Source organism: Cottoperca gobio, chromosome 22 (genome assembly GCF_900634415.1).
Source record: "Cottoperca gobio chromosome 22, fCotGob3.1, whole genome shotgun sequence".
NCBI classification, from domain to species: Eukaryota; Metazoa; Chordata; class Actinopteri; order Perciformes; family Bovichtidae; genus Cottoperca; species Cottoperca gobio.
This window is the reverse complement of record NC_041376.1, coordinates 19,353,663-19,423,631: the sequence shown is the minus strand read 5'-3', so window position 1 is coordinate 19,423,631 and position 69,969 is coordinate 19,353,663. Positions and strand designations below refer to the sequence as shown.

At 39.4% G+C, this 69,969-nt stretch overlaps 4 protein-coding genes and 19 non-coding genes across 28 annotated transcripts in view; 2 read left to right on the top strand and 21 right to left on the bottom strand.

The window, feature by feature from the left end:
• The window catches only part of gphna (gephyrin a), a 35,589-nt gene extending 20,325 nt beyond the window's left edge, over positions 1–15,264 (bottom strand). For 2 of the 5 annotated variants that reach the window (XM_029460384.1, XM_029460383.1), the window contains exons 1-12: positions 15,079–15,264; positions 12,607–12,685; positions 9,365–9,422; positions 5,446–5,538; positions 5,190–5,284; positions 4,958–5,024; positions 3,877–4,173; positions 3,063–3,164; positions 1,609–1,746; positions 485–527; positions 256–393; positions 1–79 (exon numbers count right to left, since the gene is read on the bottom strand). The exon at positions 1–79 is cut by the window's left edge and continues 14 nt beyond it. In XM_029460384.1, the coding sequence (XP_029316244.1) occupies positions 1–79; positions 256–393; positions 485–527; positions 1,609–1,746; positions 3,063–3,164; positions 3,877–4,173; positions 4,958–5,024; positions 5,190–5,284; positions 5,446–5,538; positions 9,365–9,422; positions 12,607–12,685; positions 15,079–15,253 (1,364 nt within the window). In that variant the 5' untranslated portion in view covers positions 15,254–15,264. The remainder of the gene's footprint in view (positions 80–255; positions 394–484; positions 528–1,608; positions 1,747–3,062; positions 3,165–3,876; positions 4,174–4,957; positions 5,025–5,189; positions 5,285–5,445; positions 5,539–9,364; positions 9,423–12,606; positions 12,686–15,078) is intronic. The other 3 variants (XM_029460380.1, XM_029460379.1, XM_029460381.1) reach the window with 3 other exon arrangements.
• Positions 15,265–34,240: 18,976 nt separating this feature from the next.
• On the bottom strand, positions 34,241–34,311 carry trnag-gcc (transfer RNA glycine (anticodon GCC)). The gene has a single exon. It is a non-coding gene; the product is annotated as a tRNA-Gly (tRNA).
• Positions 34,312–34,737: 426 nt separating this feature from the next.
• On the bottom strand, positions 34,738–34,808 carry trnag-gcc (transfer RNA glycine (anticodon GCC)). The gene has a single exon. It is a non-coding gene; the product is annotated as a tRNA-Gly (tRNA).
• Positions 34,809–35,234: 426 nt separating this feature from the next.
• On the bottom strand, positions 35,235–35,305 carry trnag-gcc (transfer RNA glycine (anticodon GCC)). The gene has a single exon. It is a non-coding gene; the product is annotated as a tRNA-Gly (tRNA).
• A 425-nt stretch (positions 35,306–35,730) lies between these two features.
• Positions 35,731–35,801, bottom strand: trnag-gcc (transfer RNA glycine (anticodon GCC)). Its single transcript has one exon. It is a non-coding gene; the product is annotated as a tRNA-Gly (tRNA).
• Positions 35,802–36,226: 425 nt separating this feature from the next.
• trnag-gcc (transfer RNA glycine (anticodon GCC)) lies at positions 36,227–36,297 on the bottom strand. The gene has a single exon. It is a non-coding gene; the product is annotated as a tRNA-Gly (tRNA).
• Positions 36,298–36,723: 426 nt separating this feature from the next.
• On the bottom strand, positions 36,724–36,794 carry trnag-gcc (transfer RNA glycine (anticodon GCC)). The gene has a single exon. It is a non-coding gene; the product is annotated as a tRNA-Gly (tRNA).
• Positions 36,795–37,220: 426 nt separating this feature from the next.
• Positions 37,221–37,291, bottom strand: trnag-gcc (transfer RNA glycine (anticodon GCC)). Its single transcript has one exon. It is a non-coding gene; the product is annotated as a tRNA-Gly (tRNA).
• Positions 37,292–37,717: 426 nt separating this feature from the next.
• On the bottom strand, positions 37,718–37,789 carry trnag-gcc (transfer RNA glycine (anticodon GCC)). The gene has a single exon. It is a non-coding gene; the product is annotated as a tRNA-Gly (tRNA).
• A 425-nt stretch (positions 37,790–38,214) lies between these two features.
• Positions 38,215–38,285, bottom strand: trnag-gcc (transfer RNA glycine (anticodon GCC)). Its single transcript has one exon. It is a non-coding gene; the product is annotated as a tRNA-Gly (tRNA).
• Positions 38,286–38,711: 426 nt separating this feature from the next.
• Positions 38,712–38,782, bottom strand: trnag-gcc (transfer RNA glycine (anticodon GCC)). Its single transcript has one exon. It is a non-coding gene; the product is annotated as a tRNA-Gly (tRNA).
• Positions 38,783–39,208: 426 nt separating this feature from the next.
• On the bottom strand, positions 39,209–39,279 carry trnag-gcc (transfer RNA glycine (anticodon GCC)). Its single transcript has one exon. It is a non-coding gene; the product is annotated as a tRNA-Gly (tRNA).
• A 426-nt stretch (positions 39,280–39,705) lies between these two features.
• trnag-gcc (transfer RNA glycine (anticodon GCC)) lies at positions 39,706–39,776 on the bottom strand. The gene has a single exon. It is a non-coding gene; the product is annotated as a tRNA-Gly (tRNA).
• Positions 39,777–40,202: 426 nt separating this feature from the next.
• On the bottom strand, positions 40,203–40,273 carry trnag-gcc (transfer RNA glycine (anticodon GCC)). The gene has a single exon. It is a non-coding gene; the product is annotated as a tRNA-Gly (tRNA).
• A 426-nt stretch (positions 40,274–40,699) lies between these two features.
• trnag-gcc (transfer RNA glycine (anticodon GCC)) lies at positions 40,700–40,770 on the bottom strand. Its single transcript has one exon. It is a non-coding gene; the product is annotated as a tRNA-Gly (tRNA).
• Positions 40,771–41,195: 425 nt separating this feature from the next.
• trnag-gcc (transfer RNA glycine (anticodon GCC)) lies at positions 41,196–41,266 on the bottom strand. Its single transcript has one exon. It is a non-coding gene; the product is annotated as a tRNA-Gly (tRNA).
• Positions 41,267–41,692: 426 nt separating this feature from the next.
• On the bottom strand, positions 41,693–41,763 carry trnag-gcc (transfer RNA glycine (anticodon GCC)). The gene has a single exon. It is a non-coding gene; the product is annotated as a tRNA-Gly (tRNA).
• Positions 41,764–42,189: 426 nt separating this feature from the next.
• On the bottom strand, positions 42,190–42,260 carry trnag-gcc (transfer RNA glycine (anticodon GCC)). The gene has a single exon. It is a non-coding gene; the product is annotated as a tRNA-Gly (tRNA).
• A 425-nt stretch (positions 42,261–42,685) lies between these two features.
• Positions 42,686–42,757, bottom strand: trnag-gcc (transfer RNA glycine (anticodon GCC)). Its single transcript has one exon. It is a non-coding gene; the product is annotated as a tRNA-Gly (tRNA).
• Positions 42,758–43,182: 425 nt separating this feature from the next.
• Positions 43,183–43,253, bottom strand: trnag-gcc (transfer RNA glycine (anticodon GCC)). The gene has a single exon. It is a non-coding gene; the product is annotated as a tRNA-Gly (tRNA).
• A 3,387-nt stretch (positions 43,254–46,640) lies between these two features.
• Positions 46,641–52,668, top strand: dnal1 (dynein, axonemal, light chain 1). The gene is made up of 8 exons (XM_029459922.1): positions 46,641–46,691; positions 47,186–47,224; positions 47,448–47,557; positions 48,857–48,912; positions 49,015–49,070; positions 49,823–49,949; positions 50,652–50,792; positions 51,346–52,668. The coding sequence occupies exons 1-8, from the start codon at positions 46,689–46,691 to the stop codon at positions 51,393–51,395; spliced, it is 582 nt and encodes a 193-aa protein (XP_029315782.1). The 5' UTR covers positions 46,641–46,688; the 3' UTR covers positions 51,396–52,668.
• A 2,465-nt stretch (positions 52,669–55,133) lies between these two features.
• On the top strand, positions 55,134–61,958 carry tedc1 (tubulin epsilon and delta complex 1). 2 transcript variants are annotated; one of them, XM_029461381.1, is made up of 9 exons: positions 55,134–55,239; positions 55,342–55,498; positions 57,089–57,173; positions 57,374–57,591; positions 57,701–57,838; positions 58,132–58,203; positions 58,885–58,971; positions 59,344–59,487; positions 61,533–61,958. In XM_029461381.1, exons 2-9 carry the CDS (start codon positions 55,355–55,357, stop codon positions 61,893–61,895), a joined length of 1,251 nt encoding a protein of 416 aa, XP_029317241.1. In that variant the 5' UTR covers positions 55,134–55,239; positions 55,342–55,354; the 3' UTR covers positions 61,896–61,958. The 2 variants fall into 2 exon arrangements, with proteins under 2 accessions (XP_029317241.1, XP_029317240.1); XM_029461380.1 differs by having other exon boundaries at positions 55,138–55,498.
• An 869-nt stretch (positions 61,959–62,827) lies between these two features.
• pth2 (parathyroid hormone 2) lies at positions 62,828–67,718 on the bottom strand. Its single transcript, XM_029461382.1, has 4 exons — positions 67,609–67,718; positions 66,654–66,758; positions 66,229–66,405; positions 62,828–63,077 (listed from the first exon to the last, which is right to left on the bottom strand). Exons 2-4 carry the CDS (start codon positions 66,755–66,757, stop codon positions 62,900–62,902), a joined length of 459 nt encoding a protein of 152 aa, XP_029317242.1. The 5' UTR covers position 66,758; positions 67,609–67,718; the 3' UTR covers positions 62,828–62,899.
• Between the last annotated feature and the right edge of the window lie 2,251 nt (positions 67,719–69,969).

Sequence of the window (69,969 nt, the reverse complement as noted above, 5' to 3'; positions counted from 1 at the left end):
CCATCTTTAACGGAAGCAGGGAATGGAGGAAGGTTGTCTTTGGCATAGATGTCCTGAGCGAGCACTCGACCCAAACCGTCTTAAGAAAAGAGCCAGGTCAATTTAGTGCAAACCATATATTAACAGCAAATACGACAAATAATACCAATAATACACAATAATAATACAATAATGTCTATATGCCTCTGCAAAGACAAGTCAAAGAGAACAGAACAACATACATACAGTATGCACACACACACACTGAAGACTCACCTCTGTAGTTAATGACTTCAATTCCCAGAATAGGTGTCATCTCTAAAACAGTGATGAAGGCTTTGTCCATTGACGTCAATGGGAACGGAGACATGCGATGACGACGTGCCACTTTACTGATGTCCACCGCACTGTGGCCTACACACACACACACACACAAAGTTTAGAAAAATGTCCCCAGTGATGCATGTTACTGTGACACACACATTCTCTCTCTCTCTGAACTTACTGGCTCTCAGAATGTTCTCATTACTGCCACATCGTGACTGAACCTGCAGAGAGACAGACAGATATTCCATTTTTGGTCATTGTTTGATGCAAATATATGGAAGGGATGATTTAAATACCTTTTCTTCATAACAGGACAGTGTGGCAAAGGCTTTCATGTTGATGTATCTATTATTAATGCCTAATACACAGGACATGGAAACATAAATAACATGAATTCTAGCTGTGACGTTCGAACCCAGCACACAAGCAGCTTTGTGTCTGTGATTGCACAGAACACAGGATTAAAAACCAAAACAGGAATCAGTAAATCATATATGGACTTACATTTATACTGCACCTTTCTAGTCTTTGGACCAGTCAAACCGTTTATATATTACATGCCAACATTTACCTATTCATACACTGATGGTTGCCATAAAAAGATGGACGACCAACTCTACCTCCTGAGCCACAGCCTCCCGGTTTGGGGTTTGATTGATATATGAGTTTAATTCTGTTACTTAATCACATACGAGATATCTGCTGGTGTGTTGTCCATGTCTACTATGGAAGCTTCTCTCCTGACACAGCTCTATCCAAACAGTTTGTAAAACCTGTGATGACATTTTACTTTCTCCATATATCATACTTGTTCACTAAATCATTCATCAATACTTTTTCTTAAATGTTTTTTTTTAACGCTTTACCAGATGTAGAATCTTTTTCTAAAGTTGACTATTGGTCTTGATTTGAATGTTAAAAACTGTGCTTCCATTGAATACAAATTAAATACCGTGAAACCTTAAATAAAGCGAGTATTCAAATACTAGCCACGTCCAGTACTAACATATAAAAGGCCTCAGGTCAACAGTCAAGGACATCCAAACAGGACCAAAGCTTGCTTTTTAGGTAAGAAATTCAAATTGGCAACCTCTTCTTCACTGTGAGTTTGTAATAAGTGATATAAAGAATATGTGATATCCAGAAAAGAAGCAACAACTGTAATCATGCAGGAACTGTTTTTATTTATTGGGAATTGCTGAGATAGCTTTCCACCACTATTAGCAGTAACAGTACATATATAGTATAAGAAATCTTATTTCCAGTGTTCATGCGTGTGCATGTATGAAAGTATGTGTGTACCTTGGGTGTCGGGCATGAGGCGGTGGAAAGGCGGGAGGTCGCCTGTGTGGCCCGCGGTGACTCGGAAGGTGTAGAGCTTAAAGAGGCTGAATCTCGCGGAAGTACCTGTACACCTCGAGAAATGATAGAGTCCGGGATCTACGCACACGCGCACACACACACACACACACACACACACACACACACACACACACACACAAAGAATGTCCTTCACTTGTTTACTGTCATCTAAAGCTGTGTCTACATGATATATGGAATGCTACTACTCAATTCCAAAAACATATGGTATGCTTTGCCAAATTGTCACTAAAATGTTGTTGACCTTGTTTGTAATTAACTTGGTAAATCATGCAAAACCACCTTTGTGAAGAAAATATTAACAATTAACATTAATTCTTCAGGTTTGGCCAATGGTCAACAGGAGTAAATTGGAAAGCAATGTTATCATGTATGCTAAAGTATAACATATTTAAGTCAAAGATGTACCAGGGACATATTGATGCTTTTAGTGTCTGCCTATGTTCTCATCACTGGATTGCCAAGGTGACCACAAATAATGGACACAATATTTGTCCAATTATTTTAAAGACACATAAAAGCCAAGTTGTTTTGCTGTACAGTAAATAGCCACCACACCTACAAACTGCTGCTTTACACCACCAACATCACCTGTGTTTACACTACAATTTGGTTTTACACACATGGTTAAACTAATCCAGGCTAACATGTTGTCAATAATGATCGTATTAATTACTATCTAGCAACCTAGGTTCTTCAACAGCAGCTGGAAGGTGCGTTTGTTTTGGATGATAGTGCACTCTTTGAAATAAAGGCAACATTAGCAGAAAGTTGAAACCATGATCGGCACTAATATGATTGGTTGTGAGCTCATCAGATGACACATCTCACTCAAATCATTATGACTAAATTGCATCATGACTTACATGATTAGTTTGATGACAAATAGTATCCCAAACTAAATTGGATTAGTTCTTTGTTAAAGCTGCATTAAGCTCTTTGGCCATCAAGGGGCAGCGGAACAAGTTGTTAAAATAACTTTAGCTTTAAAACACTTTAAAAGTTAGCAGACGGTTAGCTATTTAAACATCAAGCAGATGTGTCCACCGAAAGAATCGAATACATTTGTCCTTGTCGCTCTTTTTTTGGTCTCAATCAACTCCTGAGAGAAATATCTGGCTCTTTGGCGGCCAAATGTTCAGCTTTCTTTACTAGCTAGTTAATAGCTTTGTCTGTCTGCTGTTTGCCGTGGGGCAGGGAATGTAAAGTGGGTTTATTAGAACTTTTTTTGCTGAAGCTCCAGATACATTTTAAGCAATTTAGAGAAAGGCAGATTCAAAGTCTGTTATCCATGTATGAAGAACAAGACAGTGTATTTGGAAGAAATGAAGAACTGACCAATGACAGGAGAGGAGAGGTGTGTGTGAGTGTCTCACCTGCTGGTCATGTGAACAGGAGCAGGTGAAATGAGTGGGCGGGGCAGGTGTGTTGCCTGGCAGGTATGGACCCCCCTTAGCCATGACCACAGCATGGCTCGTCTGATGGACACACACACAAATGCATGCGGGCAGGTACAAACAGACAGACAGACATATGTCCCCATATACAGACATGTGAATGAGATGAAATGGAGTGCTTTACTCTGGTAAATGAATGAAGTCACAAAAAGTTGTTTTTATATAATAGCTGCTCCTTGGACCTCCTAAATATTCCTACCAGTTACATTCTACATGGCTTCAAAATTAAAGTATTTGGAATTTGCTTATGAGAGTATGCCATATGGAACCTTTAACTCTCTAACCTATTTTTACTCAATTATAGCGTAATAATAAACAGTCTCATTGTCTCTATTCTTACCACATTCTGACCAGATCTCAATATGCATATATCATTATTTCCCACCCAATTTCCCAAGAAATGTTATAGAAAATTACTCAAGCACTATTTCATCAACAGCAACTTTCCTCAGCTTGACCCAGACTAGAAATAGTTTTATCTGAAAAGTTAAAAAAGCAAAGAATGTGTCAGAAAGTTGACTGAAATGCCCTGCTGCCTTACTAATACGTGATTTTTTTTTGGACTCTTGCAGCAGCCTATAGCATTTGAGCAGCAGTTGTCTATAGTACAGTACCCTGCTGCTGCAATGACCCAATTTTCCCACAGGGATCATTCAAATGTAATCTATCAAGTTTGCAGCAGCAGCAGCAGCAGCAGGAGCACTGGTTGAGGTGTGTCCTGTTGACTGGTTACCTTGGCAGCGATAGCAGCTGCGGTGATGTGAGAGGAACCATGCTGGTGATGGAGGTGGTTGTGCACATGTTGACCTCTCCTCATGTCCTCCTCTTCTTCATCCTCCTCATCCTCACACTGGGTGCCACGCTCCATGGTGTGCATGTTGGTATTTGTGTCAATGTGCGTGTTGGCCAGCAGAGGGGAAGGGGAGGACAGCTGCTCCAGGGCGGCATGTGTGGATTTAACCCTGACTGTGGCTTCACGCAGCAGGTCAATGGCATGTGGCAGAGCAGGGAGGATAAACTGAAAACACTCCTGGAGAAAACAATACAATGCGGAAGTTAAACTCTAGAGCACTTTCAAACAGAAACCAAAGACTTGACATCTACAGTCAGCTTGGAACAAGTCAACCATGCAGGATGCTGTCCCACTAGTCAGGAACAAACGTCACCTCTCTGTATGTGCAGCATCCCTAAATGTTTTAAAACACTGTGGTGAGAAGATTAGTTAATATTAATTAATATTAGTTAATCATTGCATCATGTCAATATATTGTACTGGTATTCTCCGAGATACTGGGTGTGATGCAAGTAAAGAAAGAATGAGAAATTAGAAAATATTTCATATAAATCTGTGTTTTTGACATGATGTTTTTAACTTTTGTGAAATGTAACCACTTCCTGATTTAACTGTTTATTAATATATTAATAACATTTAATGCTGGGCTAGTAGTATACGGTCGGTTTTCAAGCGTTTTCACTAAAAACAGCTGCCTGCTTTCAAATATATTTTTAGAAACTGTGAATCTTGATACACCCATTTAAATGGAGCCATCTATTATATTTAGTCAGGAAAGCCCTATCATATAGCTATGATTAAACACAAAATGACTGCCAACACTGTGGTCAATTGAGACAAAGAAATAACTTTCTAATAACTTTTGGTTCCCTAAAATTGGGGGGACTATGTACAGAACAAGTCATTTGACTTTGAGTCAAAACATATCAGAGTTGTGACTAGATTCTCATAGTAACTAATAGGTATGACATTCTAGCAGAGTTCTGGGTAAACACAGTTGAGCTAAGTCAAAGAATCCTACCTGAGAGCCCTTTTTGCTCCCTGGCAGGTTGATGATCAGAGATTTACCACGGATACCACACACTGGCCTGGAGACAATGCAAGAGAAAGCAGATTAGAGCAGAAGATACCACACACACTCTAAAAAGGTTAGAGTAAAAACACACTAGCATATTACTACTGCACATCCTGGTGTAGACAGCATGTCTAACTGACAGACAGGGTTCACAGTAGTGAAAACATTAAGTCTTCACCTGGACAGCATGCCTAGTGGTGTAACGTTGAGTGATCCCATCAGCATGGCGAGAGCCATACCCGGAGCCTCTCGCTCTATCACCTCTCTGGTGGCCTACAACACAAAACACCAGGTCTCAGTTAGTTAAGAAATTATATAAGCACTTAGAATATAATATATATAATAATTATGTCTCTTAGTCTCTAATTGTCCTGTGTTTAATCATAGTTCTAATTATTATAAGTTTTGCAGTAAGTGGCTCTATACGTGTGTACCTCAGGTGTAACATCTCGTGGTGCAAAGCCAGTTCCTCCAGTAGTTAGAATCAGATTCAGTTGTTGTTCATCGCACCACTCCAAAAGAGTTTCCTGTACACATGTAAACACACACAAAGTTTACAAATACACGACACATCCTCTTTACCTGGAATACTAAGGGCCCAATAGTCTGTAGTAGCTGGTACGGAGATAGGTTTGTTTCAATATTATTTGAGTGAACAGATCGACAATCCGTGTGCACGGATGCTAAAGAGAAAGATTTGTAAACTCACAAAAGTATTTCGCAAATATAAAACACATCTGCAAATTCACAAATAAATTCCACAAATTGGAAAAATATCTGTGAATACATTAAATTGATTTGCAAATAAATTAAAAGCATTATTTGAATATCTTTAGAACAGGCATTTGTGAATCCAGTTTTTATTTGTGAATGGCAAAGGCATTTGTGGATCTCAATTCTACACTTGTGGATTTGCTTTTTACACAACACACACACACACACACACACACACACACACACACACACACACACACACACACACACACACACACACACACACACACACACACACACACACACACACACACACACACACACACACACACACACACACACACACACACACACACACACACACACACACCATTTGTTGTTTACAGCATAATTGGTGTTTTCTATATGTATAATCAGTTGGCAGCTATTATCAGTTCTGGACATTAGCACTCGCCAAATGTAGGTAGAATTTGGCCGTGGTGTGTAACACAGACTGACTGTACACTTTAGGAGTGGAGCGGCAGAGTGGAGGGACCCCAGTCGTGTCCGAAGCTGGGGCGCCTGGAAACATAACTGCAGGCCACCAAGAGACAGCTGTCATTGAACAAATTAGCACACCCCCGTTCGAACTATTTCCATTTCCAACAGCACTAAAGAACAATGATAGAAGGCTAGCATGGACCAAAGCTGTAAAGAGACAGGATTACAATGGGAAGTCTTGGGAGCCCAAGAAATCTTCGCGGATTTGCAGTGAGCATTTCATGCAAGGAAAACCAACAACTGAATTCCCTGATCCTGAACTCGACCTGGGGTATGTAGTCTATCTACTTGATTTATATATTGACAAATGTACTTTCTATATATTGAATTTTATAATAATTAACAAACACAAGTTAGGTATATATTTATAATATCTTACCCTGCAACACAACTGCAATAAGCACTTATGATATCGCCAGTTTTCTTGACTACGCAGATCCATGCTGAATGTGGCGTTGGGAAATTTTCATTGAATGAGAACATTTTGCTTTCAAAAAGCAATACTCAGAATCTGCGAGAGGACTGAAAGATATTCGTTTCAACCAGCCAGAGTCAAACAGTCTAAATGCTTTGCCTTCTTTGTATTCGTTCAAAGTTCGTTTATGAAACTCGACATCGTTCCCTGGGTGGTCAGATATTAAAAATATTGTTATATCGCTGAGGTATATCGGCGGCCAAGAAGTCATGCTGTTGTTTTCATTGACCCAGCTATCCTGCAATGTCAAGGGATCAGGCACTGAAACTCCACTCGGCATAACCAAAAGCTTAGTCTTTTCTTTTTCTGTGATTGAAATTCTTTCGTTAGCTGTTGGTTGCTCCTCAATGCCCATCTCTGATGCAGCAAACACCCTGGTAATAAGCTCGAGTTTTGTTCCTGAAACCTATAAATTCCGCTTGCGGCAAAATACTTTCAAAGCTTCGACTTTCCACATCTGAACCTCATCATAAGAAAGGAGTTCAGAACTCATTGTAGAGTAGTAGGTTTGTTTACAACATGCTTGAAGAATAAGCTAAATACAATGTAAACACGTAAAGAATAAATCCAATATGGCGGCCCTTGTAGAGTTGGTGCTCACTTTTCTAGTCTTGCCACACCAGCATGCATTGCGATTACACCGGAAGCCCGAAACTCCGAGTCCGTCTATACTCACTGTGTCACATTAACATAATAAAATAAAATAATGAATGCACGTTACTTATTGCTGATAATTTAAAACAAATGTAAACAACTCATTTAGACTGCATGCTCTTACTTTGAAATGCGGAAATTCAACAGATCACGTGGTTACTGAAAATAGAAAGTGGACTTTCATTTTGACCAGCAGAACATTTGGCTGCATTCCAAATCGCATACTTTTTCTTTTTACTTTTAGTACAGCAGCTGCCCTTACAAAGTGTGTACTGTTGCATGCAGTATGCATGCAATTGAGACATACTACTTCGTCCTTACATGGCACCTTGAACTTTGACACTCTTGCTCATACATCTGCTGTGCAAAGGATTGTGGGTCAGAAAAGCCAGAATAGTGGCTTGCATAAAATGTGACCGGATGCAGTAGGACATCCTGGTGTTTTTGGCATACTGCATTTTACATACTATGTATTAGGACATACTATGATTTTTTCTGGCATACTAAATAGTATGGTAGTATGGGTATTTGCCTCAAAACTCTTGATTCACAAATAAAAACTGGATTCACAAATCTTTTTTATTGATATTTGTATTTCAATTTAATTTAAGTTATTTTTTTGTGAAATCTTTTTATTTGCAGATCTGTTTCATTTCAGTGTTAAAAAAGATCGGCCAAGTGTCTCCTTCATACCTGTCAACCCTCCCGTTTTTCCCGGGATTATCCCGTATTTTGAACCTAAGGCCTAATTTTAAAAAGTGTAAAAGTGTCCTCCGGTAGAGCAGGTGGCAGTATTATGTTTAACATTAGCAGAAAAACGTTATCGCCAGTAAACACACAGAAGAAGAAAACAGCAACAATAACACAGAAGAAGACGAAAACATATGGATGAGAGTCACAGTGAACGGGAGATAGATGGAGACGCAGTTGTACCTGCCAAACAAGTTAAAACTTTATGTAAGTACCTGAACAAATGAGAGGAGACCTTCCATTATGAAATAAAAGCAGAGTCGGGCAAACTCATGCTTTTTGTAAAGTGTGCCATTCAGATTTTTAGCTTTGCACACGGCGGAAAAAGCGTCCAAGCACAAGCACGTCAAGAGTCACAAAACATACTGTCACTTCATTTGTGACAAGAACTGTGTCGGAGGTGACCAAGTGACCAGAGCTGAGGAAAAGATGTCGATGCTTTGCGCAAAAAATAATGTAGCCTTCATCTTCTGCGATGATTTCAGTCGCAGTGTAGCGGACATGTTTCCCGACTGACATCGCAAGGAAGTACTCGTCGGGGGAAAACAAAAGCCTCAACTCATAAAAACTCATCAAACATCAAATAAATTGATGATAATAACTAATAAATAAAATACATAAATCTTATAAACACGTCTGTACAAGTAATACATACTTTAAATAAACATGTATTTCCTGAATGTACCCGTCCCTTATGTGTTTACATTTACATTATATGGGTGGGGGCTGGTGGCTGAGAGCTGTGAAGGTATGGATGGAGTCCGCCAAGAAATGTCCTTTATTTTGAAATTCCAATGTTGACAGGTATGGTCTCCTTAAGCAAGACAATCCCTACCAACTCTAAGGTGCTGCTCAGTACCTGAAGAGAGAATTTCCCCACAGGGACAAAACACAGGATCCTATTCTCACAGCATTCAGTGGCTAGAAAATCATTGAAGTGAGGAATTATGACAGGCTGTGTGTTGGATGATAGACGGATGGTCACTGCAACTGCTAATAAGACTTGTGAGCCAAACAAGCGGAGATTCAGGAGGAATTTGCCACCTTTTTTAATCCAGCATTGTGGCACCAAAGCTTGTATCTCGGTTATGAAGTAACTGAAACATTTTGCCAGTGCCAGTGGAAAAGTGTGTAAAGTCCAGACTATTTTCACCACATATTGTGTTGTGTCTCATAGACTATGAGTCATGTGATGGCTAGTGAGCTCAAATTGAACGTACCTTGATTTCATCAATCTCATCTGGAACAATCTTGTAGGCTGCTATGACTCCTCCTAGCCTGCAGGACGTGACAAAGACAGAGTCAGCGTAATGGCAATGTACATGTATAGTGTGTGTACTGTTTGCCAATGCGTGTAAGCAGACCATATGGGGTCAGATCAGTCTCAACATTAATGAATGCACGCAGAAACATTTTATAAATATATTTTGTGATTTATATAAAATGACTCTTTCCCCAAAAATATTTTTCAATGTACACAAAAATTGTTCTAATGAAATATAAATGTAAAATAAATCCACATATATAAAACATAAGGTTCTCAAATGTATTTGATGCACACACAAACATTACTTGTTTCAAATAAATGTAATAGAAATCCACAAATGTATATACAGTATATTTAAAAGTATTTGCAATTTTAACCAAAAACATATTTAGATGTTACATTTATATACAGATAGAGATGCACCAATAGAAAGACAGGTGACTCCATCTCATATGTCCAAGATCTTGATGGTCAAATGTATACACATGATGATTTTAAAAACACACACAAAGCAGCACAGACAGTTACACCGTGTGTCCTAACAGCAATGCGTCCGACTATCGCTCATCTTGTAATATCGCACACTCTGTCCACACTGTGGACACTTTTACGTCTTTTAAACAAACCTTGCACCCATCAGCTGTGCACTCGAGATCAGACTAACCAGTTGAAAAATTAGTGGGATGCCTACTTACCAACTTCCAAGGTTTGCACTTTTTAGACAGTAAACACACGTTTTATATTGTGATAGTTAACCGACTGGAAATGACACAATACAATATAGCCAACGGCAAGTAGGTTGATGGTACCGATTTTCAGCTCCCTGGCGATCTCCCTCCAGCCAGCTGTGTTATGTGACTTTACACACACAAGCATGTGGATGTGTAAGTTTTTATGTAAATGAGATTAGATGTGTTGTCCTATAAATATGTTTCTGGGAAAGTAAAATATGCTATATAAAGTGGGATATTCTGAAATTATTATTAGTAACCTGGAGCACTTTTATTTTGAGATTTGTTTGAGTAAGATTGAGAGAAGCTACTGTAACTTGGTGCAGTTTTAGAGAAGATCTAAGTTAATTAACATAAGTCAATGTTTTATTATAACCATACAATTCATTTTCAATTTTCCACGAAAACAAGTTACAAAAATGTTTCTCAACCACTGCGCTAGAGCCTTGGATCAGTTTGTCATCTTGCCTTAAGCGATAAGATATGAAATTGGAGCCAGCATGATTACCTTTTTCCGATGTGTACGTTAACCTACTACTCTGGAGGCAGATATGAATCACCTCAGTCTTTCCTTCGTTTTTTCCCCAACTGGTGGGTTGTGGTCCAAAAGGTGGTCACGGGACAATTCTGAATGGACCGACCGCAAGTGACTCATCAACGTGTGAGGTATATTAAAAAAATATATTTTGAAGTACAGGGAGTTTCCGGAACACAGCTTTTATTTTGAAGTGCTGTAGAGCTGTTTTGCGGACTGGCTACATGACAGAGAAGGACACGGCAAGCTCCACTGCTTGTGTGTGCGTCCCGCTGTAAATTAAAGAGCAGGCGAGAAAGCAGCAAATAAGTATTGAAAACTTTTCAATTCACAATTGATGAGTCATCTGATTGGCTCTTCTGATCTGCATTTTTAGAGGCCACCGATCAAACTATTAGTTTTAATAATGGTGTATGTATTGTACTGTATGTATTTGGCCAATTAACATGCTTTGCAGCATTTTTATTGTATTGGTCTGTAAGCCATAATATGCACTTCTTTGGTTGCAGTGCTATTTGTTTACTTAGTTTTAGGTAATTGCACTTTCGATGATTCTATTTCATTGTTTTTTAAGCCCACATGCTGTTTAACATTTTGTTAAATACAATTGAATGTGTAGCCATTCATCTTATGTGTGGACCTTAAACAAATAACTAAGACCCTCAGGCTGGACCAGTTGGGAACCACTGCTCTAGTGAGCTACAAAATCGGTAAATCATTTTTTCAGAGATGTTGAGAAAATGTTGCTAATAGCTTAACCTTCTGCTTCGGTTAGTTGTCATGGATGTTGCACAGCAGCGGTATATGTTCCCCGCTCACGCAGATGGCTAAACTATTCGAGAAATGGAGCGAAAATGTCGAGTCAGCGAGTAGGGGTTGACCAATACGGTCCCATTGGTAAAGTTAACTTTCTTGCGGTCCTGGAGAGTGAGGGTCTGTACAAATTCAGAGAAACTTCTATTTTCTTCAGTCCTTGTTAATAAACAACCAACAAAACTTGCTAGCTAGCGTTAGCTAACGTGTTCAGAGAATTATTTTGCCTCAACCTATGCTCCAGCAACTAAAATACATCATCATGTTTACTAACAGATACGGTATTTAAAATATACATACTATTGTATTTACAAACTGCTTGTCATTTGTGAACTTCACTGTCTTTGTGTGTGTTTTTTGAGACTTTAATGTGATCACATAGCATTACATTTGCGCAGTCTGCGATTATGTTTGAGTTATGAATACTTGCTAAGTTAGTGATGTACCATTATGAGAGCACCGCATTTTGCCATACTTCTCTGTGTGAACGCACTTATGCACTCAAAATAGCAAGTGTAATCACAGAAGCACGCAAATTGAGACACAGGCCAGGTTGTCTGTTAGCATTATATAGCTAACTCGTTAGCTAACACTGATATAAATGTTACATCACTAACATAGCAAGCATTCGTTACTCAATCATATGTAATCATGCACGCCAAGACAGTTATTACTCAACTAAGAGCGCCACTAACAATCAGCATGTTGAGGTTGACCTCTGACCTGCGTGCAGCTGAATGTAGATAGTTTGAAGTCTATTCTCCTGTTCACAACTATGGTTCATAATTGCAGACTGTGCAGATGTAACACAATGTGATCACATTAAATCAAACCCTCGAGTCAATGCTTACATTATTGGCTGAAGCAGAGAAACATCTGACTGGCTATAGATATTTCCCTGTTGAAAAAATGTATTTGTTTATTGTGCCATGGCACATTTGTGAACCTTATTTTTTTATATGTGGATTTCTTTTACATTTATGTACAGCAGTGACAATTTTTGGGGAGACAGTCATTTATATATAAATAACAAAATGTATTTGTGAATCGTTCTATGTGCATTCATAAATATTGAGACTGATCTTACTGCACACTAGACTGTGTATGTATACTCACAGTGAGGGATCATGGACCAGGTCCTTCAGGTTGACTCCACTCCTGTCCTCAGCCAGGTTCCTGAAACAGCTGTCACTGACTGAAAAAGAGAGAAGTTCAGGTTACAGAACAGAACACCTCTGACGGGATGAATATGTTGCAGTTTTACTACCTAGTTCAAATAAAACTGATCACCAATACACTGGTTGTCTACAAAGAGTAGAACCTCAGTTGATACTAATGAGACATTTTAATGGAAGTTCACACATGTACACTTAATTAATGTTATTGCCCAGAATTTTGGGCCTGGTTCTGAAAGAGATAGGATGGCTGTTTCTCCCCATTTCCAGTCTTTTATGCTAAGCTACGCTAACCAGCTGCTGACTGAAGCTTATTATTTAATGGACAGATAATTTCAATCTTCTCACTCTTTAGAGGAAAGCAAATAATCGTACTTCCCCAAAAGTCAAACTATTTCTGTATATTATGTACACATTTTATTCAATTTAACCAAACTGCGAGTGTTTGAAGGGTGTATCTTGTGGTAGGTTTGTCCTATAGTACTTTGCACCCACAGATAGAACCTCTTAAAATAGTGTGCAGTAGTGCAACAGTGCTGCATATTTGTGTGTTTTTAGATTAATAAGATATATCAGGGTTTGGATATATACACAACACTTGTTTGTTGGATCAACTCATTGTTGGCTTGGGTCTTTTAATGGAATTTGTTGACAATACTAAAAATATAGAATTTCACCTTAAAGGCTGAAATTCCTCTAAGAATGTATTCCTTAAAAAGGGACAGTTCTGCAAACTGTTGATTTGGATGCATCTAGCAGTGCAGTTCCAGGTGATTAAACACTGATGAAAAAAATAGGGTAGGATTATAACATATAGTACATATTATATAATATATGTTATACTACTACCCTCTTATATTCCATTTCTGCTAATAGATCTTCATAAATACTACATACTGGCCCTTTAAGTGGTTTCCCGTTGGACACTGCCCTCTCTGGTAACGCCATGGCCTGTGTTTGAAGTATTTCCAAAAGTATTTCGGCTAAATTTAGCACACCTCATACAGTGTGCAGCTTTAACCTGGCTCCTTCTGCTCAGTAACCACAAGAGGAAAATCTCATATCTTTGGTTTCCCTGCTGATTTATCAGCCTATGTGACTTTGGCTAGTAGAATCAAAAGTTCCTATGTGTTCATTATCAATATTATTTCATATTTTCAACACCTTTTGCTCCGTTTATGTAACCTTAAGCATGCCTCAAGTATCCATTTTCTAAACTACATACTTGACCCTAAACATGATCTTACTCATCAGCTAAAATGTCAGACAAAACACATATTCACACATACATCACATGGATGGGTTGGGAACGTGTGTTAACATGTGACAGGAGGTTGTGGTTGTCAGCTGTATGGACAGCAGGGTTAGCTGCTGTTAGGCTAGCCGAGATGCTAGCTCATCAAAACCACGACAGACTTCCCAGCCAGCTGCTGGGGCGCATCCTCTTAGCATTATTCTCACGTCTTCCCCTGCCTTGGCAAGGAGGCAGCAGTGCTACTGGTGACTGGTGGCTGTCACACGACTGTATACTGGTCCCAGTCCTCCTCCGCACGACTCAGAGGCGAACATCAGCTGAGCTAATTAGGGAAGCTGCTAAAACAACCTGCACAACAGAATTAATTTCGCTTAGGCAGTGCCTTGCCTTCTAAGTAGCTTTTAATAGCCACCAAACGCACGATTTATGATTAATACATTTACATTTCTGACTAAAAACAGTCATTAAACCCACATGAAAAGGCCGTCAAAGGAACCATACAATAAATGATAATGAAGAGCACCCTCAATAGCGGGCAACATAAGGGATCCGCAAAGGGACATGAATAATGCAGCTCATGTAGGCTCGGTATCGCTACATTGCTAGAAAATATAACGTTCACTTGCATAAAGCTACCAACATACAGCACAGCAAAATCGGAAAAATGGTGGTTTTGCCTTCAAAATAAAAGCGCAAATCTTAGTTAAAAACTCATTGTAGCACTTGCTCGCCAAGGAAAAGCACCCTAGTTTTGAAAGTCTTTGCTGGGCGTCCTTTTTCCTACTGTCTCACTTGACGCTGATTAAAATATCTTACTAATGTTACAATGTCGTGTAGCGATCTAGTACATAACTGAATATGAAAGCCAATTTTCACATGTAAATATATACGTTATAAACGTCACTACAGAATGACAAATAACGTCGTTGCAAAGCCAATTCCACATCTGTACGACCTGTCAAAAGGCAGGCAGCTAACGTTAAAGCAATGACAGTCAACGAATCCGGTTAGCTTAGCAAACTGGCTAACGATAGCTAGCTCGGCAGCGAAGACAGCTCGTATCGTGACACCGACGTGCACAGGCAACCGACGGCAAAACGCCACAGAGGTGCACTACTGAGAAGTATTTTATCGCATTTTATCAAACAGTGTCCTTACCCGTTAGAATCCCCACTCGAGTCTGATGGTCGTGGTTGGTGAGCACCATCCCGTCTGCCGCCATGTTTACAACCTCTGTCTGCACTGTGCCGGCACATACATAGAAACAGTGTGGTGGTGTGCGGGCTGCTGCTGCACCTCTGGAGGACGACTCTGTATGTGTGTGAGCGTGCATGTCCTTTGGTGTAAGTGTCCTCGTCCTCCAAATAATAAGTGAAGATTTGGAGCCGCCTCAAAAAACACTGGTAGACTCTAGAACACCAGGATCTGGTACTTTGTGAAATCCCCAAATTAGAGTAAGGTGACCTATTTGTGAAATAATAGGTCTGGTCAGTCATCAATCAATGCTCCATTTTGTAGAAAACATTTTCTAATTGTAGATTTTGTTAGAACAAGCATAACACCAGCAGTAGAATGTATCCACTGTATAAAAAAAGGTTAATTTCTAGTCATCTTTTAGGGAACATTTGGACCTTGACATCCTACACATACAGTAAAAAGGATGGGCAGTGGTGGACTTTGGCTGTCTGAGGGGCAGGGGCAAAAAATAAAAAAGGGCACCAGCTGCAAGCAGTGGGGCACCAGCACACCTTTTCTGGCATGTTGTGCAGCTTATATGGCACTATCACATTTTCTCCACTAGAAGGGCACCGTGATAGCTTTATTATTTTTTTGTTCGAACAAGGGGGCACCAGGGGGGGGCAATCACCTGAGTCAACCAGTCGGGATGGGGATATAAGTATGTGACAGCAGGCTATGGCTGTTTGTTGGATTGTCAGTGATCAGCTTCTTGAAGTTATTTTTATTTTGAAAGCTGTAATCTGAATGTCAACCATTTCTAAAAAGCCCATCTATATACTCTCAGGGAGAAAAAAGTTTTGGGGGAAATATTGTCATATGCCTTGGGAGGAGGAACTACAGTATGTGTCATGTGATAGATGTGTGACAGAACACGGTGATCGACTGTAGAATCAGCATGCAGATAAATTACTGCTAGTGGAGCAAGTGGCTGCTGTGGGACTGGGACATACTGCTCCACTAGTGAGTTAGGGCCACCGTCTCTTTTTGACCTGGAAAAAAATAAAACATTCAAATGCAACTGCTAATTATGATATCTTTAGTGTACATGAATGAATCACAAAAAGGCTCAAATGTGAAATATGTGCTTATGATTAGGTTGGTCGTTTTTTGATAATACAAATAATCAAATAAAATACAATTTATTTATATAGCCCAATATCACAAATGACACATTTGTCTCAGTGTGCTTTACAGACTGTACATACGACACCCTCTGTCCTTAGACCCTAGCACCGCACAAGGAAAAACTTCCTAAAATAAACCAACAATTAAAGGGGGAAAAATGTAAACAAATAATAAAACAAAAAAAGGATGAATCCAGGATGATGTCAAAAAGGCTTAACGTGGGTGTCAGGCAGGACCAAGGCAGCAGGCACAGCAACAATTCATGATCCAGACATAAACTTTATCAGCGGCAACAAAGTGAAGAACAAATATAATTTAAACAACTATTACAATTATTTTGGGACCTAATAACATAATATGGTAGTGAACAACAGGGCTCATGAATTAATTAATTAATTAATTAATTAATTAATTGGACTACTTAAATTAAATGTATTCATACATACATACATATTCGTTTTTTATTTTTAAGAATGACTTTTTTTCTATTTCTATTTTTGTGGGTATATGTAATATGATGTCTTTAGCTGGTTATTGTCAAGTAGGCTGAGAAGACAGTAAGCCTGCCCTGGTCTCAGGATGGGTAACAACAAGTTGAAGGTCAAACAAACCCATGCTGGATAACAAAGAGACTCAGTAATATAGGCGCTATGCGCAGTATGTATGTTAATTCTATGTATAAGTTTAATTACTGGGTTATATGTAATACTTGATATAACCATTGCATATAAACTCATGTGTGTGTGTAAAGATAGAGGCCCTATCTAATAGATTAAAATAGTTGTATTATTCAAGTGGTTGTGTTATTCAAGTGGTTGTGTTACAGTGTATAATTATGATGGAAACCCAAAGTGAGTGATTCCCATGGAGAAAGTGGATAAGAAACATGTTATCAGTGCTGCTAGGCAGCATGTGTGAGAGAGAGAGGACGAAGGTGGGGACGAAGGTGCTGCAAGCCAAAACAGCATGTGTGAGAGACAAAATAAAAGTGTGTGGAACAGAGAACTACAAAGCACACACACACACCAGAGACGTGAAATGGAGGACTACAAAACACACACACACACACACACACACACACACTAGAAGTGTGTGAGACAAAGAGAGAGGGAGAACAAAGGTGGGGGCGATTTTATTATAATTAATCAGACTTTATGAAATTGTTTGTATTGTTTAATCAATTTAAACTGTATGCCTTGCCCCTGCTTTAATACTTAAAGAATTGTGGACATTGAGAATTGATATCTTTATGGGGTATTTACAAAGGTTTGGAGTAATTAATACCTTGATGGTTCTGACAAAGGTTTTGTCTAGCAAGCAGATTAAACATGTCCCGGTGGTCTATTCCTGACTGCTAACTACACCTAGTCGATACCAAGTGTACAGGTCATAGAGGAGAGCTGTCAGCGACAAGCATGACTGGTGGTACCACTGAATTCACAAAGCTATTTAGTTTAGTGGAATCATCGGTGCAGTGGGATAGACGTTTGTATATAGACAGTAGACACTGAGAGCTGGTCGAGACTCACCCCTGGTCTCTTAGGGAGTGATCGACGCGGATCTAACAGTATTCACTAATAAAAATAAATTAAAAAAACATTCTTGTTGTGAGTGTAATTGTAACTATGGGTAATTTGATATTTTTTAATTTATGTAATTTCCTCCTTGTGTACTGTCACTATAAATGGTTATGGTAAAAGCCACATTTCAGCCAGCCATTTTAAATGCCTAGAAAAGAGCTGAGTTGTTCATTAAGACCTCCAAGTTGCACAACATTTTTCAGCTTCCAAATGACTAACAGACTACAAGAGAGAGATTAGCAGCCAGTGCACTCAGAAATTCCAGAATTGGAATAGCTTCTCTACTTTGGGTACATATAAATATATTTACAGTACTTTTATAAAAATGGTACCCAATAACATCTAACATTTAGAGTCACAATAACAGCTGACAAAACAAAGACAGAGCACAGAGACAAAAGCAACACAAGAATACTTATTACAAAATGGACAGCTCTACATAATGGCGTAATAAATCATTTATTAATGTAATGAAGTCATTTATTAAGAAAAAACTCACATCTTCAAATTGGGAATATAATGGGGATGTATAACTCTCTATTAGAATATTAATTCTTTACCTTTAAGAACAAACCAAGTCAAACAGTTAACTTCCTATGTAGCCTTTGGTAAAGGCCTTAATGTATTAATTCATTACTGTTCTCTTTCTTAATATGAATCAATAAAAAATTATGCTAAAATCACTGTCTTGTAAAAGCCCCAACACAGCCATGACTCACACAGGTCTTTTCACTTGCCTGATTAGACCTATTTAGACACATCTCACACTGTCCCCTATAATTGGCTTGACAATGGATAGCCTTACAGTTTCACAAGTCACAGAGAAATCGAAGGGTGATCAATCCATGTGAAAAATTCAAGTTAAACTGCACATTTCAATCTATTTGTACCTTTATTAGGACACAGAGTTAAATGATGTCATGTCAAAGCTTCAGCCAATGTAAACCCGAGCAGAGGTTTAATCAGCTAAAACTGAAAATATCTGTGTAGTCTTAAAATAATATTGGAGCTTGTATCTCTGATTTTAGTTATGATGGCATTTCTCACAACATATATAAGTGAGTAATGTACTATTACACTAATGCATTATTCTTCTTTACTCTGAACCAAAACAAAACCATAGTCATGATAGCCCCAATAATAAAACTCAAGACGGACTTTAACTATTCAAACCAATAAAAATACTTTTTCTCTGTGTCATTCCATTTTATTACACATAACTTAATTTCTGAACTTATTTGTTTGGTTTCTTTGCATGTGTGGATTGCATGGGTTGTTACCGACCTCTGATGAAAATTTCATGTCAATAGCCCCTTTAGAAATATATTTAGTGAAAAAATGGTGACGTGTTCAATACTTATTTTCCCTGCTGTATAAAAGGGAATGCTGCAAAACAGCTATGATAGCTCCCTCCGTTTTGTTTTTGAGGTCTTCTATTTCTTAAAAAAAACGTTTTATATTTTCATAATAAAACTGTGGAGTGAATAGCAAAAATTATACTTATGTTCTTTCTTGGAAATTGTAGTTTGACAAAAAACTTGAGATCCACTTACTAGTTTTTTCCCCCAATATATGTGGTAGTAACGTGATGGAAGTTTACCACAAATGATCAAACTCCATCCACTGATAAAGACAGTGTTTTTGTTGTTGGAAAACAAAAACAAAGCTGGGAATTGAGTTAAAATGATTTTGTCAATAATACTAATACTATATCAGTTCAGTCTCCACTGTAGATTATTTTATAGTCGCTACATCTTGACCTTTGTCTTCACAGCCCTCAGATTCTGTTTCAATAGCAGAGTCATCGGAGCAGAAATCTCTTTGTTGCGTTGCTTTGCAGAGACTGGCATCATGTTTAACCCTGACTGGCATCATTTTACTGCTGTCATTGGCACCAGGATCACTAGCGTAATTTTTATTTTGTCCAAGCGGAGGGTCCAGTAGTGCTGGATTCAACGTGGCAGCTGGCTGACCATCAAAAGTCCCTTCAAGACCCCACCCACTTCACACAACCCTGAGCAGTCACTTGATCTGTAACACTACCCTTTATTGGTTACCTGCAAGGACCCAAACACTTGCACAGCTGATGAAGAGCCATTCATCATCAACAAAACCACACAAAGGAGAACCATTCTTGAGTCCTTTATGTCATTGTAAATTGCTGATGTCTATGGAGAGGTTGATCTTTGACTGTAAGACGACTTCAATTCACTGCTACAAGGGGGTCAGGGTCACCTTTTTCTGATGCTCTACTGTGAAGTCACATAAATTTACTTGTGATTTTCAAATATGTTTACCACAAGGAGTAGTTCATTACGGGAAATACGTTTATAAGCTTTATTTCCAATACTGAGATGACCTTATTGATATCAATAACATTTCTGTGTGTTAAGTACAGATCTGGAGTCGGATTTGTGTCACAAGTTAAAGGTCTACCACCATCGGTTCATTGGTAATAGAGTGTGCAGCGGCTGGGAGACGGAGGGGTCTTCTGTTAGTAGTCAGCAGTTTAGCAGACTCCCTTCTGGATCGTCAAACTTTCTGTTGCTGCCAGTACACAGGTTAGACTCATCACTCCATCAGCCCGCTGGTACTACGGGTGCTGGGATATGCGGCGAATGTATCCGAGCCCCCGGAGCTGCAGCAAGCTCCTCTGCAGGGAAGCAGTACTATGTTGGCACCGGAGGACTAAACAAAGACATAAGTCGTTCCCTTGCCTCTGCCGCCCCCGGACCCAACCCAACATACAAACTATCAAAACATGACGTTACACGGACCGTACAGCCCCCAGTGCCAAGTAAGAATACATATATCTAAACTCCATGTGAAGATTGTGAGATAGCAGTGATAATTAGACCGACTGTCAGAGTTACAGCAGTCTGATCTAATGAACTGACTGACTGACTGTAAAAACACGTACTGAACACAGGGAATAGGACTCAAATGCCACGACTCAGAGACAGAACTGGGTACGGGAAAACAGTCTTTACTTGTAGCAAAAACAGGTTGGTACACAGGAAGGCAGTCAGTAAGGAAAACAAAACAGGCAAGGAGTAAGTGAGAGTCGGGTCACGAAACCAGGAAGACGAAGACGAAGACGAAGACAGGAAACTGGACCAGGAGACACGGGACAAACACTGGAACAGTACGACACAGAGGTACAAAGACGAACTGGCAACGAGGGGAACAAAACACACAAGCTGTGTCTCAATTCAGGGGCTGCAGCCTTCGGAGGCTGCATTTGTAGACCGATTACGTCACAGCGGCCGCAACAGGGGTGTCCCATTTCAGCCGACAAATGCGGCCTTCTTTTGCCGGATTTGGAGGATCTGATGTATCCTTCACGGCCTCAGGTATCCCAAGATTCATTGCGCGCCCAGAGAAGTTTTTTTCTGACGGAAAATGGCACCACCCGACCCAGCAGTAACGGCAAATAGATATACTTTTAAATGTAAGTATTGGGTTTCAACTTGCTCGAATAGCTAATGATACAAATGTTATAAAATCAAAAGGACCTTAAAACATAATACCGTCGCTAAAATTACAGGTTAACTTACGGGACGTTAGTGCCGATGCTAGTTAAGCTAGCTGCTAGGAGCTGCTGTACGGTGCAGCTTGATTGCCGGCATCCAACCTAAGTTAGCCTTTGAAAGTAGAACTTTTAAGACCTTAACTTTCAAGCCTAAGAGTTTTAAATGTTGATTTATATTTTACATCGATAGTGGCGATTGTGTAGATAATTTATACTTCATATTACCTGCTTGGTTTTCTGACAGTTGAATATTACATAAAAAGTCCAGTGCAATCGTTCGAATTGATTATACATATTTTATTATTTATAATATGTGTACTTATTTTGCAACTTAATCTACTTTCAACCATCAACTGTGCTTGATAACATCTGAGAGTTACTAGGCGACGGGAGCGGCAAAAGGTAGGGGCGTGAACAGCTGGTGACGTACCAGGTTATCCCCGGTAGACCGGACCGTCTCATTTCGTAGACCGCTCGGTTCAGCCTTCGCAGTCTACGGAGGACCCGGCCTCTAAAGACCGCGAAGGCTGCGTCCTCCGAAGGCTGTAGCTCCTGAATTAAGACACAGCTACAGACTATATACACCAGGAAGTGGGCGGGGTAACGAGACACAGGTGGAATCAATAGCTGTAGAATACAATACACAATATAAAGAATACATTAGAATACTCTAAAGTCTAAAACTTAGAATACAATCAATATGACAAACTACTAAAACTAAAATACAAACTTTTTTAATAACTGATGGTTTTGATGATTGATAAATTTAGATTATATTGACCCAGCTGTAGAGGTAAAATACTGCCCCTTTATTTTTTTTGGAGCAGGTGGCTCGGAATTAGACATTAAACCTTTAAGTTTCCATATAAACTTAAACTTAATTTCCAGAATACCTTGGAAGGAAAATGCATAATATTATTAATTTCCATTGACTACTGTTATGTAAATTTGAGGAGTTGATTCAGTTGTCATTTAACCAAGAATTTGTGGAAAACATTATGGAAATATGAAATCTAGTTTTATTTCATGTATTCATTCATGTTCTCCTTATCGGTATCTGATGTTTTCGTCTGCCAATTTTTCATCTATCCAATGGAGTCGATGTACTGTATATAGGAGTTGTTGTTTTAAATGTTCTATGTCTTTTAATGTGCGTAATGAACAGTCACTGGCAGTACCACTAAGACCTCTGCATGTGAAGGGACACTCAGAGAGGAGAGAATTACCCTGTGTGGGGAAAAACGCCTTGACATATTTTCCATTCTATGGCCTGTTTTTGCAGATATAAAAGACTCAAAACTTTTACTGGAAATAGTTGTATACATTTCAAACTTCAAATGTAACATGTTAAATCTCTTATTCATGTACAATTGCAGTGTTTTTTGTTCACTAAACCACTAAACTCAAATTCCGCTTTTGTGTTTCTCTTCATTTTAAACTGTTATTACACTCTCATAACATGCAATAAATTTGTAAATGACTGCCAGATATGGAAAGTTCCAGGTATTGTTGAAAAATGGGCAAAAGCACTTACTCACAGGACATTTTCTGACCTTTTTATAGTCAAAATAAGCAAAAAAGTCCAGGCGAAAATGTTGCTTAGGTGGTAAAGGGTTAAAGTAAGGGAAGACACAAATCAGTGGCGTAGCAGACTTTGAAACAACACCGGATATGTTTAATTAGCATAGCCTTCATATGTTAACAATCTATATTGTTGTCATCCTGATTGTCCATACTGTAGCACAATTTAAATATGTCAGTCTATTCTATTGCATTTCTGTTTGTCCTGTGAGAGGGATCCCTCCTCTGTTGCCCTTTCTGAAGCTTCTACCATTTTTTGTGTTGGATGCTATGCCAATTATAAAGCCCCTTAAGGGCAAATGTGTAATATTGGGCTACATGAATAAAATTGACTTGACCTGACTAAACCAACAGTCTTCCAAACATGTATCCCAGATGACATACACTATAACCCAAAATGACTACCATTCAAGGAAGAACATCTCTCCCTTCAGTTTGTTGAGTGTGTATGTCACCAAACATGTTTACGCTGACCACAACAGGAATGAGCTCTAGAGTTACAGTGGATGTATTATGAGCTGTGTGTTTTGGTCTGTGACACTGTACACCACCTGCAAAGCCTAGTGGCCATGGTGAGCTCACTTCTTCCACTGACAGCCAGTGAGGGATGTGTGTGTGCCTAGGTCCAGACCTTTGAATCTGCCCACTCCACCAAATGGACTGAAAAGTCTAAAGAGTTGACAATTCTGCCTGATATCAGTCAAGTTTGTGACAAGAGGGGGATTTCAAATTCTGATTTCATAAGAAGCTGACATATTTTGCTGGCTTTGTAGACTTTAATGCTATAACTTTTAATATAACTAGTGCAGTGCTTGTTCGGGATGTGCTTGTGCTGTTGCTTGTTGGGTATGAAATCGAGTTTACGGTAAAAGTGCTACAGTGTACGCATCATGACTGCAAAAACTGCGATGAAAAGCCTCATTAAATGTGAATGCCCCAAGTTTGATGAACGCTTTTGAAGGATGTCCAAGTTCAGACTGGCCAACACCATAGACCAGGGCTAATATCCATAGGAAAACAACGGCACATTCTAGGACCGTGAAACGAACATTCTAGAAATGTGAATTCAACTGAATTACCGTGACGCAAACATTTTAGAACCTTAACGTGTCACACAGACATTCTTGAACCGTCACGCGGATATTCTAGAACCGTGACACGGACATTCTAGAACCGTGACACAGACATTCTAGAACCGTGATGTATCACGCAATCTTTTAGAACCTTGACACGGACATTCTAGAACAGTAATGTGTCATGTGGACATTCTAGAACCATGAAGCGGACATTCTAGGACCGTGACACGGACATTCTAGAAATGTGAATTCAACTGAATAACCGTGAAGCGGACATTCTAGAACCGTGACATGGACATTCTAGAACCGTGATGCGGACATTTGAGAACCGTGACACAGACATTCTAGAGCTATGAATTCAACTGAATTACCGTGAAGCGGACATTCTAGAACCGTGACATGGACATTCTAGAACCGTGATGCGGACATTCTACAATCGTGACGTGGACATTCTAGAACCGTGACACGGACATTCTAGAAATGTGAATTCAACTGTATTAAAATGACATTCTAGAATTGTGATGTGTCACGCGTACATTCGAGAACCGTGACATTCTAGAACCGTGATGCAAATTTTCTAGAACCGTGACATTCGAGAACCCTAATGCGGCCATTCGAAAACCGTGACAAGGACATTCTAGAAATGTGAATTCAACTGTATTACCGTGACGCGGACATTCGAGAACCATGACATGTGACCCAGACATTCTAGAAACGTGACACCGACATTCTAGAACTGTGTTACTCAACTGAATTACAGTGACACGGACATTTCTAGAACTGTGACATTTCAGGCGAACATTCTAGAACTGTGTTACGTTCCCTATTGGTCTAGGAGGGAAGGGAAGTAACAACTAGAAATAAAATAACCCAGGTGAAGAAAGGAAAACGAGGCAACCGATTTGTAAAACAAAAACAAGGGCATTTAATTCACATACAGAGAAAAGTTCCCCAACCAACACAAAAAAGGGCAAAATTGAAAACAACTTTCTTAGCAGAAAGCGACACACCAGATATGGCAAAACAAAGCAACTCCATAAGTTCCTTATTCTGTTGCACGTCTCCTTAATAACTCCAACACGGTATAGGCTCAGCACCAATCTCAGCAACCAGGCAGGAGAAGAGAGACTTCCTATTGCACCAGCCTTTCCCCGGACATTCTAGAACCGTGACACGGACATTCTAGAACCGTGTCACAGACATTCTAGATTTGTGAATTCAACTGAATTACCGTGAAGCGGACATTCTAGAACCGTGACGTGGACATTCTAGAACCGTGACACAGACATTCTAGACCGTGACGTGGACATTCGAGAACCATGACTTGGCACCTGGACAATCTAGAACCGTGACATGGATATTCCAGAAATTTCAATTCAACTGAATTACCGTGACGGGGACATTATAAAACTGTGACGCGGACATACGACAACTATGACGTGTCACACGGACATTCTAGAACCATTACATGGACATTCTAGAACAGTAATGTGTCATGTGGACATTCTAGATCTGTGAATTCAACTGAATTACCATGACGTGGACATTCCAGAACCGTGTAGCGGACATTCTAGGACCTTGATACGGACATTCTAGAAATGTGAATTCAACTGAATAACCGTGACATTCTAGAACCGTGACGCATCATGCAGACATTCTAAAACCGTGGCATGACATTCTAGAATCGTGATGCGGACATTCCAGAACCATGACACGGACATTCTAGATCTGTGAATTCAACTGAATTACCTTGACGTGGACATTCTAGAACCGTGTAGTGGGCATTCTAGGACCGTGACACGGGCATTCTAGAAATGTGAATTCAACTGAATAACCGTGAAGCGGACATTCTAGAACCATGACGCATCATGCAGACATTCTAAAACCATAACATGGACATTCTAGAACTGTGACATTCTAGAACCATGATGCTGACATTTGAGAACCATGACACAGACATTCTAGATCTGTGAATTCAACTGAATTACTGTGAAGCGGACATTCTAGAACTGTGAAATGAACATTCTAGAACCGTGACACGGACATTCTAGAACTGTGACGTGTCTAGAACGTTCTAGCATGTCCACTTCACAGTTCTAGAATGTCTGTTTCGAGGTAATTCAGTTTAATTCATGGTTCTAGAATATCCACGTCACGATTAATCAATTGAATTCACAGTTCTTGAATGTCCCTCCGTTCATAACTGATGAGTTTCTCAGCAGAGAGCTCTCCAGACACGGGAAAGTTGTTTCCCCTTTAAAAAAAGATCCCATCTGGATGTAAGTCTCAGTTATGAAAGTATGTAGTGTCTCACTGCAGACATCTTTATATGATACTGAATAACCGGGATGTGGAGCTCAACTTCTGCTTCCATGTTAAAGTAGATAAGTCTATTGACGTAGCGCCGCTTGAGTGGCAGCCTGTTACAGCAGCTCCTACTCACTGCTGAGCAGTGGTGGGCCGTCAGGGCCAGCAAGGCCTTCTCTGCAGGCCTAAACATCATCAATATAAATTTAATTTTGATATATGTTTTCCACAAATATCTATTAAATTATTCCCCATAGTCTATTCTCTTCATTTCATAGCTTTCCTCTTGGTTGCGCTGCTTCCAGCCTCAGATAGAGATTTGGAGGGCTGGCCTTTATGTTAGAGCTTTTATCCAATCATATTTCAGCCATAATGTGTTGCCAGGGTCCAAGAAATCTGCTTTCCTGGGCCTTCAGAATCAACAGTGCAGACGCCTGTAGCTTAAAGTGAACGGAAACAAAACTGTGGCGTTAACCAATCAGATTTTGAGTTGGCCCCACCGGGCGTTGGCCCCACTGCGCGTCTTTTGATTGGATACGCATTATTGAGAGGCAGATCTATGCAGAGCTAGCAAACTTGAACGAGCTAATTTGTGTAGATTTCTACAAGCTGTTTTTTGTCAACCCTCAATGGCTGAAGGAGGAGAAGATATCGATTTGGTCGCAGATATAATTACAATGTCATTTTCAAGACAAACTTTTCAAGAAAAGCTAGACATCGTGAGAAGAGAACGGCCAACCCCGACGCTAGCGAGCCTATCACAGCCGGGAAAAGGGTTTGTCCGCCACTTTCAAATCACTAACTATGAGCGGTACCCTTAGCTCACAGCCTCCGAGAGGCACTGCACATTGTACTGCTGGGAATGCCTGCTATTTACAACTAAATGTTTCGGAAATATTAATATAACTCTGTTGTACTTGACTATGTTAAGGTGATGCAACGCCCGGTCATACTGCGTTTCTGTGGAATAATTCAGGTAGGATGGAGGATGAAGATGGAGGCCACACAGTCATAACAATCAAAAAAGTTTATTTTATTTTATATCAAAGTTATGTTTTGGGGCTTTTCATGCCTTTATGATAGAGAGAGGGAACGTCTCTACATATCCTGTCTCCATGCCTACTCAGGTGGTACTCAGGTGGCTCCAGTCCCACCTGTCAGACAGATCCCACTTCATTTCCCATCACAACCACTCCTCTGCCACAGCGCCAGTCACCCAAGGCGTCCCCCAAGGTTCAGTACTCGGCCCCCTCCTCTTCACAATCTACATCCTCCCCCTCGGTCAGATACTCCGCCACTTCAACCTGGACTTCCACAGCTATGCCGACGACACTCAGATCTACCTCAGCACCAAATCCCCCCATAACCCACCCCTCTCCCACATCGAATCATGTCTCGCACAAATAAAAAACTGGATGGAACACAACTTCCTCAAACTTAACAGCAGCAAAACTGAACTCCTCCTCATCGGCTCCAAATCCACACTCAGCAAAACCTCTAACCTGACACTTACCATTGACAGCACCACTGTTTCTCCCTCTCCTCAGGCATGCAACCTTGGCGTGATCTTCGACCCCACCCTCTCCCTTGAGCCCCATATCCGCCATATTGTCAAAACTTCCTTTTTCACCTCCACAACATTACAAAAATCAGACCGTCTCTCACTCGCCCAGCAGCTGAAAGACTGATTCATGCCTTAATTTCCTCCCGCCTTGACTACTGTAACTCCCTTCTATATGGCATCACCGCAAGCTCCATCAACAGACTCCAACTGGTCCAGAACTCCGCCGCCCAACTCCTCACACACACCAAATCTTGACACCACATCACCCCAGAACTCCACTGGCTACCTGTCTCCCTCCGAATCAACTACAAACTCCTGGTCCTCACTTACAAAGCCCTCCACCACCTAGCCCCCTCCTATCTCACTGACCTCATCTCCCCCTACCAACCCCCACGGTCCTGCAGATCCACCTCAGCTGGTCTCCTTTCCACCCCCAAATCCAAGCTGTGCAGCTTTGGAGACAGAGCCTTCTCCAGGGCAGCACCCAGGCTCTGGAACTCCCTCCCCCAAGACATCCGTGACTTTCAATCCCTCTCCATATTTCAGTCCCACCTCAAGACGCACCTCTTCTCAAGTATCATTTGCTAGCCCCCTGTTAACCGTATTATTTTTATTATTTTTATTATTTCCTTTTCTCTTTCCCTTTCTTCCCTTGTCCTAACCCCTGCCCCACTTCCACTACTACTGTAAAGCGGCTTTGAGGTCTCAAAAAGTGCTATATAAATTCAATTTATTATTATTATTATTACTCTATTTCAAACTTTAATTCCTTTCCCAACTGACTCTGCTTTGAGATTGCAGTCTTTTTGGTTTCTACCTTTATCCTAAATGTCCTTGGGGACCTGCTCCTAAAACATCAACTGCTAAAAACAAACAGTCCCTGATCTCTGGGATGCGATGAAATGATGGTGAGGAATATTGGATTACAATCATTTATTTTCTGACATGCCACTCCTCTTGCTCCTTTGAGTAAAGTCATTCTGCTTGTTCAATTTTTATTCAGAAAACTGATGTGTCTTGTACAGTATTGCCTCATCCGTCTTTGGATGTTGACCATACTGCCTTATTCCAGCTTCCACTCCAGGGGGAACTGAGTTTTCTCCTCTCCGTGCAGCAGATGTGCTCATCTGCCCACCTTTGCATATATATTAGAGAGGGACAGGTTATTACGTCACATAAATCAAATTAGAATGTGATTGTGCAGTCTTTGCTGACTGTGATGTTCTTTGTCTTTAAAGTTCTTCAGGTTCTGTGTTTCTGAGTCTCTGGTATAGCGCCATACTCACCCTCCTGTGGTGACTGACCTCCTTCTCAAATCAAATTTATTTATATAACCCAATATCACAAATTATACATTTGTCTCAGTGTGCTTTACAGACTGTACAGGATCTGACACCCTCTGTCCGTAGACCCTCGCATCGCACAAGGAAAAACTTCCTAAAAGAAATAATTCCCATAATTAAAGGGGGAAAAAATGGAAGAAACCTCAGGGAGAGCAACTGAGGAGGGATCCCTCTCCCAGGACGGACAGCCGTGCAATAGATGTCATGTGTACAGGATAAACAACATAGTACAAATACAACATTTGACAGTAATTATGTTGTGTTGAAAAAAGAGAAAGTATGGATGAATCCATGGAAAATGCCAAAAAGGCTGTCCGGTGTCCAGCAGGACCAGGGCAGCAGGCAGCCACGATTCCTGATCCTGACGTAAACTTTATCAGTGGCAACCTGCCACATGAGACACAAAAACTCCGGGGATGATGCCCCGGATGCTGTGTTAGTAACACACATTTACATAAATGCATCCAGATAGAGGGGGAGGAGAGTCTACTACAAGCTCTAGTTGGTTTATAAGGTACTATTATATCTTTAAGATATGCTGGAGCCTGACCATTAATTGTTTTGTAAGTTAAGGAGAAGGATTTTGAATTGTATTCTGTATTTTACCAGGAGCCAGTGCAGAGCAGCTAATACAGGAGTAATATGATCCCGTTTCCTAATTCTTGTCAATACACGTGCTGCTGCATTTTGGATTAACTGGAGAGTCTTATGCAACTTTTTGGGACAACCTGATAACGATGAGTTGCAGTAATCCAGCCTTGAAGTAACAAATGCATGGACTAGTTTTTCTGCATCATTTTGAGACAGGATGTGTCTTATTTTTGCAATGGTACGTAGATGAAAGAAGGCTGTCCTTGAGATTTGTTTTATGTGGGAGTTAAAAGACAGATCCTAATCAAAGATAATGCCGAGATTCCTTACGGTGGTGCTGGAGGCCAAATTAATGCCATCCAGAGCTTCTATGTCATTAGAAAATGCATTTCGGAGGCGTTTAGGGCCAAGTATAATAACTTATTTTTGTCTGTGTTTAACATCACAGTCCCTGACAGTCACAGTCCCCTTCTAAAACTTTGCGTGTGTTGCTTCTTCACTGGGGTTGAGACAAGTATCCCCTATGGGTAACACCTCCCTTTGTATCCAGACTTCACCACGAAGAGGTCCAGTTTCTGCTTCTATGGAGAGTCTGTATCTTTCACAGGTGTGGGTGGTATATTTACCCTTTTACAGTGTGGCAGGTGTATCCAAGATGCTTTCTCTTTAACTCGGACTGCTGGGGGTCTAAAACACCTCAAATGGCAATAAGCCTCTTGCACTTGGTAAAATGTGCATATTTAATATTACTGGTGCTACACACTTCATCCAGCTTTTCCTGAATACCAAACATTGTTGTTAATGTTCTTATGATATCGTTTACAAAATGTTTCTCATTATCACAAAATATTATTTTCTGGTATTCCAAATCGTGGTATATTTAAAAAATATGGCTCTGATAGTTTTCCCGGCACAGATAGGGAAACTTGGCCTGATTTCCATGGCTATTTTATACCATATCTAATGCCATTTCACACTCATTTACATCAACACTGTGATTATTGTACTGTAAATCCTCTTATTCTGTCTAATTGTTATGGTTTTTTTGCAGTGAATCACTTTGGGCTGCAATTCTTGTTTGAAAGGTGCTATACAAATAAAGCTTATTATTATTATTATTATTATTATTATTATTATTATTATTATTATTATTATTATTATTATTATATCTTTTGCTAACATTACATTATGTTACAGTTCATTTAGCTGAAAACGCTTTAGCTACTGTCATAGCATGTGCTGTATGTGTTGAAAATACTTCAACCCATTTTATATGTCTATTACAGGGGTCGGGAACCTTTTTGGCTGGGAGAGCCATAAAAGCCAAAACATTTTTATGTATTTCCTTGAGAGCCATATATTTAATAGATTTGAATGCAACTTTATGCGTGCATTTTTTAAGAATAACACTTCTCCGAGTACTAATAGCAGTATCAGTGTTTCATTGAACACGTGCTCTTTTATTAAATAAACTAAACGCTTACGTTATTTATCTCATTTATGTGCACGTTTCAGTGTTTACTGCACGGATGTCAAACTCAAGGCAATTATATCCGGCCCGCGAGAAAATATCATATGTCTGTCATAACTGGCCCGCCGGTTTTGGTAATTAAATCAATGCATGGCACAACCACGGGAAAATACATTTGAGGAAGTATCTAAATGTGTGAATGAAATGAAAGTTTTTGGAAAGCAAAGAGAAACACACCACAGATCTCTGGGACGATGTGAGCTGGCCTGTTTGTGCGACATAACGAAGCATCTCACTGTTAAACCTGCAGCTTTTGCATTTACATACAGCAATAGACTTTGGTAGCTGTACTGCCTCTACTAGATCTATTAGAGTGTGATGTTTAATAGGTTTGTTAGTCGATGTTACCATACCTCTATTCTGTCCCTGTTGAGCAAACACATGTAATGTTGAAAATGCTTAGTTACTTTCAGTGTAGATATTTACAACTTTGTCTTTCTTTAATCTGCATGCCACTGTCAATGCTATTAGTTTTGCTATTGTCTAAGAAAAGATATTAAGGCTCTCACAATATCCTTATGGGATTCTTGTGTAACTGTACTTCTTTCCCCCATATTGGAAAGCAAACTAAAACTGACTTTCTTTACACTGGAATGGAAAGGAATGAGTTTGCTAAATCTATTACTGAAAATAATTTGCTCTCTGGATCCATGTCATTTAAAAGTGTGTGTGGATCTGGGACTGTGGATGCTCTTAGTACTACAACTTAATTTTCTGCCTGTACATCTGGTACCATTCTCCATCATATAGATGGCGTTGTTTTACTTACTGGAAATATCGATTGCTCCTGACACTATTGATCTAATTCCATCATACACTTCTGGTTTAATCGGTTACCGTCTCTAATATGTTCTGATGTTAATGTCTTCTAACACTTTTTCTGAACGTATTCTATCATTAGCTGGTTTTACTGCAATTTTTTTATTTTACGCTCTTTATTCTGAGTATTTTGTGGCACTGTCCTGATCTAATCACTGTTCCGTCTGCACACAAATCACACAAAAAGTCTACATATATGTCATCCACACACACATTGAACCTTAGTTTCTAAAAAAATAAAAATAAAGAGACACAGATTTCTACACTTTTCAGTTCTAACAGTTCTGCCTATCTTAATTGGCTCTATGGATAGTGTGTGTGAATGCAGATATATGACCTGGTTCCAGAGGTGTGGACCCGTCCTCGTAGCTCCGCCCTCGACTACAGTCAATCCTCATCTGCCACAGTTGTAAAACACTCCCTCTCTGCCTCCCCTTATATTCTTCTTCTGGGGTTCTGGTTATGGGTTTAAAATATCTCTGCTACAGGGCGCTGACTTTGAAGAGATCATCATCACTCCCCACGTAATTCACATTTTATACTCATTGTTCTCCCATAACTCAATATTTAGTCTTAATCACTTAACTTTACTATTCTTACTCTAAGGAGATGACATGTAATAACAATGAGACAATGGGACGACCGTTGTCAATTCCTCACGTTTACACTCAATATTCTCCCACAACTCTGTTTTTAATCTTTATCACTTAACTATTTCTATGCTTGTTCTTAAGTAGATGAAATATGATAGCGGGACTATGAAAACGACTTTTATATCTTCCCAGGTAATCCGCATCTCATATCCATGTGGTCTCTTAAGAAACATTGGTCTTTAGACTAGGCTTCCCAGAAGTCTTAAAGTTAATATTAAACTATATTTATATTTCACCAAGTCTAACTTGCACCTCCCAGAGGATTTTATAACATTAAATCTTAATCTAGATCAACCAAATACAATTTGGCACCTCCCAGAGGATTTCTATTCAACCAAGTCCAACTTGGCACCTCCCAGAGGAACTCTTATTCTATATGTATCAACCAAGTCCAACTTGGCACCTCTCTCTGAGGCCTTCTCTTTTTCATTCACCAGTACAACGCCGGGCTTTCCTTCTCAAACTGATACAGTATATCACATCTTATACTTCCAATGCTTTGTCCTTATCACAAGTATTTCAACATCAATGGTTGCTTTTTATTCAAATTGTTTAACGTTTTAGTTCTATCGGAGACGACCGCAGGGATATGTTGTTGACACTTGCACCTAACATGACTATATAACTATACAGATTTGATAACAGGTTCTGCATACTGTTTGTCATTGAGCTCTTTGTGCAAGTATCATATAGCCACATACCTTCAGTAATTTCTCTGTCTTTTCCAAATCACGTCGGGGTCACCAATATTTGCCGTGTTCTAATTTGGAGTTAGAGTTTCTATCTTGAATCAATCAATCTTGAGTTAATTATATCACACTAGTAAAGAGGAGGTTTGCAGTGGCGACGTTGAGCTACTATATCACGTGATGCATGAAGGGCCTTCTCACATGCAGCCACTGCCTGTATGAAAGCAATAAATTCTTTCCATGGATAAGAGCACTTAATGGAGCTTCAAGAATGGCATAGTTAGGGATGAACGTGCGAGAACAAGAACAAGGTGAGAACAATAGTGAAAGGTGATATGACAATTTCTACTTTCATTATCTTTTTCTCAATGGTTAGGTCTCAAGACTGAATTTTTTATTTTATTTTAATTCCCATGAAAAAAGCCGTCTCACAAGAGTTTTCAAAACACAAGGAGTCAGAACTTACCACACACCACATAACATCTTTCCTAGTACACCCGAAGGATATGTGTCTCATTGTAGATGATTCCAATTTTGAGTTACAGTTCTACAATTTTAAGTTGCAAGTCAAGAAGGTTATGTTACAATTCTAGAATGTTGAGTTACAATGCTAGCATGTTAAGTTATAGTTCAAGCATCACACGTTGCAATTTGTGGAAAGGACTATTGCCAAAGAAATGAAAGCCCAGTTGCATTGGCCGGGAATCGGACCCGGGCCTCCCGCGTGGCAGGCGAGAATTCTACCACTGAACCACCAATGCTCACATGACACAACTAGTTGCCATTGTGCTGACTAGTCCGAATAGCACGGTCAAAATAAATGGTTCTGAATGGGCAAACGCTTCTTTATTTCTTTATTTGCTATCTGTCCTTGCAGCAGGGATACATTTCGGTTAAACTCCCTTACATGGATTTGCTGTATAGCGTCTCACCAGAGTTTTCAAAACACAAGGAGTCAGAACCTACCACACACAACATAACATCTTTCCTGGTAAATGGATCTGTGTGTCTCATTGTAGATGATTCCAATGTTGAATTACCTTTCCTGAATGTTGAGTTACAATTCTAGAATGTTGAGTTATAATTCTAGAATGTTGAGTTACAATGCTAGCATGTTAAGTTATAGTTCAAGCATCACACGTTGCAATTTGTGGAAAGGACTATTGCCAAAGAAATGAAAGCCCAGTTGCATTGGCCGGGAATCGGACCCGGGCCTCCCGCGTGGCAGGCGAGAATTCTACCACTGAACCACCAATGCTCACATGACACAACTAGTTGCCATTGTGCTGACTAGTCCTAATAGCACGGTCAAAATAAATGGTTCTGAATGGGCAAACGCTTCTTTATTTCTTTATTTGCTATCTGTCCTTGCAGCAGGGATACATTTCGGTTAAACTCCCTTACATGGATTTGCTGTATAGCGTCTCACCAGAGTTTTCAAAACACAAGGAGTCAGAACCTACCACACACAACATAACATCTTTCCTGGTAAATGGATCTGTGTGTCTCATTGTAGATGATTCCAATGTTGAATGACCTTTCCTGAATGTTGAGTTACAATTCTAGAATGTTGAGTTACAATGCTAGCATGTTGAGTTACAATGCTAGCATGTTAAGTTATAGTTCAAGAATCACACGTTGCAATTTGTGGAAAGGACTATTGCCAAAGAAATGAAAGCCCAGTTGCATTGGCCGGGAATCGGACCCGGGCCTCCCGCGTGGCAGGCGAGAATTCTACCACTGAACCACCAATGCTCACATGACACAACTAGTTGCCATTGTGCTGACTAGTCCTATAGCACGGTCAAAATAAATGGTTCTGAATGGGCAAACGCTTCTTTATTTCTTTATTTGCTATCTGTCCTTGCAGCAGGGATACATTTCGGTTAAACTCCCTTACATGGATTTGCTGTATAGCGTCTCACCAGAGTTTTCAAAACACAAGGAGTCAGAACCTACCACACACAACATAACATCTTTCCTGGTAAATGGATCTGTGTGTCTCATTGTAGATGATTCCAATGTTGAATGACCTTTCCTGAATGTTGAGTTACAATTCTAGAATGTTGAGTTACAATGCTAGCATGTTGAGTTACAATGCTAGCATGTTAAGTTATAGTTCAAGAATCACACGTTGCAATTTGTGGAAAGGACTATTGCCAAAGAAATGAAAGCCCAGTTGCATTGGCCGGGAATCGGACCCGGGCCTCCCGCGTGGCAGGCGAGAATTCTACCACTGAACCACCAATGCTCACATGACAAAACTAGTTGCCATTTTGCTGACTAGTCCTATAGCACGGTCAAAATAAATGGTTCTGAATGGGCAAACGCTTCTTTATTTCTTTATTTGCTATCTGTCCTTGCAGCAGGGATACATTTCGGTTAAACTCCCTTACATGGATTTGCTGTATAGCGTCTCACCAGAGTTTTCAAAACACAAGGAGTCAGAACCTACCACACACAACATAACATCTTTCCTGGTAAATGGATATGTGTGTCTCATTGTAGATGATTCCAATGTTGAATTACCTTTCCTGAATGTTGAGTTACAATTCTAGAATGTTGAGTTACAATGCTAGCATGTTGAGTTACAATGCTAGCATGTTAAGTTATAGTTCAAGCATCACACGTTGCAATTTGTGGAAAGGACTATTGCCAAAGAAATGAAAGCCCAGTTGCATTGGCCGGGAATCGGACCCGGGCCTCCCGCGTGGCAGGCGAGAATTCTACCACTGAACCACCAATGCTCACATGACACAACTAGTTGCCATTGTGCTGACTAGTCCTAATAGCACGGTCAAAATAAATGGTTCTGAATGGGCAAACGCTTCTTTATTTCTTTATTTGCTATCTGTCCTTGCAGCAGGGATACATTTCGGTTAAACTCCCTTACATGGATTTGCTGTATAGCGTCTCACCAGAGTTTTCAAAACACAAGGAGTCAGAACCTACCACACACAACATAACATCTTTCCTGGTAAATGGATCTGTGTGTCTCATTGTAGATGATTCCAATGTTGAATTACCTTTCCTGAATGTTGAGTTACAATTCTAGAATGTTGAGTTACAATGCTAGCATGTTGAGTTACAATGCTAGCATGTTAAGTTATAGTTCAAGCATCACACGTTGCAATTTGTGGAAAGGACTATTGCCAAAGAAATGAAAGCCCAGTTGCATTGGCCGGGAATCGGACCCGGGCCTCCCGCGTGGCAGGCGAGAATTCTACCACTGAACCACCAATGCTCACATGACACAACTAGTTGCCATTGTGCTGACTAGTCCTAATAGCACGGTCAAAATAAATGGTTCTGAATGGGCAAACGCTTCTTTATTTCTTTATTTGCTATCTGTCCTTGCAGCAGGGATACATTTCGGTTAAACTCCCTTACATGGATTTGCTGTATAGCGTCTCACCAGAGTTTTCAAAACACAAGGAGTCAGAACCTACCACACACAACATAACATCTTTCCTGGTAAATGGATCTGTGTGTCTCATTGTAGATGATTCCAATGTTGAATGACCTTTCCTGAATGTTGAGTTACAATTCTAGAATGTTGAGTTACAATGCTAGCATGTTGAGTTACAATGCTAGCATGTTAAGTTATAGTTCAAGAATCACACGTTGCAATTTGTGGAAAGGACTATTGCCAAAGAAATGAAAGCCCAGTTGCATTGGCCGGGAATCGGACCCGGGCCTCCCGCGTGGCAGGCGAGAATTCTACCACTGAACCACCAATGCTCACATGACACAACTAGTTGCCATTGTGCTGACTAGTCCTAATAGCACGGTCAAAATAAATGGTTCTGAATGGGCAAACGCTTCTTTATTTCTTTATTTGCTATCTGTCCTTGCAGCAGGGATACATTTCGGTTAAACTCCCTTACATGGATTTGCTGTATAGCGTCTCACCAGAGTTTTCAAAACACAAGGAGTCAGAACCTACCACACACAACATAACATCTTTCCTGGTAAATGGATCTGTGTGTCTCATTGTAGATGATTCCAATGTTGAATGACCTTTCCTGAATGTTGAGTTACAATTCTAGAATGTTGAGTTACAATGCTAGCATGTTGAGTTACAATGCTAGCATGTTAAGTTATAGTTCAAGAATCACACGTTGCAATTTGTGGAAAGGACTATTGCCAAAGAAATGAAAGCCCAGTTGCATTGGCCGGGAATCGGACCCAGGGCCTCCCGCGTGGCAGGCGAGAATTCTACCACTGAACCACCAATGCTCACATGACACAACTAGTTGCCATTGTGCTGACTAGTCCTATAGCACGGTCAAAATAAATGGTTCTGAATGGGCAAACGCTTCTTTATTTCTTTATTTGCTATCTGTCCTTGCAGCAGGGATACATTTCGGTTAAACTCCCTTACATGGATTTGCTGTATAGCGTCTCACCAGAGTTTTCAAAACACAAGGAGTCAGAACCTACCACACACAACATAACATCTTTCCTGGTAAATGGATCTGTGTGTCTCATTGTAGATGATTCCAATGTTGAATTACCTTTCCTGAATGTTGAGTTACAATTCTAGAATGTTGAGTTACAATGCTAGCATGTTGAGTTACAATGCTAGCATGTTAAGTTATAGTTCAAGCATCACACGTTGCAATTTGTGGAAAGGACTATTGCCAAAGAAATGAAAGCCCAGTTGCATTGGCCGGGAATCGGACCCGGGCCTCCCGCGTGGCAGGCGAGAATTCTACCACTGAACCACCAATGCTCACATGACACAACTAGTTGCCATTTTGCTGACTAGTCCTAATAGCACGGTCAAAATAAATGGTTCTGAATGGGCAAACGCTTCTTTATTTCTTTATTTGCTATCTGTCCTTGCAGCAGGGATACATTTCGGTTAAACTCCCTTACATGGATTTGCTGTATAGCGTCTCACCAGAGTTTTCAAAACACAAGGAGTCAGAACCTACCACACACAACATAACATCTTTCCTGGTAAATGGATATGTGTGTCTCATTGTAGATGATTCCAATGTTGAATGACCTTTCCTGAATGTTGAGTTACAATTCTAGAATGTTGAGTTACAATGCTAGAATGTTGAGTTACAATGCTAGCATGTTAAGTTATAGTTCAAGCATCACACGTTGCAATTTGTGGAAAGGACTATTGCCAAAGAAATGAAAGCCCAGTTGCATTGGCCGGGAATCGGACCCGGGCCTCCCGCGTGGCAGGCGAGAATTCTACCACTGAACCACCAATGCTCACATGACAAAACTAGTTGCCATTTTGCTGACTAGTCCTAATAGCACGGTCAAAATAAATGGTTCTGAATGGGCAAACGCTTCTTTATTTCTTTATTTGCTATCTGTCCTTGCAGCAGGGATACATTTCGGTTAAACTCCCTTACATGGATTTGCTGTATAGCGTCTCACCAGAGTTTTCAAAACACAAGGAGTCAGAACCTACCACACACAACATAACATCTTTCCTGGTAAATGGATCTGTGTGTCTCATTGTAGATGATTCCAATGTTGAATTACCTTTCCTGAATGTTGAGTTACAATTCTAGAATGTTGAGTTACAATGCTAGCATGTTGAGTTACAATGCTAGCATGTTAAGTTATAGTTCAAGCATCACACGTTGCAATTTGTGGAAAGGACTATTGCCAAAGAAATGAAAGCCCAGTTGCATTGGCCGGGAATCGGACCCGGGCCTCCCGCGTGGCAGGCGAGAATTCTACCACTGAACCACCAATGCTCACATGACACAACTAGTTGCCATTTTGCTGACTAGTCCTAATAGCACGGTCAAAATAAATGGTTCTGAATGGGCAAACGCTTCTTTATTTCTTTATTTGCTATCTGTCCTTGCAGCAGGGATACATTTCGGTTAAACTCCCTTACATGGATTTGCTGTATAGCGTCTCACCAGAGTTTTCAAAACACAAGGAGTCAGAACCTACCACACACAACATAACATCTTTCCTGGTAAATGGATCTGTGTGTCTCATTGTAGATGATTCCAATGTTGAATTACCTTTCCTGAATGTTGAGTTACAATTCTAGAATGTTGAGTTACAATTCTAGCATGTTGAGTTACAATGCTAGCATGTTAAGTTATAGTTCAAGCATCACACGTTGCAATTTGTGGAAAGGACTATTGCCAAAGAAATGAAAGCCCAGTTGCATTGGCCGGGAATCGGACCCGGGCCTCCCGCGTGGCAGGCGAGAATTCTACCACTGAACCACCAATGCTCACATGACACAACTAGTTGCCATTTTGCTGACTAGTCCTAATAGCACGGTCAAAATAAATGGTTCTGAATGGGCAAACGCTTCTTTATTTCTTTATTTGCTATCTGTCCTTGCAGCAGGGATACATTTCGGTTAAACTCCCTTACATGGATTTGCTGTATAGCGTCTCACCAGAGTTTTCAAAACACAAGGAGTCAGAACCTACCACACACAACATAACATCTTTCCTGGTAAATGGATCTGTGTGTCTCATTGTAGATGATTCCAATGTTGAATTACCTTTCCTGAATGTTGAGTTACAATTCTAGAATGTTGAGTTACAATGCTAGCATGTTGAGTTACAATGCTAGCATGTTAAGTTATAGTTCAAGAATCACACGTTGCAATTTGTGGAAAGGACTATTGCCAAAGAAATGAAAGCCCAGTTGCATTGGCCGGGAATCGGACCCGGGCCTCCCGCGTGGCAGGCGAGAATTCTACCACTGAACCACCAATGCTCACATGACACAACTAGTTGCCATTTTGCTGACTAGTCCTAATAGCACGGTCAAAATAAATGGTTCTGAATGGGCAAACGCTTCTTTATTTCTTTATTTGCTATCTGTCCTTGCAGCAGGGATACATTTCGGTTAAACTCCCTTACATGGATTTGCTGTATAGCGTCTCACCAGAGTTTTCAAAACACAAGGAGTCAGAACCTACCACACACAACATAACATCTTTCCTGGTAAATGGATATGTGTGTCTCATTGTAGATGATTCCAATGTTGAATTACCTTTCCTGAATGTTGAGTTACAATTCTAGAATGTTGAGTTACAATTCTAGAATGTTGAGTTACAATGCTAGCATGTTAAGTTATAGTTCAAGCATCACACGTTGCAATTTGTGGAAAGGACTATTGCCAAAGAAATGAAAGCCCAGTTGCATTGGCCGGGAATCGGACCCAGGCCTCCCGCGTGGCAGGCGAGAATTCTACCACTGAACCACCAATGCTCACATGACACAACTAGTTGCCATTGTGCTGACTAGTCTAATAGCACGGTCAAAATAAATGGTTCTGAATGGGCAAACGCTTCTTTATTTCTTTATTTGCTATCTGTCCTTGCAGCAGGGATACATTTCGGTTAAACTCCCTTACATGGATTTGCTGTATAGCGTCTCACCAGAGTTTTCAAAACACAAGGAGTCAGAACCTACCACACACAACATAACATCTTTCCTGGTAAATGGATCTGTGTGTCTCATTGTAGATGATTCCAATGTTGAATGACCTTTCCTGAATGTTGAGTTACAATTCTAGAATGTTGAGTTACAATGCTAGCATGTTGAGTTACAATGCTAGCATGTTAAGTTATAGTTCAAGCATCACACGTTGCAATTTGTGGAAAGGACTATTGCCAAAGAAATGAAAGCCCAGTTGCATTGGCCGGGAATCGGACCCGGGCCTCCCGCGTGGCAGGCGAGAATTCTACCACTGAACCACCAATGCTCACATGACACAACTAGTTGCCATTTTGCTGACTAGTCCTAATAGCACGGTCAAAATAAATGGTTCTGAATGGGCAAACGCTTCTTTATTTCTTTATTTGCTATCTGTCCTTGCAGCAGGGATACATTTCGGTTAAACTCCCTTACATGGATTTGCTGTATAGCGTCTCACCAGAGTTTTCAAAACACAAGGAGTCAGAACCTACCACACACAACATAACATCTTTCCTGGTAAATGGATCTGTGTGTCTCATTGTAGATGATTCCAATGTTGAATGACCTTTCCTGAATGTTGAGTTACAATTCTAGAATGTTGAGTTACAATGCTAGCATGTTGAGTTACAATGCTAGCATGTTAAGTTATAGTTCAAGCATCACACGTTGCAATTTGTGGAAAGGACTATTGCCAAAGAAATGAAAGCCCAGTTGCATTGGCCGGGAATCGGACCCAGGCCTCCCGCGTGGCAGGCGAGAATTCTACCACTGAACCACCAATGCTCACATGACACAACTAGTTGCCATTGTGCTGACTAGTCCGAATAGCACGGTCAAAATAAATGGTTCTGAATGGGCAAACGCTTCTTTATTTCTTTATTTGCTATCTGTCCTTGCAGCAGGGATACATTTCGGTTAAACTCCCTTACATGGATTTGCTGTATAGCGTCTCACCAGAGTTTTCAAAACACAAGGAGTCAGAACCTACCACACACAACATAACATCTTTCCTGGTAAATGGATATGTGTGTCTCATTGTAGATGATTCCAATGTTGAATTACCTTTCCTGAATGTTGAGTTACAATTCTAGAATGTTGAGTTACAATGCTAGCATGTTGAGTTACAATGCTAGCATGTTAAGTTATAGTTCAAGCATCACACGTTGCAATTTGTGGAAAGGACTATTGCCAAAGAAATGAAAGCCCAGTTGCATTGGCCGGGAATCGGACCCAGGCCTCCCGCGTGGCAGGCGAGAATTCTACCACTGAACCACCAATGCTCACATGACACAACTAGTTGCCATTGTGCTGACTAGTCCAATAGCACGGTCAAAATAAATGGTTCTGAATGGGCAAACGCTTCTTTATTTCTTTATTTGCTATCTGTCCTTGCAGCAGGGATACATTTCGGTTAAACTCCCTTACATGGATTTGCTGTATAGCGTCTCACCAGAGTTTTCAAAACACAAGGAGTCAGAACCTACCACACACAACATAACATCTTTCCTGGTAAATGGATCTGTGTGTCTCATTGTAGATGATTCCAATGTTGAATGACCTTTCCTGAATGTTGAGTTACAATTCTAGAATGTTGAGTTACAATGCTAGCATGTTGAGTTACAATGCTAGCATGTTAAGTTATAGTTCAAGCATCACACGTTGCAATTTGTGGAAAGGACTATTGCCAAAGAAATGAAAGCCCAGTTGCATTGGCCGGGAATCGGACCCGGGCCTCCCGCGTGGCAGGCGAAGAATTCTACCACTGAACCACCAATGCTCACATGACACAACTAGTTGCCATTGTGCTGACTAGTCGAATAGCACGGTCAAAATAAATGGTTCTGAATGGGCAAACGCTTCTTTATTTCTTTATTTGCTATCTGTCCTTGCAGCAGGGATACATTTCGGTTAAACTCCCTTACATGGATTTGCTGTATAGCGTCTCACCAGAGTTTTCAAAACACAAGGAGTCAGAACCTACCACACACAACATAACATCTTTCCTGGTAAATGGATCTGTGTGTCTCATTGTAGATGATTCCAATGTTGAATGACCTTTCCTGAATGTTGAGTTACAATTCTAGAATGTTGAGTTACAATGCTAGCATGTTGAGTTACAATGCTAGCATGTTAAGTTATAGTTCAAGCATCACACGTTGCAATTTGTGGAAAGGACTATTGCCAAAGAAATGAAAGCCCAGTTGCATTGGCCGGGAATCGGACCCGGGCCTCCCGCGTGGCAGGCGAGAATTCTACCAATGAACCACCAATGCTCACATGACACAACTATGTGCCATTTCGCTGACTCGTCCAATAGCACGGTCAAAATAAATGGTTCCGAATGGGCAAACGCTTTTTCATTTCTTTATTTGCTATCTGTCCTTGCAGCAGGGATACATTTCGGTTAAACTCCCTTACATGGATTTGCTCACCAGAGTTTTCAAAACAAGAGGAGTCAGAACCTAGCACACACCACATAACATCTTTCCTGGTACACTCTCAGGATCTGTGTGTCTCATTGTAGCTGATTCCAATGTTGAATTACCTTTCCTGAATGTTGAGTTACAATTCTAGAATGTGAAGTTGCAAATCTGTAATTCTTATTTACAGTTCTAGAATGTGAAGTTGCAAGTCTAGAATCTTAAATTATAGTTTTAGAATGTTAAGATACAAGTCAAGTGGGTTAGGTTCCAGTTCTAGAATGTTGAGTTACAATGCTAGCATGTTAAGATACCATTCTATAAAGTTAAGTTGTTATTCTAGAATGTGAAGTTGCAAGTCTATAATGTTAAGTTAAAGTTCTAGAAGATAATGTACATTTCAAGCATGTTTAGTTACTATTCAAAAACGTTAAATTACAATTCAAAAAATGTTAAGTTACAGTTCTACATTTTTAAGTTGCAAGTCAAGAAGGTTATGTTAAAATTCTAGAATGTTGAGTTACAATGCTAGCATGTTAAGTTATAGTTCAAGCATCACATGTTGCAATTTGTGGAAAGGACTATTGCCAAAGAAATGAAAGCCCAGTTGCATTGGCCAGGAATCAGACCCAGGGCTCCCGCGTGGCAGGCGAGAATTCTACCACTGAACCACCAAAGCTCACATGACACAACTATGTGCCATTTCGCTGACTCGTCCAATAGCACGGTCAAAATAAATGGTTCCGAATGGGCAAACGCTTCTTCATTTCTTTATTTGCTATCTGTCCTTGCAGCAGGGATACATTCCGGTTAAACTCCTTACATGCATTTGCTGTATAGCGTCTCACCAGATTTTTCAAAACACAAGGAGTCAGAACCTACCACACACCACATAACATCTGTTCTGGTACACTCTAAGGATCTGTGTGTAGAATAAATCGGGCAAGGTCAAGGTCCTTGAACACAACACAAACGGAACGTGCCATCACGTGTTCACGTCATGTAAAAAAACTTCAATATTAAACGAGACTGTCATTGTCATCAGTGAACGCAGCGTGGCGAGTGTAAAACAGAGAACGGTGGATGTGGAATGTCACACTTTCAAAGAGAAATGGACAAATGATGATTTCTCTGTGGAAGTAAAAGACCAGTGTGCCCAGTTTGTGTGCTTGCGGTGATGAAAAATAATATTGAGTGTCATTACAACACGAAACATGCCAAACTGCACGAAGCTGAAAGTACGGATAAAATTAACACTCTTTGGCGGAGTTTGTCCCAACAAGCAGCTCTCTCCAGAGCGTAATATACAAACATGTAAAGATAGATAGGTAGACTACTACACCAAGAACAGACTATTCCACCACTGCTGTGCAATTATCACTGCAATGTGCAATATTCACTTTATTTTCTGTCAACCACTTGGTACTTATATTATTTTTTATTCTATTTTTTTATATAATAATTTAATTATTACTGCCTTTTTACTTCATATGTTCTTTTGCTGTGACAAGATAGATTTCCCCGATTGCTGATTTCTGATAAAACAGAAAGATACATGGATAAAAAAGTTCCTTTTTTGTACAGCATAAAAGAAAGGTGAAATTAATGAGCTGTGTCTTAAAATGTGCAGAGGTTATGATTTCAATAATTAGTATGGTCTTCGAAGGATGTTGTAAAAAATAAAATGGCCCTTGATAGGAAAAAGGTTCCCCACCCCTGCTGTACAGTCTGTAACACTTGTCAGTCTGGACACTTGTGTGTGTGTGTGTGTGTGTGTGTGTGTGACACTTGTGTGTGTGTGTGGCACTTGTGTGTGTGTGACAGGTATGTATGTGACACGTATGTGTTTGTTTCACTTGTGTGTGTGTTTCACTTGTGTGTGTGTGTTTGTGTGTATGACACTTATGTGTGTATGTGTGTGTGACACTTGTGTGTGTGATGAGTGAAACACTCTTGTGTGTGTGTGACACTTGTGTTTGTGTGAGTGTGAGAAAATGCTGTTACTGCTGTGTTGTTATTTCAGGTCTACTTCAGCTACACATTCCTTCTTTATTTTGTCAAAGCGTTTGATATAGTGACTTTACATTTTTCATGCACTTTAATTTCCAACTTTAACATCTGCATGTCTCCAAAACGATCATCAAAACCATAAGGCAAAGACATAAATTACATTAAAGTTCATTTAGCTGACTTACAATAAGTACATACGTAGGAATGAACAACGTGTGTGTGTGTGTGTGTGTGTGTGTGTGTGTGTGTGTGTTTGACACGTGAGTCTGTGCCACAATTGTGTTTGAGCTATAGGAACTTTTTATATACAGTTGATAAGAGGATTTCCACATTGCTGTGTTAACACAAATTGGTATAACAGTTAAAATTGTAATGAACTCACAAGAGTTGATTAAAGGTTAAGTCATTGTATACTAAGAACATACTGTGATGCAATACTGAAGTTGTATCACTAGAGGGCAATATTGCAATGCAAAACACGGGTATCAGCTGCAGTCATCCATACACATCTCAAAAACTGTACAGCAAAACTGACAATATTCTCTTCACGTTGTGTTAAAGTGAACATTAAGTGCCATCTTCAGTTTGCAGGTACAAAAAGCCAAGGTTAGTTTCTGAGACATTTATTTTACTTTCAAGTTGACAGGTTTGCAGGAAAAGATCCTGTGAAGATAATAGTAAGTAGTCATAGTTTAAACACTGTTCAACTACAACAATTCCTCATAGCATCTATGACTATAGTATACTTTTGTGTGACACAGGCACAGACTCTTACTGTTAAGCATGATATTGTTCCATTAGCATGCTTAATTGTTGCTCCTTTCATCCCTTTACCATGCATACTATGTGGGAGGCTTCTTTTTCATTTTCACCCCTTCTCATTAAAAAGTGTGATAACGTAACTAATCTCTCTTTAATCCACACCATCTGTGAGTTAAAATGTTGATAAAGGGTGAGGATTCTTGTACACCAGATACAACCACGTATACTATACTATCTAGATAGATGGATACTTTATTATTGTCATGCAACAGTGTTGGTGGTAATTGTTCGGTACAGAATGGTAGCTGAGTTCCAGTGCAAGGAAATAACAAATAAACAGACGCCATAACCATTAAACACACACACAAAAGGAAACACAAGAATGTTAAAATATGTACAGAGAAATTATAAATATGTACAGATATCTACAGTAGTAATGCCATTTAAACTGCGCATGCGCAGTTTATAGGCTGCCTGTCAGTGCCATAGCAACCAGAGCAGACCTCAACCATCAACATGGTAAGTGTTTGTTATCGCTTCATTCTTCGTTGCTATTTTGTTTTTTTAGCGAACTTTTACGACCCTTACTGTGACCACCGTCCCGAACATGCAATGGTTTCATGTTTAAAAACTATAAATGACCTTACATGCTACATTGTTGTCGCTGTTAGCTAATATGGGCTAACCGTAATTAGCTATTTAGCTAACCCTTAATGTCAGTTAACTTCACGTTAAATAACTGGCTAACATCAACTCTGCCCGAAACGTGTATGGATGTCTGTGTCTAGTTTGCCATTATTCTTGCTGTTAAATGTAGCGTTTGCTCACTCAGGATAAAATGTATAACGTTAATTTAGAAAGCAGTGTATATTAGAAGCCTAACCTTCCGGCTTAGTAATAAGTGTGTGTTTAATGTCGAACTGTTGCTAGCTTGTAAAAACTACCTTTTATTTTGTCACCACAGTATAATGTAGCCTGTCCCTGTCTAATTGAATGTCATGTTATGTCCTCAGGCCAAAGCAACGACTGTGAGAGAGGCACTGGCCAAATGGGTGAGTGGCATACAAACACAGAAATAATACCATGCAATAATGTGTAATATAATTCATTATGTGTGCTCTTACAAGTATGTGGAATGTTTAACTGACAGTTCATTGTATAGTTTAATGATTGTAGTATAGTTGTTGTAATTACATATTACATGTGTGTGTGTGTGTGTGTGTGTGTGTGTGTGTGTGTGTGTGTGTGTGTGTGTGTGTGTGTGTGTGCACACAGGAGGAGAAGTCAGGGGAGAAAGTGAGCGAGACTAAAGCCCTAAAACTGTATGGTCAGGTTCCTCCTATAGAGAAGATGGATGCCTCTCTCTCCACACTCACCAACTGCGAGTGAGTCCTGTAACAATACAATTGCTTATTTCAACAAATTATACATTGTTGGTATGTTGATATATTTAGTATGTTCTACAGCAAGGTAGGATTATTAGCTTTTTGAAGGGTCTGTTCCTTTTTTGTATCTCCGGCAGGCGTAAGACTCTATTGAGATAATGTGTACAGTCGTGTGTGTGTGTATCTGTCTGCTTGTCTATCTACAGCTAATCTCGCATACTCATCAGGCTGCTAGTGAACAACAACTGCTTCAGTAGCAAAAGGCATTTCTGTCAATCGGCCATACTAAAAACAAGCCTTACCTATTCTGTTGGGGGCCTCATTTTGGCTTTTGCCGAGGCTCTAAAAGCATCATCATTGGTGTGTGAGTGAGTGTGAATGAGCATTAGATTAGATCCTGATGAGCAGTTTGGCACCTTGTATGGCACCCCTCCGTCAGTGTATGAATGTGAATGGGTAAATATTGGCATGTAGTGTAAAAGCACTTAATGTGGTCGGTAGCGTAGAAAGGCTCTATATACATTACAAGTACATTTACCATTCAAAGGTTCATGTTTTTTCACTGAAAGTTGTTTTTTCATAACAGACACATGGGTGTCTTGCTTAGACTGTACATATGCCATTTGATCCACTATAAAGCAATGAAGTACTGTCTGGTAAAGCTCCACATTTGGACCAATTCAACAGGAGCAACATTTATAGTAGGAATCTTCCAACATGCAGTGGGTAGGCGGCTAGCTAGTTACAGATTACTTTTTGGCACTATATTATATTTAGTTAATCTAGTGCAAAATGTTCATTGTGTTCAATTTCAAAAATATTAATTGAGTGAGTTTATACATTCATGGTCTGTGTTGCTGTACGAAATAGTTCTAAGCTTCAAAGCTTCATTCATAACATTGACATTGAGTGAACAAAGGGAAGATTTAGTAAATCAATCATGTGGATGTTTAACAAAATCTATAAAACTGCAGATAAGCGATAACTCTAAACAGGTCCGCGACTTACTACTACAGGTCATTTAGCAGACGCTCTTATCCAGAGCAACTTACAGCGAACTAACTACTGAGACAGTCTCCCTGGAGGTTAAGTGCCTTGCTCAGGGGCACAATGGTGGCAGCTCTGGTGTTCTGTTTGGAAGCCATACCACCAGACCACTAGGCCATCACCACTCAACTTCTCAGGGCATTATTTATAGATTTAGTAACTGAGCACCTATTACAGCGATTGTGTTTAGTCACTGATGTTTTAAACTACCTTTCAAATACCTGGTATGTTATTATACTGTATCCTCCACAGGAAGCTCTCTCTGTCCACAAACTGCATTGAAAAAATAACCAATCTCAATGGCCTGAGTGAGTACTGACTGCATAAATACATATAACCACACACAAACACACACTGTTCACTGATGGAAATGTGGTGCAGTAATGTGATGTTGTATTGTATTCTTCCAGAGAACTTGAGGATATTGTCATTAGGAAGAAATAATATAAAGGCTCTCACTGGGCTGGTAAGTTACATATGAAAAATAACGTATTATTTCTTTTACTTCCTTCTTGCTTTCTGTCTTTTAGATGTTTTTCTTTTGTACAGTAATTTTTTTAATCACTTTTTCTAACTTAAAGGTACAATATGTAGTTCTGAACCACCTGCTCCAAAGAAATAGGCAGCAGCATTTCCTCTCTACTACTGGGTCCATACATTATACATTTACAATCATCAGTTATTAACAAAAAGCCTTCTACTAACTAACAGCAGGGCAAGAATATGCACAATTCCACTAGACTGTGTGGTATCCTTCTGTAATTTATGTTACCAATCTGTGTGTTTACTGTGGCACTAACATTAACTGGAGGCTGTAAACTCCGTGTAACATTACGTTAGTTTATTTATTGGACTAAAAGTGGCAGAGACGAGTAAACGACCTGCATCTTTGTCCCGTTGCTAACTGCTAACTAAAGTCGAGTCGGTCTAGTCTAATTTCAATTGATATCTCTGCAACACAACACATAGACGTCTTTGACATAACGTTAACACTAATACCTCTTCACATTCTGTTGATAATGTTAGTTTATTGTTTTAAAGTTTTAAATGATCCATATCTTACACATTGTCCCTTTTTAAAGGAGATTCAGAAGTAGTTACACATGCTAAATACACACTTTGAATGTACATTATTATGCATCAATTTTGTGTGTGTGTGTGTGTGTGTGTGTGTGTGTGTGTGTGTGTGTGTGTGTGTGCGTGTGTGCGTGTGTGCAGGAGGCAGTAGGGGAGACATTAGAAGAGTTGTGGATCTCCTATAACTTGATAGAGAAACTGAAGGGAATTCAATCCATGAAGAACCTCAGAGTCCTCTACATGTCCAACAACCTGGTCAAAGAATGGGGTGAGCTACTTTCATAAATATAATTAATACATATTGAAATTGTGGGTTCATGGAACATTTATAAAGTGACCTTTTTAAAAAACTTAAACTCCTCCTCTTGCCTAACATATTTGATATGGTAATGTTACAGATAATATGGACGCCATCTTTCACAATAGAACATTTTGAGATCAGGCAAACATTGTCAATCAACTTTGACGTTTGAGCACCAAGCATCATTGGTCTCAACACAGGTGTGCCCCTTCTCACCGGAGTCCTGCACTCTGTCCTGCAGCCAGCCTGTCATGTGCAACAACACAGTCCTGTTGCTGGGTTACCCTGAGTCTTATTTTACCAGGAGCAGGCTAGGTAGTGGAATATCCTTATAGGTCCTAGCTGGGTTAGCTTAGCTCCCCTCTCGGCTCTCTTTCCTCTCCTCCGGGGCGGTCTCTCCGCCCTCTGTGGTGTTTGGCCCGCAGGTCTAGCTGACTGGCTGAATGGTTCAAAGATGCCGTGAACGGTGGTCGTATCAAAGTCTGCTGCACTGAATCCAATCTCCACGCTTCCTTCTCTGATGTTGATGAGTGTATCTTTGCCATATACATGCTCCAGTAAAAAAGAAGAAGAAAATAGACCAAAAACTTAAAACAAGCGCTCATGGGAGCTATCGGCCGCTGCATCTACATTTAGTTTGTAATATGTTGTCTTTTCTGTGTTGCGTAGGAGAGTTTGTGAGGCTAGCTGATCTGCCATGCCTCGCAGACCTGGTGTTTGTTGGAAATCCTCTGGAGGAGAAGCATTCAACTGAGGGGACCTGGATGGATGAAGCCTCTAAAAGACTACCTAATTTGAAGAAACTAGATGGTAAGAGTGTTTCAGTAGCAATGTGTGTAAGAAAGAAACACTACATTCTATATTCCTATTGCTATTGTCATCCCTTGACAGTATAAACATTGTTAGATAAATAACTAATAAAAAACTATCATTCCAATGAGATTCCAGTTTATGTTGAAATAAATTGTGGTAACACTTTACCAGACTTCTGAATAATTAATAATAATAAATTCAAATTATTTGCCAACCTAGAGAGTATTTTAGTAAGTAAGCTGAGGTTAGCTGAGGTAAAGTTTACAAAAATAAATGAATAATTAATTAACATTTACTTTGTTTTAGACAGAGCAGTTTTTTTTTTTTAAAGGAAATTCCCACTACTAATACCAAATTACATATTTATTTCCAGGAAACTAACTAGGTGAGACTCTTAGGCAAGAAACACCTGTACAACTAATAAGTAAATTAGATTATTAGGAAATGGGCCTGCAAATTGTACAAAAAGTGAAAAAATACTGTTTACATTGTCAGGTGCATCACACATAATAGCAATAAGTCGTGTTTGATTGGAGATCTCTTGTTCCAGGAACCCCAGTCATCAAACAAGAAGAGGATGAAGGAGATGGGGAGAGCTAAGAAGCATGACTATGTGCAAATCTACATCCCCCTTACCAAGGAGTCTTCCCTTTTTTAAGTTTTGTATGGTTTGTTATGGTGCTTTCCTTTATACAGAATGATTTTTACAACAGACTTTGTTGTAAAGTGATAAGCACAAGATGACCAATAAATACACAGTTTCTCAAACTTCAGGCCTTATGGGCTCAGGACCAGAAAGAGGTTTTGATGAGACCTTATAAGTGGATTTTTTATTTTACTAGCTAAATAGGAAGGATATTGACACTCACACTGATGTTCTTGTTAACGGAGTACTACAGTACTATTTGTGGGCCAAAAACCCTTTTTAAAATTCCAATGTGTTTTTTAGTATCCTTGATTTTATATACCTCTCTATGTTCCTCTACCAAGAACTAAAGCACTATGTAGCGCGCGCACACACACACACACACACACACAGTGAGCGGAGACAGCGGAGACATTCTTGTGGACCAGATGTTCATTAGGTAATAATATTAGCACCATAATGCTGGAACTTCTCTAGCGTAATAGGAGTTAGCTGTAACTACCTAAAACTATCCTCCCTCCATATTATCACCATGGAGAGGTGGCCAAATAAAGTTAAATATTAGCTCTAGTATGCTGCATTTACATCAAATTGGACTAATCAGTTAAACAATTGGTGGTTAAAAAGTGACTTGGAGTGATACATTTTACTGTCAACCACAAATGTAAAATATAGCAACTAGTTGCATCTTTCCGTGGTACTGAAACGGCACACTGTTTTTCATATAAACATTCAGGAATATGCTGAAATCAGGGTCTATTACCAAACTCTGACTTCTCAGATAGTAAGCAGCAGTATAGCATTAAAATAGGAGGTTATGTAAATATTTACTATCCTTCTCATGGGATATGAAGGGACCATCTCCAGCTACATCTCAACAGCCTTTGGGCAGGACTGTGGAGCCAACATAGCTGAGAGTGAAAACTTGCATGACCAAAACACATCCACAGCTCTGTTTGGCACTATGTTTAAGGTCCTGTAGTATATGTCTAAACCTTTTGAAGGGCAGAAACTAGTTACTGTATTTTACTGTCAGTTTTAGGTCATTTTGGATCCATAGATTCCAAATAGTTCCTGTAGTAGTAATAGTACCTCATTATTAACAATACTGTCTGTGTAAAAATTATTTTCATGTTTTAAATTATTTAGGCATGTTTGTACATACAATTGTTGGTGTTTAAGTTTTTTAATGATTTTGCTTTATGAAATAAATACTATGGAAGTATATCAGTTGAACCTTGTCACTTGAAATACAACATTAGGAAGGAAAGATGAAGGAAGAGAGGAAGAAAGAAGGATGAATGGTAGGAAGGTTAGAAAGGAAAGAAGGAAGGGAGTAAGGAGGGGAGGAATGAAGGAAGGAAAGTAGCAAGGAAGGAAGAAGGGGAGAAAGGTAGGAAGGGAGCAAGGAATAAAAGAAGAAATGGAAGGAAAGAGCGGAGGGAGCATGGAAGGAATGAGAAAGAAGCAATGAAAGGAAGGAAGGGTGGAAGGAATATGAAGAAAGGAAAGAAGGAATGAAATGAAGTAAGGGAGGAAGGAAGGTAAGGAGGAAGAAAGGAATGAAAAGGAAGGAAATATAGAAGGGAGCGAGGAAAGAATGAGAAGGGGGGGAGGAAATAGAGAATGGAGCAAGGACGAAGAAAGGAAGAAAAAAAGGAAGGAAAGAACAAAAGAAGGAAGGACGGATACAACAGAGAAAGTTTCATGCATACATACAGGAAGCGGAAGGGTCTTGAATCACTCTGACGGTGTTTATTCTGCAATAATGACGAGCTCACTGGACATTATTCTGGTTATTACATGGCTACTTGCTAAATAAATAAATAAGTTGACACAAAATATTAATTTAAAAATTATTTCATTGATTTGAAAATGATTGTATAGCTTCTGCTAAGAATAAATAGTCTGCTAAATTCTTCTGCGTAGCAAAGGTTGAAACTGCAGTTAACTCTGTAGCCTTTTTAAAATGAACAATTCACATTATGTCAAACTTTGAGAAGTGTTGATGTATCCATGCCCTAATTAATGAGTAACTGGCAGTTAGGAAGTCTAAATTCTTCCCTGAGTAGAGATTTTGAACAGATGCATAACATGACACTGATAACACTGATTGAGGTTTGTTTATGCCCTGTAACTGTTGGACAAAAGAAAAGAACGGCAGTCATATTATGGGGAAAATACAGTGAATGTGGTTTAAAAGTGGGATTATTTGTGGGAATTCCAGTTTTTAATAGAAAAAAACAAAACAGTATTGTTCACTAGAAAAAGACTGGTTTGCTGCACAAATAAAGATGTATGGGTAAAGGATAGAACAAGGGAACGTTTTCAGATTTTTTAGACACAAACCAACTATTGTTTTAGACACAAACCATTAATGAGGCATTACTGGGCAAATCTTCAAGAGCATTCTGAAGATTGACATCCGACTATAAAGTTACTTCTCTCATGTTGGGAGACAGAAAGGGCCAAATGGGAATGTTTGTTATGAAGCAGTGAGAAAGTAGCTGAAGACATGACATTAAGTCAGGAAAGACAGATCCCGTACAGTTAGCCTACCATCAGCAGTAACACCACCCTGGCTTTTTCCCCCAATCTCAATCGATTTCTATATTCTGAGAAAAATGAAACTGCATAAACGTTTTGGAAATATGCCAGTTTTGGTTAAAGATAGTTTTACAAACATTATATCAAACATATGTACCAGTATATACTGATGGCTCCAAGGATCACAGGGAACACAGGTTTTGCTTTTAGTATACCAGCCTCACAAATTGCTGTTAAAAGAAGAACGTCAGATTATTTATTGAAATGGTGGCAATTGCAACAGTATTGCAGTAGATAGAAGAGTAACAAATTAAAGATTATTCTGTGTACAGATTCATGTTCTACATTAATGTCATTACAGACATTTACATCCCACTGAAGGCATTGGATATTGCTGAAATTGTACAGATTTACAAATATGAATTGTTTTCATAGCATGTATGTGGATACCAGCTCACAGAAGGATTAAGGGCAGTGAAAATGTGGATGCATTAGCCAAGCATGGACATTTCACTTAGTAAAGCTGAAGCAAAAGAATAATCAAAAGAAGAGTTATTAAGGAGTCACAACACAATTGGGATTCAGGAAACACAGCATGACAACTGTATGCATTACAGCGAAAGGTGGGCATAGTGAGGACAGCTAAAAAAGCACTAAAGAGAAGAACATTTGAACAAAGCTGAGGCTGCATTTAGTAGGGAAACATCCCTCAGGATTATGTGAGCACTATTAAATCAAGGAATCGGTGGAACATGTCATGTTTTACAAACAAAAGTACTACCGAGAACCAGAAACATTAAAGAGAAAGAGAGGCTTGGAGTTGAAAAATTGAGTCTTAAAAATGTACTTAATATTGTGTTAGGGAGACTATTCCACTATTTTAAAATCGGTGCTGATCAAAATAACTTATTGCTCAGTGAGGTTTTTCTTTCTTTTGTTTGTTTGTTTGTTCTTGTTTTTTTTCTTGATAAGGGGAAAGTTAGGTCTGATCCACACTCCAACACATTCCTGCAAATCTGGCAAAAGAAGACCGCATTTGTCGGCTTCATCTCAAGGAGTCGCTGAAATGAGACACCCCTGTCGCGGCCGCAGTGACGTAATCGGTCTACAAATGCAGCCTCCGAAGGCTGCAGCCCATGAATTGAGACACAGCCTAGGTGTTGGTAATGAACATTCACTTCCCTGGCAACGGCCTCGTACCCGGAAGTTGTTGTCTTCGCCGCGAAATATCAGAAGCTCAACTTCAGAGCGGTAGATATTTCATTCGAAATGTCTTTAACCTCTTTAAACATAGCCTCTACAGGACTACGCGTGATTGCTGAGTTGATACAACGTTTGGTAATATGTGTGTAGTGTGTAGGCTGTAATGCAGCGGAGTAAAGCGGCTGTGAGCGTGGAAGTGAAGCAGGTGATTGGAGCTCTGTGCAGACTGCTCGCTGCCACCGGGCTGGAATCTGTCCCCGCACCGGAGAACTTCAGACGGGCTAAATTCGGTGGTGGACTCGAGGTGGTACGTTCATAATCTGTTGTCACTGTCAGTGGTGGAATGTAACTGCATTGTATCAAAACCTGTACTTAAGTACTAGTCTTGGGTAACTGTTACTTGTATTGCATTGTAGGCGGAACTCGGAAGTAATTTCAAAACAAAAGCCCCCGCATAATCCGGTGGGTGGACAGTATGGCAGCACTGGACCCCTACTCCGGTTTGATAGTAGACATCCTCGAGAGGTCGACATATTAACATTAATTTTAACTAATTTTCACTTTTTGCCTTTTCACTCGAGAATCTTTTACCAGCCGACACGCCTCAGTTTCATACCGGAGTGAAGACAGATAAAAGGAGTGAGGGCGAGATGAAGCTTCATGAAGCATTGAAGCTTTCCAGCAAATTGGTTCACAAAAGGGTCATTGTCATTGATCTAATCTAAAACGATACAATCCTCGATACGCGCTTCACAGAAAACTTCCCTGATTACTCGACACACACTCCGAAGCTTCGGCAGAGCACGTAACATCACTATATAAGAGATTATACTCAGCTGCATCACTCTAAAGTGTTGTATTTCTAGTTAACATGAATTATAGATCTAAACGACAAAACGGACCACAAACAACTTTATTCATTTATTAGAAAGATTTTTATTTTAATGTGTTATTTCTCGCATGAACTTTTATTATGGATACAATTAAATTCAGAGAGAGTAGGAGAGTTTATCTGTCATCATGAAACAACTTTTTACATTTACATTCTTATTTTGTCATTTCCATTCAGTCACATGTGAGGCTGATCATTTTTGAGCGTCGGGTTTGATAGTTGTTTGATAATTGCCAGTATTCACAAGACACCACACTCATATTCTGGATTATTAAATAATGAATTTACAATCAGAACATCAATAAATACAGGCGCAATAAATGAATAAGTAAGATAAACGCATTCTGTCAGTAGAAATGGTTCGTGAGCCTCTGAGCAGTTCAAAGTATAAAGACAGAATGCAGGTTGTTATTCATGTGCAGGTGTTTGTTAGACGGGTACCTGCTGCTGCTGCTCTGGCACTGATAACTGTTGGACTTTTATTAGTATAATCACAGTGCACATGTGTGCAGACACAAACTCCATCAAAAGTGTCTACAGCTCTTTGCCACCCCTCATCCCATTAATGCAACTAGTCTTATCACTCGTGGCTCTGAAAGGGCATGAAAGCCTCTCTCAACAGCTTCTGCACTTTCTCTCCAGTAATTCCCACGATATCCAAAAACTTTCTTGCAGCGTTCATGCGTGTCTTTTACCAAGCGAAGGCTTTTGTTTTGAAGTTACTTCAGAGAATTCCGCCCCGCCCCTCGCCCCTAAAGGATACAATGTTCATTTGACCATCTAGTAAACTGAAAAACCCCAAAACAAAAAGCATTGCAGTAGCTTTTCTGTTTCCTGCTATAAGAAAGCAAAACTATTGATCCGAAGGCACACGGATTCAAGAGGCAAGGATACCAGTAAAACAACAATAAAATCAACAGCATGTCCTCCTAAAAAGAAGTGTACAGAGTTTTGTACATATTGTCCTACTATACAGACCTCTTTCTGCTTGCTGTTGTTTCTCAGGAGGAACAGTTTTGGCAGCTCCTCACCGATATCCTTCAGACGTCTGGCATTGTTTCCCGTGAAGCTCGTGCACAGCTAGGAGGAGGTAAGTCACATGGTCTGTTTATTTTCCTAAATCTGTTCATGGCTTTTAATGCTATTTGTCATGAACTGATTTCCACTTAGATGCTTGTTTCCATGATTTGATAACATCCCATTAGACTAACATTTTCGGAAGGGTTAAAAATAGTTAAGTGGACTTGCTGAGTGACAGAATATGTTTTGTCTGTCTGTGTATATTCACAGAGCACAGAGCGCTGGTCGCTGCAGGCCTCTGGCAGACTGGTTACCATGCTGACTGGATGTATGGGCAAGGGGGAGGAAAAGGAGGGGAGGGAGGGAGATTCTCCAGCAAAGACCTCCTCCTGGCGCTTGGCTGGCTTCTCGCTACAGGAAAACTGGAGAAACTGCTGACACAGAGAATACAGCAACTCGACAAAACACTCCTACTCACGCCTACACCTGTAAGTACTACTGGTACAGCCCAACATTATACTGCAAAATCTCTTCTGTATTGGTATATATGTATTTGTATACTTTTATACTCTCTCTCTCTCTCTCCTACTCTGTTAGGTGAACCCGCAGCTTCCAAATGAGTTCCAGTTAGACTTAGCATCTCTGAGGAAACTTCAATGGCTCATTGGTTCTCTGAGATACCAGGGGCGGACGCTGCTGTCCATGCAAGAAGAGCGAACTTGCTTGCTCCATGCTGTGAGAAAATTCCCCTCTTTTCCACATGCTGCCATTCAGTATTTATCATTTGCTGCAATGGGAAACATTTCTCAAAATGCAACAAATAAGAAGTTTTGGAGCATATGTGCAGGATGATGGAAGTCTCCATTCCAAACCGTAGCGAAAGAACACAAGACCTGTTTCCTTCAATGCGACATCCTAAAAGACACAGAATAGGCACAATAATGCTTAAAATTCTAAATATAAGTTATATATAATATTTATATTAAGTTATATTCAAGTCTAACCAAAGAAATCTATATTTTTCTCAGGTTTTCTTTGCCAGCCTTCCCTCCTCTGTATCCTCCACCTCCTCTGATCAAGGCTCAACATTGCTAAGGAAGGTGAGAGTGTGTGCTGTTATTGAAATGAATTCCCAATAATATGCCAAGAGTTAGAGTTGGATAACAAAACATCAACAACTGAGTGTTAAACATTGTATATCTTACTTTCTGGCCACAAGAACATTTTGGTTTTGTAAATGCCAGGGGAAAAAGTGTGTCATGTTCTTTAATGTTTATTCTGTTTAATTGAATTGTCACTTAAGCCTCCAACATAATTGGCTGTCTTGCCTCAGTTGACCAACTGTACACAAAGCGCACTTTCAACCGGGCCACTAAAGTAACCAGCGACCCCTCCCAACCAGCCCACCACATACAGGTCCATCTCGACCAAGACCAACCGATTCAGAAACAGCTTCTTCCCCATAGCAGTCAGAACACTTGACTCTCCTCGCTAACAACAAGTTACTATATACTCATCCATATCGCACTGCAGGCACTGGACCTAACTCATGATCTGTTCATATCATTTCACTGTACACATTTTCACATTCATGTGTTTCCTTTTTGTGTGTTTTAATGGTTATGGCATCTGTCTATTTGTTATTTCTTTGCACTGGAACTGAGCTACCATGCTGAACTATCCATACATCTACCCACCAATCCCTCCATCTCTTTATTACCAAGGTTTTGGCTGTTATGGAATTGGTTCTATGTGAAAAGAAAAGCGTGTTTGTGTTCTAGGACTGTGCTTGTATGCAGCAGCTCTGTGACCTCCTAGAAGCATATCTGAAGTGGAAACAGGTAGAGACAGTCTTCTGGACCTGGATGGTGAGTTAAACACAACCACACAGGAAAACAACAGCACATTTCAACACAGAAGTCATTTCCAACGTTGTGATTCATGATTTTTTTAATGCACATTACTTGATAATTAAAAAGTAAATGTGCAGATTCATACCAAAGAGTATGTGTGACTGGATTTGGACAATATATATATATATATATATATATATATATATATATATATATATATATATATATATATATATATATATATATATATATATATATATATATATATATATATATATATATAAACCATCCAACAGATTTGCTAAATCCTTCTCTCGGTGTCTTCCAAGATGGCAGCAGCCTCCTGTGCCAGATAATGTGACTCAAAGCATGTGTTTGTATGTGTAGGACAGTGTGGTGGATTGCCATCTGACAGATCCTGTTTTCAAGAAGCCTACACATGCACCCAATGGGAGTGCAAGAGTGTGTCACCACGGAAACCGGGGGCTAGAGAAATTGGAGAACATGCTATTGAGACTACCTACAGGACAGGTACACACGCACACACACACGTTGTTCATTCCTACGTATGTACGTATTGTACGTCAGCTAAATTAACTGTAATGTAATTTATGGTTTTGATGATCGTTTTGGAGACATGCAGATGTTAAAGTTGGAAATTAAAGTGCATGAAAAATGTAAAGTCACTATATGAGTTCAAGCTAGGATAGGCTATTTATTTTAGAAGCATTTGTTGAAATTATCTATACATCCTGACAGCAATCAAAAAATCAAACGCTTTGACAAAATAAAGAAGGAATATGTGGCTGATGTAGACCTGAAATAACAACACAGCAGTAACAGCATTTTCTCTAATATATTAATAGACCTTCTCGTCCATTTATATCTTTTCAAACCGTTGCTGTCCATTTTAATACCATCTACCCCTGCTGGCTAACTCCGCTGAAGACAAATCTTTATGGAGTTTATGGAGTGCAGTAGCACTCACATTATCTACATACTGAAATGTCTCAATGCAAATCAATGCCTGGCTAGCTGTTTCCCTCTTCCTCCAGTCTTTGTGCTAAGCTAGGCTATCCTGACTCCAGCTTTTCACTTCACACATAGACATGAGAACAGTATTAATTCTCTCATGTCAAGCTTGCAAATAAAGCAAAATAATGTACTTAATAAAACTATTTCTTTAAACTTTCATGTATTGACAGAGAATACACTTACACATTGGGTTTCATTCATGAAGGTGCGGCGATCAGAAACTATTGCTTATAATTAGTTATTAAAGGAGGGTAACGGAATGAAGGTGTCATGGAAAGTTTGAATTAAGTCTTCATACAAATGACCAGTGAAGTCTATAATACTAACATGAAGATTCTTGAGGTGTGTGTGTGTGTGTGGGTGTGGGTGTGGGTGTGGGTGGAGAGGGGGGGGTGGAAGATTCACAGAGTTGCAGGTGTCAGATGGACATAAGAACACCATTGTACACTTTAGAACATTCTGTCCGTTAATGATGACCTTCAGTGGAGCTTCAGGCAGGGAACAGGGAGTACCTGAAGCTCCGCTGAAGGTCATAGGTAAGTAGTGCCTACTTAAGATAAATTGGTTGAATTTGCTTATCTGTAAGGAGGCACAGGAAAAGTATGTGATGAAAGTCACAGAGATATTCTGGGCAAGACAGAAGTTCATTGAAACATGTATCAAACCCTAAAAGATTTCACATGGACATACGAAATGTACCATTACAAAGATGTGATGGCCAGCTAACCAGAGAATACAGGTTACAGTGACGTGTTGATCGAGGACAAAGCACATGGCAGGGTGGTAGATGATGTCAAGTTTACTGAGAAGATGGTTGTAACTTTTGACTATTCAAAAACAAGTTATTTTGAATGCTGTGCTGCAAGTTGTAGAGCATTACAAAGTAAGGAACGTGCAGGTGATGTTATAACACAATATGTTGCAATAGAGTTACAACATTAAATATTTCCATTAGAGTAATGGAAATATTTAATGTTGGTATTTTGGTGTACAGCTTAGAAGTGATACCCTGCTTGATTTTAGGTGGCACTCTGTGTGCAGTTGGCTACCATCTCTAGCACAGTAGAGTAACTTTATGTTAACACAGCCATAGATGATCTTAAACTTGTACACAATAGTATAGAATTTGGGGGATCAAAACTTTGATTTAGATCATGAACTGTCTGTTTGAATAAACAAGATTACAAATCTGACCACATACTGTATCTCATACTGACTTTGGTACTTTTGGTATGAAGTACTTGGTCAAACTGACACATCAATAGAATAGCAGTCTGTACACAGCAGAGGAGACAGACAGGGAAACACTGAAGCACATAAACACACAAAGTGTGTAACAACCTGCAGCTTTGCATCATAATACAGAGTGGTGCAGATACAGACACCACCACACACTTCTAGTGTGTCATAAGTGATGATTGAGAGGGATTATTTTGAGTCTAAACATTGTATTATACATTTACCATAGTGTTACTCTTTGTAATGATATGTGTGTGCTCCTGCTGTCTATTTCTGTCTCTTCCTTTTATTTTATGCCCCAGAAAGGACAGAGAAGAGTCAGAGAGGCCCCTGAGGACAGAGGAGAAGGACTCTTGCAGTGTAGATCGGACACCTCTTGCCTCCCTCCTCTTCTCTCCTCTTTCCCCTGTCCGCCCTCCTGCCCCCAGGTGTACCGAGCCAGGCTCCAGACTGAGAGGCCATGCAGACACAGCAGCCACCCAGCACATGAGGCCCGCGGTCAGGCCGACACTCCGGACGAGTTTGCAGCGTCTCAGGCTGCGCAGCCGCTTCTTCACACAGAGGCTCTGCTGCTGGAGAGGCGGGACAGGCAGAGACTGGCCAATAGGATGCAGCTGCAGGACATGATTGGCAGGCTGGATGAACTGGTGTTAATACCACCATAGACTGTTTTTAATCCTCAAACTGCTGATTTACTAATCCAGAAATAAACACAATATTGATTTTGATTTTCTCGTTTGCCGAAGCTTCACTTGACATTTGGATGGAAAACATATATAGGAGGAGGACTCTTGATTATATTATAATGATCTTGAGTATTTCCTTGTGATTCTGTCACAAATACTCTTTCAACAACTATAGTTTGTTGTAGAAGAAAAAAAAAAAACTTTACATGTCATTTTTTAAAGAGAACAAAAAAAATGTCATTAATGAACATGTATGTCCTTTGTTTAATCCTCGTATTCACCTGCCAAGGTCTATTCAAGCTAGCTGTAGTGCTGTAAGGGTGGATCAAGTGGAGTAGGGTAAGTGGATTTTTAAACTTTAGACGGAACCGTTTCCCTCCTTTTCAAGACTTAATGCTAAGATAGGCTAACTGCATCCTTACTCTAAATCAGTACTTAACGCAAGAAAGCAAACGAGCGTATCTCCCAATATGTTGAACTACTAATTTAGTGTTTTGTACATTTATTTGAAGGCTACGTAAATGTGTTAATAGACCTTTACAGCCATAACAATACAAAAACGTACATCCTGCTTTTGACTGATGTTAAACTGTAAAATATACAGATGGTTAGAATTTGTTTGTTTATTAGAATAATAATACTATTAAATTCAGCTGTCATACAATCAAACACAAGCTGCAGTCGTTGAAAACATTATTAGCATCTTTATTTATTCATCAAATTGAATAACACCAAATTATTTTGATAGTGAATTTTCTTAGATGGTGAAAGTGCTACAAAAAATATGAACATAATTTTAAGATGCTAAGCTTGAGCACTAATGATACAGCAGGTGTTGATGACTTTTGATGTCTGCAATATCTTCTCGTCTCATAAGGTGATGGACTGAGCAATAACCCAGGTATCCCTTTGAAAAGCTTTGTGCCCGTACAGGGTACAGAAGTGGTTTGATTTTCTGAATAAAGGTTGTAAATACTAAGTGATCATGAAGAGTTAACCACCAGTAGTTTCTGCATGTAGGAGTTGAGCCACTTCTGTCTCTCCATGGAGGTGAGGAGTTTACTTTTCTCTCTGAAGGCAGCATCATCAGCCACCACCATGTTCCTCTTCACCGTGCTGGCACCCTGAGACGACCATTTAGCAGGCCACGCCCTCTCCATGCTAGAAATACACAGACCAGAAGAAATCTCAGACTTGAAAAACAATCCAGGTACCAGAATATACAACAATATAAATATGCTGTTTAGTATTTTCATTTGAACTTAAGTTGACAAACTTGAAAGTTATAATACTAAGACTACCTGTTAAACCCACAATATTAAATCTTCTGCCACTATTAGTCTCAATCAAAACAATAAGAACAGAAAGAGTTTGTCGGCACCATAAAGTGAAATGGGATCATGGGAGATGTCTTTACCACAATTGCCGTTATTGCAGTGACCGTCTCCCGGTTAGGGTTAATCTTTTTTTTTTTAACAATATATTTATTGTTTTTTGGTTTGCAATCATGTTGTGACCATTTACATACAAAACAAATGTGTTTATACACGTGTATGTATGTATGTATGTATGTATGTATGTATGTATGTATGTATGTATGTATGTATGTATGTATGTATGTATGTATGTATGTATGTATGTATATTGTTTGGAATGTCATAAATGAAGAAAATAAATTGATATTCAAATAGATAAATAAGTGTCAGATAAAAAATCAAACATGATGGATTAAAATTGAGCTGTACTATTTCTGGGTATTTAAGGTCTCCTCACTCATATGGTAAATATGACAAAGATAGACAAAGTCTGCAATGTTTTATTATGCTAAATGAAGGTGGTATACAATTTCTTAATTCTAGTAAATAAAGATGAGGTAGGGGGCAGGGGAGTAATCTGGAATAGACAGAGCAATTTTGTGAGTTAATTTTTTTATTATTCATCTGGCCAATTATTGAATAAGGTAAAGATGACCAGCGTTCTACTGATGAGGTAGTAACTTCCAGAAATGGGTCATAATCAATCTGAGCTATTTTATTCACCAGATGTGGGAAAATATCTGTTGGGTTGAAAGTGGAAGCATAAACATAGCATAATCTCTGTGATTCATGAAGTACCATATAGATATAGATATATTGACATTATAGATTTTGAATAATTAACTTTATCTCCAAATATTTGTCCACATGTTTCAATAAGATCTAAGAGTGTGGGGATGGACCTATTTATATTTTTTATATTTAATTATTATAAATAATAATATATATATTTATTTGATATTACAATATTATATTAAAGTGCTATTTTATGTTCTAAATTACCTTCTCAAATTCAATAAACATCAGTATGCATCGTCATCACTATAGCGAATGTTTCTATTTCAAGAATAAATATTAATGGTGATAAAGGACTTCTTTGTGGGCAATTTCTACAGATGATAAAATGTTTAGAGACCTCGCTATTGTAAAGATATTGAGCACTTGTGTGACATTGTGAAAGCCCTGTCTACCTTAAATAAATCTGTTCTAGTAATCCTGTAATCAAAGACCCTGAAGGACTCAGCCCTGGTATTGAACTCACAACCATGCGGTGGAACATCACCACCATTTAATGCAGTTATAGATCTTTCTGTGTGTGGTGTGTTTAATTCCCTGTGGTCATAGTGGGTCTGTTTGAGTGTCAATAAATTGGCAGCTGCTTTGTTAGCTGACAGCTCTTTATACTGACATCTATAGAGCTAGGCTTGTTTTGGTAGAGATTTGTTTAAAAACAAAAAAGTTATTTCCTCATCTAATGTCTTCATTTCAAGTTGTGCATTATTTTTGTTTGGAACTATTAAAACAAATAATTAGACCCTGAATAAAGGCGTTAATGCCTCGCATACTGTGCTCACAGTAGTGGGAAGTATTATTACATTTGTTTATCTTAAACAAAATGTATGAATGTGAGGTACATAAGCCATCCTGGTTGAAAGCACCACTTCAGAGGATTACTCACAAGTTTAGCATCTTTATAAATATAGCCACTAAATTTTATTATTTTGAAAATGGTGTATTGTCTTCCTCGATCTGGTGTGAGTATAATCTAAGCGCGATGGATCTAACGTACAATTAAAGTCACCAGCTATTTTGTATTGCACAGGAATTTAGGGTCATTTTCATTTGGGCCATTCACATTTAGCAGATTTACATTTTCAATTAATAAAGTACCCTGGACCATGATATGTCAGACAAAACCTGCCATCTTTTTCTTATTTTGGAAATATCCCCACTCAGCAGATGGGGTTTCTTGTAAGAAAACTATTTTTGATTGCAAGAATTCTGTCTTGCTCATCACTTGTTTAACCTAAAACCAACTGTTATTCAAACCCTATAGTTCCTTTAGGTAAAATGTACCTTAAAACTGTAATATATCTTTTAGAATCATTATGATAAAATGCATTGATGATAACACGCACACAAATCAACAATGAAATGTGTGCGAGAGAGACAGCATGTCAGCTCAGCAAAATTAAATTATATATATATGAAACATTTTAACAATTATATTTTCTCCGATGCTGTTCAGCTTGTTTCTCTCAACTTAAGATCCAGGCGTCCGATGACTAAAATCCTTTTTCCGGTTCAAATATATTGTTAAAAACTACTATTATCTAAAAAGTCTATTGTAAAAATGTAGTTTAAAACTGGATAAAAAGTCAATTTATGACAAGACAACCTCAACAAGACATATTTGTCATAAATTGACAAATAAAATGGGCCTTGCTGTTGCCTTGTTTGAATTTATTAAAAAAATTAATAAATGAGGAAATATATATATACTTATTAAATGTGAAGCTGCAGCCTAGCTTACCATAAAGACTGGAAACGGTCAAACGGCTAACTTGGCTCTGCCCAAAGGTCATTTTCCACTTTGCTTTTTGTAGAGATTAAATATAATGTATTAATAAGTGAACTTAATAGTGGGTTTGTTAATATTCTCCGGGCTCTAGCTTCATATTTAGTGCCTGAGTGGTATCAATGTTCTCATCTAACGTTCGACTCAATATTGAATGAAACTTTTAGAAATTAAATCAAATAAAGGTTTTGCCAGATGATATGAAATCAGAGTGGGAACAGATGTGAGAACAAATAATGAAATTACTGTAATAGACAGCTAAACGCGCTTTCAATATAATATTAATACGCGGGACATGCTCTGTCACTGAATGTACATTTGTTATCCCTGCTCCTAACATACATTCTCCACCCCAGTTAAATATTCATATTAATTTAATAATAACTTGATAATAGCATTTCCCTTACAATGCAGTTACCTTGCCTCTGCCCTCTCAGGGGCAAACAAATACTCTCTTATCTGTCCTGTCTCACTGTCGGCTGCTGCTTGGAGGCTGAGCGCTGACATCATTTGAATGCTCCAATCACGGAGAGAGATGGAGGGGAAGAGGACATCCCAATCATCTCGTTTATGTTCTTCTGAATCATCAGGACTTCTGGAATGAGATAATATTAACTGTTAAACTATTAAACTGTTCAACTATTCGTTGGGAAAAGTATTTGATTGTAGTATGTAGGGAAATCAAAATTAGTGCAACATATTAAGGAGAAAAGATAGATATCTGAAGTACTAGAAAGTTCAGTTGTCTGTTATTTTACTACATATTCACGTCAAATTGTACTCCATGGTACTATTAACAGTCAAATGTTGCTGCTGCCCTGATGAGGTTTAGTGAAGAACCACCTGAGAGGTAGTCGAGGCTGAGGAAAGCCAGATGTCACCGAGGTCATACCCAGAATGCAAAGCAACAGGAAAGACATACGGGGGAAAGCAGGGAGATCAGACATCCTAGAAAAAAATGGAAAAAAGATGCTTCCTTGAAAATAATACAAGTCACATGTTAACTGAGTTATGTATTTATAATCGTCAAACTAATATACAATAAAATAAAACAAAACAATAAAAACAGAAAAACTATTTTCATCATCATTTATAAATATCAGTATGTTTCTTTACGGTGAAATAAATGCAAAGATCTCTCACATTTCAAGGCTACTTATTGCCACTTCTTACATTGGGATTAGAACAGGTACTGAGACTATCTACATACAAGGTGCTGTATAATACCCCTACAGATGCACTTTATCAACCTTGGTGTCTAAGACTCAGTATACAGTACATTTAAAATAAAGTAAGTAATCATTTCATGATCTCTGTCTAATTCACATGGAGCTCTCTCCAAGGTCTTGAAAATAGAAAAACTAAAATCTACTCAAATTCACGTGACAACTTGGTTTCTGGTTTCATGAGAATTTTGGGACATAAAATGAGCCATAAATGATTGAGGCACTGACATGCTGCTGTGAAGAACCCTTTCAGACTGTGTACTGTGTGTTCAACACAACCAACAAGTGTTCATTTATCTATGATTTTTCAAACAATTTTAATGAGATATGTTTGACCACATAACCAGCAATCACTGCGCTCCAATAAGAGTTATTAACAATACCCTTAACCTTTGGTTAAGTATGTTCTCAGCTTGAGACAAATTCTGTCAATCGACTTTTTTACTTCTTCAAAAACAAATAGAATTTCTGTGAATGAATTCTTAAACCGTTTAGGGAACATAGATTAATAGATTAACATGTAACACAGTTGAAAGTAAAATTAGTTTAATGCAAGTTGGCTGATTTCTTACCTGCTTCTTAGGTGGACGTGTTGGTCTGTCTGTTAAAAGTTTGTAACAGCAAGGTCCTCTCAAGGCTTGACTTTAAAGGTTAAAGGTCAGGCGTCACACAAGCAGAGATATGTTCCAGTGCGAACAACGAATCACAGCGAAAGAAATGACGACTGTATGTGCAGTCAGGTACTTTCTGTTTGTTGCTACTTCCTGTCTTTTCTCAATAGAACGAAGTTTAGATAAAAACTTGGATTTCTACTGTTGCTTTTTTGCTTTTGGACTGCTGGTTGCCTTTGTAAGCTGCTGTGTGCAGGTCCACGGTGGTTGGAAAGTATCTTTTTCTTGTTGTACATACTTATATACCCTGGACTGCAGTGTTTTGACCCCCCATCCCCATCCCCCTAACCCACCCACACATAGACGCAAGCATACACACCCTTCACCAGATGAAACTATCTTTGAGTTTAGCGTGCCAGAGGACAGCCCTAGTGGAAGTGCTGTTAGCTTGTTAGTGTCCTGTTTCAAAGACTGTTGTAGAGAGCCCACCATCTTATTACTGAAAATCATTATAGTGCTTGTGTGTGTATATGTGCAAGTGTGTTCATTCATACTCTGTGGCAGGTTATACACTGGATGTTTAAGGCATTACCGTCTCACAAAAAAAAAATATTTTTCTGGACTTACGTAAGGTTCATAGAATATCTTAATATCCAATATCACAAAACATAACCATTTGAAATACATAAACTAATAGTCCATTTAACCTACAATAAATGAATTGACACTGATATATTATCACCTTTTACCTTGATATGGCATCTTGTTGGCATACAGTTGCCGATGTTTAGCATTGATTTGGAGTCATGTTTGTGTCCACCTGTGTCTCCTTTGAGCTCTGTTTTGGTGTTCACCAACTCCTGAAGGAAATATATGGCTCTTCTGAATGCTCTAGGTTTACCAGCTGGTGCCTAACTGTATCTGTCTGCAGTATGGTGCAGGGCAAGTAGTGTACAGTAGTTCTTTTGGATCTTTTTAGCTGAAAATAGCCTTCTGCTACAGCTAAGAACGGCACTAACAGAGCCTTGAGAGTGAATATTAACCAGTTAAGAGCTTCAAAACCGAAACAATGAGCTGGAAGATGCTGAAACGCTCTGTAGAGCTGAGGCTTCATGTAAAGATGGTGATAAGTCTCTGTTGGTTTGTCACATTACACATTTGAGCCAGTTTATGTAAATCAAATCAAATGTATTTATATAGTCCAATATTACAAATGACACATTTGTCTCAGTGGGCTTTACTGTACAGCATACGACACCCTCTGTCCTTAGACCCTCTGTCCTTAGACCCTCTGTCCTTAGACCCTCACATCACACAAGGAAAAACTCACTAAAAGAAACCCCATAATTAAAGGGGGAAAAATGGAAGAAACCTCAGAGAGAGCAACTGAGGAGGGATCCCTCTCCCAGGACGGACAGACTGTAATAGATGTTGTGTGTACAGGATAAACAACATAGTACAAATACAACATCCATGTGACAGAAATGATGTTGTGATCAAAAAAGAGAAAGTTTGGATGAATCCAGGAAAATGTCAAAAAGGCTTCCTGGTGTCCAGCAGGACCAGGGCAGCAGGCACAGTCACGATTCCTGATCCTGACGTAAACTTTATCAGTGGAAACCTGCCACATGAGAGACACAGAAACTCCGGGGATGCCCCGGATGCTGAGTTAGTAACATACATTTACATAAATGTATACAGATAGAGAGGGAGAGGAAGAGAGAGGAAGAGAAGGAGGAGAGCAGAGAGGTATGCTGGAGCCTAAAAACCAATTGTGCATAAGAGCTAGGTAAACTTCCAAGAGTCGCTGCTCCAGACTCTTGTTCAGCGCGGCTCCCATGTCTCTGTGTGCGTGTATGTCTGTGGAGAGATGTGGTGACCATGATAGTGTGGCAACTGTGCAGGATGCAGACACAAAACTTTACAGATGGTTAGTTGAGATTAAAATGAAGGTCGAGTTGGTGAGTGGGCAAAGGGGGCAAAGGGGATATAGCCCCCCCCCCACACACTTTAAGCCCCTGGCCCCGCGGCTGGTTTGATTCCGTCACAAGATGGGCTCTATTTTTATGTCCGTTGTTTTTATACTCAAAACTAAAATAAATCAAACCAACTCTCTTTCAGCGAGCAGCCAGAGTCGAACATTATTGGACAAAATTTAATTTTGACCAGAAGATTGCACTAGATGAAAGATCAGGGGACCAAAGTTATGACAATTCATCCTCTGGGGCCATGAATGAGTCAGTCGGTCAGTAGGATACAGCAGGCATCCTGATCACATGTTTTTTCAACCAGTCAATGATCACAACACCATATTGCTATTGG

Coding starts and splice junctions, on each gene's coding strand:
- dnal1 (XM_029459922.1), top strand. Junction 47,225..47,447: donor GAGAGGCACTGGCCAAATGG/GTGAGTGGCATA, acceptor GTGTGCACACAG/GAGGAGAAGTCAGGGGAGAA. Junction 50,793..51,345: donor TAATTTGAAGAAACTAGATG/GTAAGAGTGTTT, acceptor CTCTTGTTCCAG/GAACCCCAGTCATCAAACAA.
- tedc1 (XM_029461381.1), top strand. CDS start 55,355: ATGCAGCGGAGTAAAGCGGCTGTGAGCGTGGAAGTGAAGCAGGTGATT. Junction 55,499..57,088: donor TCGGTGGTGGACTCGAGGTG/GTACGTTCATAA, acceptor GTTGTTTCTCAG/GAGGAACAGTTTTGGCAGCT. Junction 57,839..58,131: donor GAACTTGCTTGCTCCATGCT/GTGAGAAAATTC, acceptor TATTTTTCTCAG/GTTTTCTTTGCCAGCCTTCC.
- pth2 (XM_029461382.1), bottom strand. CDS start 66,757: ATGTCTGATCTCCCTGCTTTCCCCCGTATGTCTTTCCTGTTGCTTTGC. Junction 66,406..66,653: donor CAGCCTCGACTACCTCTCAG/GTGGTTCTTCAC, acceptor ATCTCATTCCAG/AAGTCCTGATGATTCAGAAG. Junction 63,078..66,228: donor CCTGAGAGGGCAGAGGCAAG/GTAACTGCATTG, acceptor GTGTATTTCTAG/CATGGAGAGGGCGTGGCCTG.